Below are 72,089 nucleotides of genomic sequence, written 5' to 3' on the forward strand. Positions count from 1 at the left end.
CTTTTTATGATTTTATAAAATATATGTAGATGTTTCATATGTTGGTTAAGGTTTTCACTGAATACTAAAACATCGTCAATATATGTTATTATAAAATTATATGGTGTAAAAATGTCATTCATGATCTTTTGGAATTCACTTGGTGCATTTTTTAAGCCAAATGGCATAATGTTCCATTCATATTGTCCAAAGGGTACAGTAAATGCTGTTTTGTATTTATCTGTTTCATCTATTTGTACTTGCCAGAAACCCGATTTCATATCAAATTTTGAAAAGATTTCTGCTTTATATAATCTATTTAAAAGATCTTGTTTATTTGGTATGGGGTATCTAATCCATCTTAAAACTTTGTTTAATGGTTTATAATTAATTACTAATCGTGGTGCACCTCTTTCTATTTCAGCATTTTTATTTACATAAAAGGCTGCACATGACCATGGTGATTTACTTGGTCTAATTAACTTTTTTGTTAATAGATCTTGAATTTCTTTTTTGCAGAATTCTAACATTTCTTGGTTCATCTGAATAGGTCTTGCTTTCGTGGGTATATCTTGTTCTTTAAAGTCTGGTTCATATGGTAAAGTTACTATGTGTTGTTTTCTATTCCAAAATGCTGTTGGTAATTCGGAACATAGGTCTTTTTCAAATTGGTCTTGAAGTGTTTTAATTTGCTGTTTAATATTTGGATTTTCTAACTGTTCTTCTATTCTAATAAAATGTAAGTCTTTCTTTAAAAATTTTATTTGGTTTTCTAAATTATTAATTTTACTTATGTTCTCTTGTTGGACTGAATTAACATCATGGTAATTAATAGGTGTTAAGAATTTAAATATAAGATCTTGTCCTAATACATTTGTTTCTAATCCTAATTGTGTGACTTTAAAGGGGTATAACATTTGTAAAAATGGATTTCCTAGAATAATTTGTGTATTGAGATTTTCAATTAACATGAAACTGGTTTTGAAACATATTCCATTGTTACAAATATGTGCACTAGGTATTTTGTAATTTATTTTGACTTTAGTTGAATTAGCTGCCGATAACGTTTGTTTAGTTTTATGAAAGTATTTGCTTGGTATGATTCCTTGATCTATGCAGTTCATGTCCGCACCTGAATCTAACATAGCTATAGTTTCTAATGTAAAATCTTTTATTGTTAAATTTATTTTTACATACCATTTTTGATATTTTATTCTTGTAATATCATTAAATTTTAATGCTGTTTCTCCTTCACTGTCGGAAGTTATGACTAAGGGTTTTTGTTCTTCGTTTATCTTATCTTTCCCTGAGGTTTGTCCTTTTTCTTGTTCTACATATTGCGTTAATTTTTGGTTTTGTTCTAGATAATCACATCTTAACTTTAATTGTCTCACTTCTGATTTTAATAGTTTTATTTCTGATTGTAGATCCATAGAAGAAATGGTCTTTGTGGGTTTTTTTCTGTTTAAATAATTGTTCAATATCTTCAAACTTAGTTGGTGGTTCATTTTCTTGTTTTATTTCTTCATTCATTAATTTTGTTAATTTTTTAAACATTTTTCGTTTAATATTGGAATCTTGTACTTGTTCTATTTGTTCTAATACTTGTTTATATTCTGTTAAAACGTTTATTTTATTGTTGCAATTACAAAATTCTCCTTGACAATCATGGTTACTATCGGAACTACTTATTGTGTCTAGTGAAGTGTCACTATTATATTCATCATCTAATTCTGAGGAAGATAATTTACTTTGGTCAATTTTTTCTAGCAGTTGTTCTATATTGTCTATTTTTAATTCTACACCTAATTCATGTATTTTTCTTCTTGCAGGACATTCTTTCGCATAATGTCCTTTTTGATTACATAAGTAACAAGTGATATTGGATTTATTATTGGATCTTTTAAAATTGTTTTTCTTATAATTATTTCTTTTAAAGGGTCGCCTTGTAAAAGGTTTTTTCGTCATCTGTTTATTATATTTATTATATGGTTTCCTAGGGTACTTGTCTTGTTTATATATTTTATTTTTAAAAGGTTTATATCTTTTATGTTTTTGTTTCTGCATGGTTCCAAATCCAAATTGTTCACACCAATTTCCTAATTCTTTCCGGGATTGCCTATTTTCCATTTTTAATTTTTGTTGTAGCTTCATATCTCTACATAATCTTATTCCTGTTAGATTGACACAGGTTATTAGGTCTCCATATGTTAAATCATCATAAGAAATGTGTCCAAATTTTTGTTCAATTGTTTCTTTTACTTTAGTTGTAAATAATCTAGGTAGTCCTGTAAGGAATTTTTCTTTCCAATGGTATGCGTTTGGATCAGCTAATGCATATACTCGTTTTAGAAAATTATCTTTATACCATCTAAAATTTTCTAACTTCCTACACTTGAGGTTTTGTAAAATTTCACTATTACGTTCTGTATATAAATCTAAGTCTCCTATAAAATGAGATATAAGATTATAGACGAGGTAGGCTAATACAAAAGCTTGAGGTTGTCCTGTTGTTGGGTCAATTACGGGTTCTCCAGTAGTACTATCTATTCTTCTGGCATTTAATATATTTGTTTTTATGTCATTACTTAATAATTTGTCCCACCATGTTCTTAATTCTCCTGTAAATCCTAGTATTATATTTTCAGCGGCATCTTTTTCTGTAATGCCGACTCTTTGTTTATAAATATTTCCTACTATAACCATTTCTTTGGTTATTTGTATTATTTCTATTTCTGATAGATCATCTATATTCCATTCATAAATACTTTTTGCATTATAATGTTTTTGTTTTCTATCTAATATTTTTAAATCATCAGGTCTTTTATCATAATTTCTTCCTATAGTATTTACAGGGATATTGTCTTCTTGGTCAGAGTCTGATGCTTCCAAGGGATTGTCTATAGTGTCATCTTCTGATGAAGAGGTTTCATTATATTCAGTTAAAATTGTTATTTTATTTTTATCTTTGCTAGTACTCTCACTTGATATCTTACTTTGTGTAGGTTCTTTTATTTTAATGCCTCCTGCTACACTGGATTTTTGAGCAGTACTTTGTTCACTTATAATTTTCTGCAAGAATTTTGACATGTCATGTAATTCAGTCTTTGGCTTTAGAGTTACTATTTCTATGGGATTTTGTGATGGAGGTATCATTTTGGTGAAAGGTTTATTAATGGGTTTTTTCTCTGGATCTATATCATATGGTTTTGGGTTGCTATATCTCTGAGATAAATATATTGTGTTTGGTTTGGATATTATGGGAGATGGTGATTGGGGTGTTTCTATATGTTCTATATTTGTAATTTCTTCATGATTCCTATCTATTTTTCTTCTATCCTATCTAATTGTTGTCCTATGATATGTAATGATACATTGGTCCAATTGTTTTGTAGGCTGATGTCTCTTATATGATGTTCCTCAATATTGTCAGTTTTTACGATTGGTTGCATGCCATGAGCTATTTGGTTCCTTTTGAAAAATACTCTGTCTAATGGTGGTCTTTCACATTCATGAGCTAGATCACTAACTCCTCCTTCATTATTTACTTTGTGCCATTTATGTATTTTCTTTTCCAATACATTTAATTTTTTCTCATGAAAATATTTTAAATAGGTAAAAAATGGGATAGTCTTTTCAACTTGTTCACAAAATGTAAAGAATTGTTTTTTAAGGAGACTTTGTTCTTTTCTGGAATAGGTTTGCAAAAATAGGTCTCTTTTCCCCTGGTTTTGATCTGACATATAGTCAGCTTGAATTTGGTCCTTATCAAGGGTAAAAACGTGAGTTAAGGTATTTAAAGTAAAATCACTATCTTCATAGGGTTGACTAAATTGGCCTTGTCTATAAACACCTTCTTGTATTTTGATACCGTGCGTAGTGGGTTGCGGTTTAGTATGTTGGTCAAATGTTTCTTCGAGCGGTTTAGTTCCAGAAGTTTCGCCGACAAAAGGTCCTTGATATTGTGGAAGAGGCATAGTAGAGTCTTCTGATATACTATTATCTGGTTGTATTTCTATACTATGTCGTCTACGAGATGTATCTAAAGATTGTCGAGAGGGTTGGTATATATTAGGAGTTGCTTGTCTAAAAGAGTTTGATCTTTTATACTTTAATTCTAGTGATCCATCATCATTTTGAATGATATAGTCTATTTCTTTATTTTCTTTAAAAGGTGTGTTAGGAATGGTCTTGACTGGATATTTCCATATTTCTGGTAAAGTTACATCTTTCCATTGTATAGTTCTGGGGATAGTTATATTGGCTTTGGATTGATCAATTTCCCAAAATATTGTTTCTCCATCTGTCCTTTTATGATTTACAGCATTAGGACATAGACCTGTATTCATTATTTTATAATTCAATCTATAAAATATTTCATATATGTGAGATCCTTTTAGCATATTATAATTATGAGTTAGGATTTCTAAGGTTAGAATTTTCATTATATGAGGGTCTGTTAATGATATGGTAAAATTGGGAAAACAATTTGAATAAATTGGTCCATTTGTTAGACTTGTTTCAAATAATCCTAATAGTGAATCTTTATAATTCCTATGTCTACAGTCGCGTAAAGCTACATGTATACTGGTATTTAATCCTTCAACTGTTAAAGGTTTTATAGCAATTTGTATTAGTCCTATGTGCATAAATTTATAACCTTGGTTTAAATATTTTATTATCGTTTTTTGACTTAATAAACTCATAGATTGTTTATCAGCATATAAGGGTATAACTTTTTCTTTTGATTTAATTGCTCTAATTGATTTGAAATCTAATATACCTGTTTTATAAATTGTTTCTACTGGTGTCTTTGGAGGTTTCCAATTGGTTAATTGTTGGTCATTCCATATATTTTCTCTTGATAATATTGTTTGATTATGATCTATATTAATATTTAAATCATTTATGAGTTCGTCGTCTGGTCTCCTAGACCTAGAAGATCTATTTCTCCTAAACATATTCATCTTAAATTTCTAGGGTTGGCACATACACTTCCTTCTCTACTCACGCTGCAGGTCTTACCACTCTCTGCCTGACTTATGGTTTTCGTGACACAGTTTCAACCCTAAAACTTTAATTTGAATTGTCTAAGATCCATAGAGCCTTCACTGGCTCTGATACCATTTTACGCTCCCAGGTATGATTTAAGTATGATTTAAATATTTAATATTTAAATATCTAAGAAAATATAAACTGATAAACACTATAAAGATAAATTATAAGGCTATATAGTATTATTATTAATAGAGATAATATATAAAACAGATATGAATAAAAACTTGATGTCCAATAAATAAAATGATTCATTTAAAAATTATTATTGCTTAATAGTACTTCAAGATACATAAGCATAGAATTAAATAATTCTAATGTTCTTTCAATTTCTCTACAATCACAATATTCATTATGGTTGATAACATGGTAATCACTAATAAATCTTCCTTGTTCAATTATATTCCTTTTGAATGCTTTTACTTCTCTTTTATTTGTTAAATCTATTAAACTTAGCTTTTCTAATGCAGATTTAATAAATCTCATTGTTATTAATTATGCGAATAAGTATGTGAATATCTTAATTGAATATAAGCACTAATACCATTACAAATATTAATAATTGTTATGACAGTATAATAAAGATTACAAGTATAGCAATAATATTCAGTTATTTCTATTTCCATTTTAATTTTATTTTAAATGTATCAAATGAGCTACACAATTTCTGGTGTGGAAGATCGGTATAAACCGCAACCACAGAGCATACTTATCATGCAAATTGATTTTAGGTCAAGGTTCCTGCACTGTTAATCTGGAGTCCCAGAATTAACTCAGAGTGAAGAGCGAAGAGAGAAAGAAATGGTTGCCGTCAACACGGTCTTACTTTGTAACAATTGTATATTGGATAAAAAGTACAAATACAAATTACAAACTTACTTTGTACAAATACTTAAAAATAAACTGCTACGACTGAGTTGTAGTAAACTTCAGTCTCCTTACATATGATTACATAAACTGAATACATTTGAGAGAAAATTTCTATGCTGGAAATTTTTGGTGTGTCTTCAACTGGTCTGGATGTCTGCTTTTATAGGCGTCGGACTTCAAAATTTATTAAATGGAATTCAGCGGTCATCCACAGTAGTATGAATAGTAGTGTGAACGCTGAGTCATTCTACAGTCACCTTGTCTGCCATTTGTCTGGGTGAGTGTGTTATGGGGTCCACCATGTTGCTTTGTCTGCCACTTGTCTGGGTGAGTGCATTGTGGGGTCCACCATTTTGTTTTGTCTGCCACTTGGTCTGCCTGTGTTGATGTGGGTCCCATATGTCTGATGATGAGTGCTGTGTGACGTCATGGCTTACGTTTGTGCATGAATAATTTGCTGAGTCATTGTCTGCTAATTGTCGTTTTTCATATGAATTTTATGGTTCTGCTTGTGTGAAAAAATCATCATTGTCGATAGATAAATCCACTGGGGAAGAGACAGAGCTTCTTGTCTCTTTTATTTCTTCGATCAATTTGTCATATTCCTCTTCAGAGACACATTTGGCCATTTGGGCCATCATCTGTTGTTTTCTGGCAAAAAATGTTTCCTGTTTGGTAACTTGCATTGGACTTAATTTTTTGGCATATTGTGGTTGTGAGTTAAAGAAATGGTCAACAGCTTTTGGTCCGCAATTGGCTAGATCTGTTTTAGGCCACCACTTAATTTTGTGTTTGCGGACTAAATTGGGTATTTGGAAGTTGTTTAGGGTATAGTCTTTAATTTGGTATTCTGACATGTAAATCCATGGTATGTGGAAAAGGTGAGAATAAATCAACCATTTAGGAGATAGCAGGATATTTTCTGGTAGTTGCGAGTTTTCAAAAAATTGGTCTTGGGCTGATACAATTGGTTCTGGTATAATGGTTAGGTCAAGGCCAAATTTATTCCACCATTGGTGGAACCAATATGGTATAGGGTAAGAAAAATCATCAGATATGTAAAAGAAAAATGAAATTGATAATTGATCATTTTGTTTTAAGAACGTGCGTTCCCAAGCAGTTTGGTAATCATAATAATTAAATTTGGTCACTTGTCCATGAGATAAAGAAATATCTTTACTTTTATGGGGTTCTTGTCCCCAATCAGAAATGGTCAATACTCTGATTATTCGTACTTTACAATATCTGATTTTATGTTTAATATGGGGATCAAAGTTATTATACATAAGAATAGAATTTGTTTGAACAAGGATGGTTTCATAAAAGGATTGGTTTTTGGCAAAATTATCAGGGATATAGTAATGGGTTTTTGGGAATATGGATTCACAAAGTTGGTAAACATTAAGGTTTGGATTTTGTGACCAGTATTCTGGTTCAATGGTTAAAATAACATTTTCAATGGTTTTATAACTATATTCAGGTTGGTTTATTTGCAGTGATTGTGTTGGAGAATATGTTGGGCTTAAACTTTGGCCAGTAACAACTTGTTTAAAGGTCGAAGGGGTAATTAATTTTTGTGGTTGCAAGGGAGAGAATTTATTTAACAAAGTAAATTGTGAGCTGGATTGGGGAGAACTTGGTCTCGTAATAAGGGCACTGGACATTGGGCTAAGAGGCCTATTTATTATACTGGTACTACTAGTAAACATGGGTTTATGCAGGTATGTATTTTGTCTAGGACTTAGTCCTGAGGATGATGCATTTACATTTGGTCTAGAACTTTGTCCCGAAAATAAATTGACATTTATTCTTTGTGTCTCATTGGTCTTTTGTCTTAAAGAAATTTTGGATGTCTCATCTGGATCCTTGCCTTTGTTCATGCTGTTCCCTGCAAAAATTCTCTTGTTAGAAAATCAGCTATGGAATTATCAATTCCTTTAATATGTTCAATATCAAACTCAAAGATAGACAAAAATGCTTGCCATCTAGCAAATATGTGTTTGGCTGCAAGATTTTTTACATCTTTGGTCAAAACATCTTTAGCAGCTTTACAATCAACTCGAATAGTAAATTTCTGATTTAGTAAATCACTTTGGAATTTTGTAACACATAAAACAATTGATAAAATTTCCTTCTTTATGGTAGAATATTTTTCTTGTGTTGGATTCCAAACACCTGAATAATATCTTATAATATGATCTTTATTATTTATCTTTTGTTTTAATATGCCACCAAAACCTTGGTCGGATGCATCGGTTTCTACTATCTTGGGAATATTAGGATTACAGATATTTAAACATGGTAATGTTTTTACATGTTTTTTGATTTCTTGTATGAGTTTTGTATGGTTTTCTGTCCATGGTTTAGGATTCTTTTTCAATCGATTATATAAAGGTTTACATAATATTCTCAAGTTAGGTAAGAAGTCTGCAATGTAGTTTAAAGATCCTAAGAATCTTTGTAATTGATTTTTATCTTTAATTATATCTGGAAATTTGTCAGCAAATTCTATACTTCTCTGAATTGGTACTATAGTATTTTGATAGATTTCATGGCCTAGAAATCGAATTTTTGTTTGAAATAATTTCATTTTTGGTTTGGATAATACTAAACCATTTCTTTTTATGATTTTATAAAATATATGTAGATGTTTCATATGTTGGTTAAGGTTTTCACTGAATACTAAAACATCGTCAATATATGTTATTATAAAATTATATGGTGTAAAAATGTCATTCATGATCTTTTGGAATTCACTTGGTGCATTTTTTAAGCCAAATGGCATAATGTTCCATTCATATTGTCCAAAGGGTACAGTAAATGCTGTTTTGTATTTATCTGTTTCATCTATTTGTACTTGCCAGAAACCCGATTTCATATCAAATTTTGAAAAGATTTCTGCTTTATATAATCTATTTAAAAGATCTTGTTTATTTGGTATGGGGTATCTAATCCATCTTAAAACTTTGTTTAATGGTTTATAATTAATTACTAATCGTGGTGCACCTCTTTCTATTTCAGCATTTTTATTTACATAAAAGGCTGCACATGACCATGGTGATTTACTTGGTCTAATTAACTTTTTTGTTAATAGATCTTGAATTTCTTTTTTGCAGAATTCTAACATTTCTTGGTTCATCTGAATAGGTCTTGCTTTCGTGGGTATATCTTGTTCTTTAAAGTCTGGTTCATATGGTAAAGTTACTATGTGTTGTTTTCTATTCCAAAATGCTGTTGGTAATTCGGAACATAGGTCTTTTTCAAATTGGTCTTGAAATGTTTTAATTTGCTGTTTAATATTTGGATTTTCTAACTGTTCTTCTATTCTAATAAAATGTAAGTCTTTCTTTAAAAATTTTATTTGGTTTTCTAAATTATTAATTTTACTTATGTTCTCTTGTTGGACTGAATTAACATCATGGTAATTAATAGGTGTTAAGAATTTAAATATAAGATCTTGTCCTAATACATTTGTTTCTAATCCTAATTGTGTGACTTTAAAGGGGTATAACATTTGTAAAAATGGATTTCCTAGAATAATTTGTGTATTGAGATTTTCAATTAACATGAAACTGGTTTTGAAACATATTCCATTGTTACAAATATGTGCACTAGGTATTTTGTAATTTATTTTGACTTTAGTTGAATTAGCTGCCGATAACGTTTGTTTAGTTTTATGAAAGTATTTGCTTGGTATGATTCCTTGATCTATGCAGTTCATGTCCGCACCTGAATCTAACATAGCTATAGTTTCTAATGTAAAATCTTTTATTGTTAAATTTATTTTTACATACCATTTTTGATATTTTATTCTTGTAATATCATTAAATTTTAATGCTGTTTCTCCTTCACTGTCGGAAGTTATGACTAAGGGTTTTTGTTCTTCGTTTATCTTATCTTTCCCTGAGGTTTGTCCTTTTTCTTGTTCTACATATTGCGTTAATTTTTGGTTTTGTTCTAGATAATCACATCTTAACTTTAATTGTCTCACTTCTGATTTTAATAGTTTTATTTCTGATTGTAGATCCATAGAAGAAATGGTCTTTGTGGGTTTTTTCTGTTTAAATAATTGTTCAATATCTTCAAACTTAGTTGGTGGTTCATTTTCTTGTTTTATTTCTTCATTCATTAATTTTGTTAATTTTTTAAACATTTTTCGTTTAATATTGGAATCTTGTACTTGTTCTATTTGTTCTAATACTTGTTTATATTCTGTTAAAACGTTTATTTTATTGTTGCAATTACAAAATTCTCCTTGACAATCATGGTTACTATCGGAACTACTTATTGTGTCTAGTGAAGTGTCACTATTATATTCATCATCTAATTCTGAGGAAGATAATTTACTTTGGTCAATTTTTTCTAGCAGTTGTTCTATATTGTCTATTTTTAATTCTACACCTAATTCATGTATTTTTCTTCTTGCAGGACATTCTTTCGCATAATGTCTTTTTTGATTACATAAGTAACAAGTGATATTGGATTTATTATTGGATCTTTTAAAATTGTTTTTCTTATAATTATTTCTTTTAAAGGGTCGCCTTGTAAAAGGTTTTTTCGTCATCTGTTTATTATATTTATTATATGGTTTCCTAGGGTACTTGTCTTGTTTATATATTTTATTTTTAAAAGGTTTATATCTTTTATGTTTTTGTTTCTGCATGGTTCCAAATCCAAATTGTTCACACCAATTTCCTAATTCTTTCCGGGATTGCCTATTTTCCATTTTTAATTTTTGTTGTAGCTTCATATCTCTACATAATCTTATTCCTGTTAGATTGACACAGGTTATTAGGTCTCCATATGTTAAATCATCATAAGAAATGTGTCCAAATTTTTGTTCAATTGTTTCTTTTACTTTAGTTGTAAATAATCTAGGTAGTCCTGTAAAGAATTTTTCTTTCCAATGGTATGCGTTTGGATCAGCTAATGTAATTATCAAATAAAATTAATTAAATTAAGATATAAAAAATTAAATGTGGATTAATTTTAAATGAAAAATATCTAAAATTATTTTAAATGATATTTGAAAAAAATTATTAATTTAAAATTATTTAAATAATAAATAAATTATTTATTTTTATATACGAATTTTTTTTGTTTAATTTATTATTTTTTTAAAAAATATAATTTAACTTACAATAAAATTTCAATAAATAGAATTAAAATATAAAAAATATCTTCTATAAATAAAATTTAATTAAGAACTTCTTCAATTAATTTAAATTTAAATAAACTAATACTATAATTAAATTATTAAATTAAAAAATTTTAGATAATAAAAAATTGTAATTATTTTTTTAAAAAATTAGTTTAACTTATAATAAAATTTCAATATAAATAATTTAAATATTAAGAAAACTTTTTATGATAAAATTTAATTTAATTAAAATATTAAGAGATTTTTTTAATCAATTTAAATTTAAATAGAATATTAATATAATTAAATAATTAAATTAAAAAAAAATTTTAAAAATAATAAAATTATAATTAACAAAATATAATATTTAATTTAAAAAGTTTTAATATTCCTCACTCTCCCCATTTTTTTATATATAAAATAGATTTGAAAATATTATACATAGTAATATTTAAAATAAAATAAAATTTTAAAATATGGACTTGCTATATGATAGATAGATTCCATCAAAATTTGAGTAATTGATTTTAGTTATAATCATTTTCACATAATTCATGAAATTGAGTTTTAATTTCTATTCAACCAAGGAGAGGAAATATGGAAATTAATTGAAGTCCACAAAATTTAAAGAATCTGGAATTGAACCAAACTGAGTGTCAACATCATTTTCTTTGCCCACTCCCAGCCGCCAGCCTTCTTCTCCCACCAAGAGCACAAACAGAACAGCAGATTGGCCTTCTCCCTCCCCCAAGAAGACAGCCGGCAGCATGCTCCTCCCCCAACAGCCGGCGGCCACCAGCTACGGCAGCGAAGTACCTAGTGCAGCTGCGAAGTCTTTGAAGAAATCTCCCCTAGCGCAGCAGCGGCCACCAACGACAACAGTGAACTCCCTCAGGCATCAGCGGTCCCACTAGCGAAATACCTCACCAATCTCCCTCAGCGACGGCGTCTCCCCTTTCCGCCTGCGACAACTACAGCGTATCCCTTCAACCAAACTCCGTCAACCAGCCACAATTTTAGTCTTCCCCCAACCATCTCACTGTAAGTGAAAAAGAGATTTAAGCAACTGCATCTGCTGTTTGAGCTAATTGTTAATTTCTTAATAGAAATGATATGAATCGACTTATTTTATCTTAATGTATCTGTTATGTTTTAGCATGTAAAATTCTAAGGGCTCAGCTCACTAAGGCTTCTCCTCATCCCAAATCAGCAACTGAACAGGTCGGTTTTCTGCTAAACAATGAATGCTAACATCTCCTTCTCTTCATGTTGTGCTTCTTTCTAAATCACACACGTATTTTAGAGTTCTTATGAAAAATTAATGACCTAACTACATGTATTTTGGAGCTTTTATGAAAAATTAATGACCTGTCTTAAAAAGCGAAGAAAATTTTAATTTTAGTTCGTGGCTCTAGCCTTTTTGCGAGAATTGGTGACTTCAGTGCTGGATGTGGGGCAGAGCCTTCTACTTCCACTGCCATGTACTTGTTTTAATGGGACTGATAATTCCTTGCCGGCAATTTATTTGTCTTACACGGTAATTGATACTTTGGCCGGGATTGTTTCAAGATATTCCACTGCCATTACTGATTTGATGAATGTTAATGCTATGGGGAACCCAGCCATCAAGGCTGGTGATGTACTTGCAGTGCCTTTGCGGGGTAACTTGGGTTCATTCGAATCTGTTTATTTTAGCATATTAGTAATATGGTATGTTTCTCCAGTTAGTACTGAACAAATTGGGTTGCTGGTTTTAGTGAGGATAAGTTTGACTCCAGTTGTTTGCAGGATTTATACCTTTTCTGGAGTAGTTAATGCATTTATTTATTAGTGTAAATAAAAAAAAATAGTAATTATGGTTTAAACAGCATAGTAATTATTTCTTTTAATTTTGATGAATTTATAAAAACATAATTGAAACAAAAATTTCATATATTATTTTTATGCTTCCAAAAAGTCGATGAATTTTTTTTAATAATTTAAAATAAAATTCTATGAGTCATAAGTAATATAAACATGTTATGTGTTTTTTTAAAATCGTTATTTTCATGTTTCAAAAAGTTAAAAAGACTTTTATAAAGTAAAAAAATAAAATCTATTTTTTTTTTATTTTGCACAATCTTTTATGAAAACGTAACTAAACAAATCAGAAATTTATCTTATTTTGATAACTTTATATGTTTTAAACAATTGATGAATATCCTATTGAAATTTAAAGGTTTTTTTAGTCTTATTTTTATAATATTTTTATTCTTTTTAATTAATTAGTAAAATTTATTAAAAATACAGATATATAAATAGTAAGGGCATATATTAATGAATAAAATAATACATGGCTAAATTTGTTATTCATAACTTTAATAAATTAATTATAGAATTTATCATTTAATTTAATTTTACTAATATGTTATTTCTTTAACTCTTCATAATATTTTATGACTTCAAATATTAATATTAAAAATGAAAAAAAAAATTCTAGTGAATAGCTTTGTTATTATCTCATTATAACTTAGACATTGAAAATTTTTAAAAAAACTGTATACTAAGCTTTACATATACATATATAATGAGCTGTAATAATTCGAGTTAAAAATCACATTTCTAGTGAATAGATATACGTATCATTTCCATTTCAAAAAGGAAAAAGATATACGTATCATTTTGTTTAATATTTTTTTTATTTGTCCTTATTATCTCAAAAATACGATTTATAAAGTAAGAATAAAATGGTATTTTACTATTTTTTTCCCCTCTTTTCAAACTAAAAAAAGATTTATTCTTTATTTATTGTTACTTTATACTTGTTCAAACACAAAAGCAAAAGATAAAAAAAGAAAATAAACAAATTCTCTTATAAAATTATCAAACAAAGGGTAAAATGTAATATTTTCTTGCCTAATGCACCACAATTTAATAATTTCGGACAAATTCAGTAGCAAATTATACTTCAATTAAATTAGTTTGAATTTTGATGTTTGGAGGGCTTTATGAAATTATGTGAGGCATAACAAAAATTATTTTATTGTTTTAGAGTTTTTAGGAGTAAAATTTGTAAAATTTAATTTTAAATGCTTTAGTATTTTATACTTATTATTTTTTTTTTTGTTTTGCTCTGTTAAAAGTAATTTCGATTGCAAAAGCAAACCCTACATTGAGGGTAACTATGTCATTTCATATAGTTCTCCTTACCAATATTTTAATTGGTCTTTTGACTGGACAACGCTGTGATGTTGTCATTAGCTTTTGCTATTAACATCCAATATTTAGGGCCATGTGGATAACTGTTTCGACACTTTGCAGTTTCTGCATCCTCAGCCCAGAGCCAAATGGAAGAGGAAAGACCAACAGGAACTAACAATTTGGTTTTCGCTGTTAATGGACAAAGGTTTGAGCTTTCAAGCGTCGACCCTTCTTTGACTTTGCTTGAATTCTTGCGTTCCCACACTCGTTTCAAGAGTGTCAAGCTCAGTTGTGGTGAAGGTAGTGTCAAGCTCTACAGTCTTGTTTATACATGGTGTTTGAATGAGGGTCAATTAAATCTCAACTTTGCTTGCTTTTAATTACTTGGATGGGTTGATGAGCACCTTCAATTTTATGAATACTTATAGTTATATGTGCATGTATGCATCTATGTCCTTGTTGTTGTTTTTTTTATTTTTTTTAATGTTTATTATAAATAAACATGTGTTCTCTTGATTTATTGATTGTTTTCTTGTATAGAATTTAGAGTTTAGTGTATTGCTGCCTACTTTTAAGTTGTGTTTTTTTATTGAAGATTTTTGAGAAATTCTAAGCTTTGTTGCTTTTATATATGTTTTACATACAATGTAATCATCAATTTATACACAAAGAATTGAATCTAACTAGGAAGTTTATACAAAAGGCAACAAATAAATTAGCTATGATGTAAGACCTAAAAATTAGCAATTAAATCAATAATCAAAGATTTGAAATATGCTAAAATAGTCGGTCAACACTCTCCCTCAAGTTGCTGCATACATATTACACATATCCAACTTGCAAACTAAGGTGTGATAGGTTTTGTTATTAAGTCCTTTGGTGAATATGACGGCCAATTGTTTGTTAGAGGTCACATGAACTAAATTCAAGACACTATCTGTTAGTTTCTCCTTATTGACCAATGTGATTCTTTGCCTTAATTACGAAGATTATAAACTCTATTTAGGAATATTTTATGGATCTTAATTAGGCTTAATTATAGAGATTATATTCTTTACTTTTACTGTAAATATTCCAAATTAGGTGTGATTATGTATTTAAATACCCAAATCTTGCAAAGATTAATTCAATTGGAATAAACACAGAATTTCTTTCCAAAATTCTTCACTCCTTAATAAAGTGCCGATCAATTTCTATATATTTCGTTTGATCATGTTGAACTGGATTTTAAGCTATACTAATAGCCGCTTTGTTATCACAGTACAAGAGTACTTTGTCATTTCTTGACAATTTTAATTCCTCTAATAATCTTTGCAACCACAAAAGTTCACAAACTCTTTGAGTAATAGCTCTATACTTAGCTTCATCATTTAATCGAGCATCAATACTTTGCTTCTTGCTTTTCCAAATAATAAGGTTCCTTCCATAAATGTGTAGTAACCAGAGATTGACCTCCTATAATCTGGAGATTTAGCTCAATATGCATCTATAAATACTTCTATTTGGAGGTGATCATGTTTGAAAAGGAGACCTTTTCCTCAAGGAGACTCTAGATGCAACAAAATGCGAAAAACAGCTTGCGCATAGAGCTCATGAGTATCATGCATAAACTAATTGACCAAGTTGATTGTATATGCTATGTTTAGTCTAGTGTGTAAAAGATAAATTAGTTTCCCTATCAACCTCTAATACTAGCTAATATCAACTGACTCAAAAATTCTTGTTTGTAGCTTGTGATTGTTCTTGACAAGGGATTTTGCTGGTTTGCAACTCAATATTCCAGTCTATTTCAAAAGATCTAGGATATGCTTCTTTTGAGAAATAAGGATTCATTTCTCTGATCTGACAATCTCAATTTCCAAGAAATATTGAAGCTTTCCTAGATCTTTCTTATCAAATTTCTGAACTAGAAGCTTCTTCAATTGAGCCTTTTCTTCTTTGTCATCACTATGTATGAACAAAGCAGACACACTCAACACTTTTGATGGAACAGTATAAGTATTAACCCCTTGAAGAACCTTTAAAGGACTTCTACAGTCAAGAGTTTTAAGAGACATCCTATTAATGAGATAAGCAACAATTAGGATGGCATTCCCCTATATTTTTGGAAGATTCATATTTTATAGTGAACAAAAAGAATTGAGCTACCTTCAGCAGATGTCTATTTTTTCTTTCAGCGACACCAATGGGATGAGTAGTTTAATATATGATCCCATTGGACTCCAAATAAGTAAAAATCCTATTATCTATACTTAGTTTCATTATTAGTTTGCAAAGTTTTTACTTTAGCATCAAACTAAATACAAATCATATGGTGAAAGGATTGAAAACAAGAAAAGTCATGCGAGTGTCACAATCAATAAAGACTAATGATTACCAGATAATGAGACATCTTAGGACCCCAAACATCTGAGTAAAGGAATTGGACTTTTATTCTTATTCAAATGATAAGAGGTTCTAGTATGCTTGGAATACTTACAAACATCACAAAATAAAGATCCAATTTGAGTCATAGAAAATAATCTAGGATATAATTTTTCCAAAATAAAGAAAGATGGATGTCCTAATCGTTTATGCCACTGTATTATTTCCTTATCAACATTCTTATTCTCTCCAAAAAAGGATTGACTGGAATCTGGATTCCCTTCCAACATATATAAGTAAATAATTTTGGGAGAAATTTTTAATTCTATTCCAATTTAATTGATTTTACAAGGTTTGATTATTTATACACAGAGAATCAACCTAATTAGGAATATTTAAATACACCTAATTAGAAATATTTACAACAAAAGTAGAAAATAAAATTTTTATAATCAAGCATAATTATAGGGTTCTTCTATGTTGGTCAATACTCCCCCTCAAGTTGCTACATAGATGTCACATATGTCCAACTTGCAAACCAAGGTGTAATAGGTCTTGTTACTGAGTCCTTTGATAAATACATCAGCTGACTGTTTCTTGGAAGGCATGTGATCTAATCTCAAGTCATCGTTTATTAGCTTCTTTTTAATAAAGTGTCAATCAATCTCTGCTCTTTGTTCGGTCATGTTGAACCGGATTGTGAGCTATACTGATGGTGTCTTTGTTATCACAGTACAAAAATATTGTCTTTCTCCAACAGTTTCAATTTCTCCAACAATCTTTGCAACCATAGGAGTTCACAAACATCTTGTGCCATCGCTCTATACTCAGCTTCAACACTTGATCCAATAACAACACTTTGCTTCTTGCTTCTCCAAGTGACAAAGGTTTTCTTCCACAAGTGTGCACTAACTAGTAGTCGACCTCCTATCGTCAAGGGACTCGGCCCAATCTACATCTGTGAACGCGACAACCGTGTTTAGAGAATGGGAGACCTTTTCCAGGAGTAGACTTCAAGTATCGAAAAATACAAAAAACACTTTGCATGTGAGGCTCATCGGGATTATGCATAAATTGACTATATCTGATAGAGTATGTGAAAAATAAATCAGTCTGCCTATCAACCTCTGATATTTGCCAATATTCACTTATTCACCAATCCTTGCTTATAGCTTGTGATTGCTCTTAATGGGAGTTTCGGCTGGTTTGTAGTCTAACATGCCAGTTTCTTCTAAAAGATTTAGAATGTATTTTCTTTGATAAATACAGATTTCCTTCTTTAATTTGGCAACCTTGATTTCTAGGAAATATTAAAATTTTCTATATTTTTAATTTTGAACTCCTGAACCAAAAGTTTTTTCAGTCGAGTCATCTCTTCAATGTCATCCCCTATCATTATTATATCATCAACATAGACTATGAAAAGAGTAATTTTACTCTTCTCATGTTTGATAAATAGAGTATGGTCAGTATTGCGCTGTTGATAGTCAAAGGAAACCATAGCTCTATTGAATCGATCAAACTAAGCTCTTAGTTACCGTTTCAATACATACAAAGCATTCTTTAACCTACACGCCTTTTATTGTGCTTTTTCATAAGCAAATGCAGTAAGGATTTCCATGTACACTTCCTCTTCTAAGTCTCCGTGTAAGAGTGCATTTTTCACATCAAATTGTTGTAGGTCCTAGTCAAAATTGGCAGCGCAAGATAGCAATACTCTGATTGAGTTTATTTTGGCAACATGAGCAAATGTCCCCTGCTAATCCACTCCATAAGTTTGAGTGTATCCCTTGGCAGCTAGTCTAGCCTTGAATTTTTCAATTGATCAATCTACTTTGTGTTTCACGGTGAATATCCATTTGTAGCCGACTGGTTTTTTTTTTTTTTTTTTTTCAGATGGAAGAGACCAACTTTCAGGTTGTATTTTTAGCTAAAGCTTTCATTTCTTCAATTATTGCTCTCTTCCACTTAGAATCTTTGAGAGCTTCCTGCAATCCTATGGGAAAGACACAGAATAAATAGATAAGGCAAAGGCTCTATAGGATAGAGACAGAATTATAAGAGAGAAAGTTAGAAATAGAGTATTTTGTATAAGACCTAACTCTTTTTCTTTTAAACAATTGATTTATTTAGATTATCAATAGGTTGAAGGGTTAGAGATGACTCACCAGATGGAGAAGTGGAAGATTTATGACACTGAGTGGGCTGCACAATGGCTTTTTCTGCTTCTGCTCGTCTCTTTTTTAGTATTTCTTTAAATCTAATTTATCCAAACATGCAATTATCTTTTTCTGATCACCATAGGACTAGAACTCATTTCATCTCTCTCATTGTCCTCCCTTGAAGATGTGTTGGGGTAGTACTGAAGTAAAGTTCAGTCTCTCTAAATGTAACATTCACACTGATAAAGTATTTTTTAGATGGAGGGTGGTAACACTTGTAACTCTTCTGTATAGGAGAGTACCCAATAAATACACATTTAAGGGCCCTAAGAGCTTTGAGATACATTTTATCAATGAGATAAGCTGCGATAAGACTGCATCTCCCCAATAGATTTATGAATGATTCATGGAGAAAATGAGAGATTTGGCTACTTACAACAGATAACTATTTTTTCTTTCAGCAAAACCATTTTTGGCACTAGTGTAAGGACAACTAATTTGATGTAGTATCCTATTAGACTCCAGATAAGCAAAGAAACAACTATCCATATACTCTGTGCCATTATCTGTTCTCAAAACTTTTATCCTAACATCAAATTGATTATAAACCATCTTGTGAAAAGATTGAAAGCAAGAAAATACTTTATTTTGTCTTTATCAAATAAATCCAAGTCGAGTGCAACAACCAATAAAAGTAACAAAACAACGATTACCAGATAGTGAGACAGTCTGAGTAGGTCCCCAAACATCAAAATGGATAGTTTCAAAAGGGATCGTACTCCTATTGTTACTTGAGAGATAAGAGGTTTGTACATGCGTAGTATAATCGCAAGCTTCACAAAATAAAGAACCAAATCTAGTCTTGAAAAATAAGTCGGGATAAAGTTTTTCTAAAATATAGAAGGATGAATATCCTAATCGTTTGTCACTTGTATTGTTGCCTAGTTGACATTCATATTTTTTCCAAAAAAGGCCTGAGATGAACTAAAACTCGGAGTTCCCTTCCAATATATATAAGCCATCATGCAGTCTACCATTGTCAATCTTCTTTTCGGTTTCAAAATCCAGAATAAGATAATGATCAGGAAAAAATTCAATTTTACAGTTAAGGGTCTTGGTAAGAGCACTGACTGATACAAGATTAACGGTAAAATGAAGAACATGGAAAACAGTGGATAGCTTAATATTTGGAGTACAATCAACAGAACTGGTTTAAGAGATAGTGGTGGAAGAGCCATCGACTATTCTGATAGTATCCTTGTTTAGACATGGAAGGTAATTAAGGAAGCCTTTAGAAGATCCCGTCATATGTCTATTTGCACTAGAATCAATAATCCATAAAACTACCAAGAGACAGCATTATGAGAAGCACTTACATTACCCTCACTAGTTACTTTCATGTTTGCTATGCTCAAACTAGGAAACAATAATAAAATAATAGATCTAAACAAAGGAGGAGGCTGCCCAAATAAAGAACTTATAAAATAACCCAATAGAAGTTGCAAACACCAAGAAAATCTAACTTAACACCAAGACGACCAAGAAGCAGTAGGAAGTGGTCGGAAATAGGCCGGGAAAACACCAACGACACCTGAGGAGAAAGATCTGGAGGAAATAGAAGCTCACGCGCCACTGTGCTAGCGCGTGAGGCTCATGCGCTCGGAGATCCGGAGCTAGAAGTCGAGGATAGGCTGGCGACACTCCGGCGACTCTACTGGCAGTGGCGGTGAGGCAAGAGGAGACCACTAGATGCGCTAGTAGCAATTAGGGAGTTAGGGTAGGGTTCCAAAACTCTAAAATTGAAATTGACCCAAACTAAAACTCTAAAATCGAAATTGACCCAAATTAAAACCTAAAAACAGGTTTAAGGCTCTGATACCATAAAGAATTTTGGGAGAAATTTTTTATTCTATTCCAATGTAATTGATCATAAAAGGTTTGGTTATTTATACACAAAGAATTAATCTAATTAGGAGTATTTACAATACACCTAATTAGGAATATTTACAATAAAGGTAGAAAATAAAATCCCTATAATTAAGCATAATTATAGGGATCTTCTACATTGGTCAACAATAAGCATATGCAATTTACCGTTGCCAATCTTCTTCTCGATTTGAAGGTCCTGAATAACACAATGATCAGGAACAATTCAATTTTACAATTAAGGATTTTGATAAGATCACTAACAGACAAAAGATTGATAAGAAAATGAGGAATATGAAGAACAAAAGAGAGCATAATATTGGGAGCACAAATAATAGAACCTGTCTCGTATATAGGGCTAAAGGAGCCATTAGTTATTTGAACACTATCTTGGTTTGAACATGGAGAGTGTTATAGGTTATAGGAAGTAAATATGTTAATATGTTAATATAGGAAGTAAATATTGATAGATGAGTTAGTTACTTAATCTTAGGGATTGTATAATCATAGGCTTGATTTTCCTTCCTGTTTAGATACCGTCTCTCATGTATAAATAAGTTGTAGTATATGTGGATGATATCGTTATCACAGGAAGTGATATTGCTGGCGTCACATCCCTAAAATAATTTCTTACACAGTTTCATATAAAAGATTTGGGTTCATTGAAATATTTCTTGGGAATCGAAGTTATGCGGTGTAAGAAAGGCATCTTCTTGTCTCAAAGAAAACATGTTCTTGATTTGTTAGCAGAAACAGGAAAATTGGGTGCCAAGCCTTGTAGTGCCTCAATGACCCCTAACCTTCAACTTACCACAGAAGATAGTGAGCCATTTGCAGATCCTGAAAGGTATAAAAGATTAGTTGGCAAGTTGAATTATTTGACGGTAACTCGTCCTGATATTGCATATTCAGTAAGTGTGGTAAGTCAGTTTATGTCCTCTCCTACTGTTGCTCAGTGGGATGCTTTGAGACAGATTCTTTGTTACTTTAAAGGGGCCCCAGGGCGAGGGCTATTCTATGGCAACTATGGGCACTCAAATATTGAATGCTTTTCTGATACTGATTGGGCAGGCTTGAAGGTTGATAGGAGGTCAACTACTGGGTATTGTGTTTTTGTGGGAGGTAACTTGGTCTCATGGAAAAGTAAGAAGCAAAATGTGGTCTCCCGTTCTAGTGCTGAATTTGAATATCGAGCCATGGCACAAGCCATTTATGAAGTCTTGTGGGTACGTCAACTATTAGAAGAAGTTGGGTTCACAAATTCGGTACCTGCTAAGTTGTGGTGTGATAATCAAGCAGCTATCCACATTGCCTCCAATCCAGTATTTCACGAAAGGACTAAACACATCGAGATTGATTGTCATTTTGTTCGTGAAAATGTCCAACAAAAGATAATATCAACAGGACATATCCGAACTGGAGAACAATTAGGAGATATCTTTACTAAAGCTCTAAATGGAACTCGAGTTGATTATATATGTAACAAGTTGGGCATGATTAACATTTATGCTCCAACTTGAGGGGAAGTGTTATAGGTTATAGGAAGTAAATATGTTAATATAGAAAGTAAATATTGATGGATGAGTTAGTTACTTAATCTTAGGGATTGTATAATCATAGGCTTGATTTGCCTGTTTAGATACCGTCTCTCATGTATAAATAGGTTGTAATCTCTATTGTGATATACAAAAAATATTATTTTTCTACAGAGAGAAATTAACAAAGTCCTTTGACGAGTCTATCATGTGTCTATTCGCGTAAGAATCAATTCAAGGAAGCAAGATAGGAAGTGGGAGCATTACCTGACTTCACGAAGAAGAGTCAGGGTGAGATAGTAAGCGCTTAAGACTCGGAATTTCATAAGAGGAAAGGATCTTAGTAGAGGTAGCTCCTTGGGTGGAGGAGCTTGTTGACTCCTTGGGTTGTTCCTCTATTGCATCTGCTAAATTTGCTTGAGGCTTTATATTGCTCCGTTTTCCCCCGCGACCCTTTATAAGATGCCCATGCAACTTTAACAAGTCTCTTTGTTACGCCTTAACTTCCCATAATAATCACAATGCAAGTGATCTTTCTCAGAAGAAGTGGCTTTTGGCGGTTCGAAATTAGCAATCATCCCAGCTTTTTTGACTGGTGCACTGTAGGTGTAGAGCATGACATTCCTACTTTCTTTCTGTTGAACATATGTATAAGCTTGTTCTAGAGGAGGAAAAGGATCTTTACTGAGTACATGAACCCTAATAGGGTCATATTCAATGTTCAAGCCAGTCAAAGAGTAGACACGCTCCTTCTCAAGCAATTTCTGAAACTCGACTGCATCCTCGATAAAGCCTGTTTGAAAGTGTTGATAGTAATCAAGTTCTTGCCACAATCCATACAAGTTTAAAAAAATATTGAGAGACTGACATTTCTCCTTAGTGCTGTGGATCTTGTTTCAAATCTCAAAAAAGCTAGGCATCATTCCCCATTTTGGAATATGTTAATGAAAGTGCTATTTATATCGTAGCAGTATCCATTAACAAATAATACTTAGAAATTTGGGGTATCATAAAATTGAGTCGTCATGGCATAACAAGAGAAATTTCTGAATCCCACTGATTAAAGGTTGGATCTATGTTATTTTGCTGCCTTTTATTATCATCCCACTGATTAAAGATTGGATCTATGTTATTTTGCTGCTTTTTATTACTATTGATATAACACTACAATCCTCTAGCCCTAGTGAACAACAAACTGGATCTTGACCAAGTAAGATAATATTTCTATCAAGTTTTACAGAACTAATTTATAGGAAAGGATTATCAGAAATAGAAACAGAGACCTTTTTTTTCTTTTGCCATGATGGGAATATAAAGAGCAGAAATAGGACAAAAAAGGACACAAAAAATAGTACTGAACTAGGGAAACAAAGGCTGCCTATACCAATTAAATACCTAACCAACCCCCAACAAAGCAAGAAACAACAACAAAAGGCATGAAACAAAAGCCCAGAGTCAACGACAATGGACAAATGTGAAGTTCTTTGTCAAAAATAGCGTCATGTGCCAGAAATGGATGGCGTGTGAGGTACACGCATCGACAGAGGTCTCACTGGAGACTGGCGGCTGGGCAGCGGGGAGGCTGTGACCTTGTTGGAAGTGGCAAATGAAAGAAAACACGCCTAGGTAGGAGAGCACTAAATTTGGTTGTCTAGAGTTTTGAAAATTCAAAATTGAATTATAACCCTAAACCATGCTTATGCTCTAATACCATGACGAATTTCAGGATAAATTTTCAGTGTCTATTTCAATTGAATTGATCTTTACAAGATTTGGGTATTTATACAAAAAGAACACACCTAATTAGGAATATTTACAATAAAAGAAAATAAAATCTCTACAATTAAGGCTAATTAGGATCTACAAAGTCTTCCTAAACAATGGCTGTAATTTGCCTAATTAGGATAGAGAATCACGTTTGTCAACACATTGTATTTAGTAATCTGCTGAGATAAAAGTTTTAGGATCATTGTGTTGGGATGAAATTAGAGGTCTTCATTCGGTTTAAAGTTATCATACCATGACAAACATATTTACATGACTTAGTTTGTAGTTCCATAGAGTATCCTTCAGTTGTGATTGTTTCACTGTAAAAAATGCACCCTTAGTTTGGTGCTTTCCACTTTTTTTTAAAAAAAATTGTTTTTTTTAAATATTCTTTTGGGAAAGTTACTACTTAGCCTCTACAGTTGAGAAAACTTGTTAGTTTCTCGATTTTGAAAAAATATATGAAAAATCCTTAAGGTTTAAAAAATCTATTAATTAGTCGCTACTGTTAGATTAACACTAAAGAGAGAGAAAATTTTCCTTCCAAAATTACTTCTCTTTATTAAGTGAATAATTAAAATAATTGAGAGCATTTTAGATTTTAAATAAATGGAGGGACTAACTAGTACTTTTTGATATCTCAAGGATGTTTTAATGTACTTTTCCAAAGAAATCAACTAATAAGTTTTTTCATATTATAAGGACTAAATAATATTTTTTTTTCCTTTTTCTTTTTGTTGTTTCATTTTAGTTCCTGTAGTTTTCACCTATTGTCAATCCATAATGGCATTAAAAAGATGTCATATGGTGCCTTTATGACGTCAAAATAGCATTCAGTTTGAGTATTGTTCATGTCATCACATCACCATGTCAAAAAGGCAATGAAGCAATCATGGATAAAAACTATAGGTACTAAATGGTAATGAATATAAATACTTCCTCTGATCCATTAATGTAGGCTTATTTTTCTTTTCTATCCATTTCAAATTATTGCTACTTTCCTTTTTAAGATGGTAGTTTATTCTTTATCTTACTAATATGCCCCTATTAAATATGCATCAAAAAAATAAATTTTATTAGTTCCAAGAATAATTTAGCAACACGAGTTATTTAACCTTTTCAACAGAGCAATACAAGTGAAAGGCATTAGAAAAAGACCAACGTTTATTCCTTTAACTATATTAACTATATTTTCTTAATTCATGTACAAGTAGAAGTAAATTTATCTTTGTGGGATGGAGGCAATTACAAGAGAAAATAATAAAAAGCTCCCAAACGAGTTTGTGAACTTTACACTTCTGTGAAGCTAGAGGTGTATGATGCTGTATTATTTTAGTATGCAAAAACTAAAATATGCAACGAAAGACTTGAATAAATAAGGACAAAAGCAAATAACTAAATGATTTGTGGAGGTGGAAGTTCATGTTATGCAAGATATGAATTTGAAATGAATTTTCTTTTCTTGAGGTATTTCTTCAATGAGTTCTTATTGTAGACACTACATGATTAAGGCTTTATTCATTTATATTGGAATGTGAATTACCTGAAAGGTTGAAACTGTCAATGTTAGTTTCTCAATATGTTTATAATTTATGGGTTAGGCGATGTCAGTTTCTCAAATATGTTTCTAATTTATGGGTTAGGTGGTTGTGGTGCTTGTGTTGTGCTGCTCTCAAAGTATGATCCACTGCATGAACATATTGAGGATTTTACGATATGTTCATGTCTCACACTTCTCTGCAGTATAAATGGATGTTCAATTACAACAACTGAAGGCCTTGGTAATAGCAAAGATGGGTTCCACTCAATTCACCAAAGGTTCACCGGATTCCATGCCTCTCAATGTGGCTTTTGTACTCCTGGAATGTGCATTTCTCTCTTTGGGGCCCTTGTTAATGCTGAAAAAACTGATAGACCAGAACCATCTCCAGGATTCTCCAAGCTGACAGTTATTGAAGCCGAAAAGGCTATTGCAGGAAACCTTTGTCGGTGTACTGGATATCGACCAATTGCTGATGCATGCAAAAGTTTTGCATCTGATGTTGATATGGAGGATTTAGGATTTAACTCTTTCTGGAAGAAGAAAGAGAGTCAGGAAGTAAAGATAAGTAGGTTACCTTTCTATAACCGTAAGAATGAGATTTGTACTTTCCCTAAGCTTTTGAAAAGGGAACTAAAATCTTCCTTGCCTTTGGAATCTAAAAGATTCTCTTGGTACAAACCTGCTAGCATTGAGGAGCTTCAGAGCTTATTGGAAACCACTGATGCCAACAATGGAGTCCAGATGAAAATAGTGGTTGGTAACACAGGCATGGGTTACTATAAGGAACTAGAACACTATGACAAATACTTTGATCTCACACATATTCCTGAGCTCTCACACATTAGGAGGGATCATTCAGGGATTGAAATTGGGGCAGCTTTGGCAATTTCTAAAGCTATCAAAGGTTTGAAGGAAGAGTGGAAAGGTGAATTTTTCTCAGGACGGAAGGTGGTCTTCAAAAAAATTGCACTTCATATGGAGAAAATCGCTGCTGAATTTATTCGAAATACAGGCAGTATTGGGGGAAATTTGGTGATGGCGCAGAGAAAACATTTTCCTTCAGATATTGTTACAATACTTCTTGCAGCTGGTTCATTGGTTGAAATAATAAATGGTACCATGCATGAGAAGCTTACGTTGGAGGAGTTTTTGGCAAGGCCTCCATTTGATTCCAAAAGTATACTCATAAATGTTAAAATCCCAAATTGTGAATCAGTGGAGAATATATCTCCTGACAGAAATAGTAAGCTATTATTTGAAACCTATCGTGCCTCACCTCGGCCCCTTGGAAATGCTTTGTCCTATTTGAATGCTGCTTTCTTGGCTGAGGTTTCCCCCTCAAAATCATCTGCTGGAATCATGTTAAATAGATGTCAGTTGGCTTTTGGTGGTTTTGGCACCAAACAAGCAATGAGAGCAAGGAAAGTTGAGGAATTTCTGGCCGGAAAACTGTTAACAATTGATATTCTGTATGAAGCTATTAAATTAGTAAAAGCTACTGTAATACCTGAAGATGGGACTAGAAATACAGCATATAGGTCAAGCTTGGCTGTTGGTTTTCTTTTTGACTTTCTTAACCCCTTAATAAATACCATTTGTAATGGTTCAGTGGAAAGATCTATTGGCTCTTTGATGTTAAAAGATGGAAAGTCAAGACAGAATTATGACTGGCCAGACCATGTTAAATTCCCTACCTTACTATCATCAGCAAGGCAAGTGGTCCAAATAAACAAAGACTATCATCCCATTGGTGAGCCAGTAACAAAATCGGGAGCTGCTCTTCAAGCTTCTGGTTTGTATCTTTTCTTATAATCTATAATTCCTATTTATACACAGTTAGTGTCACTTTTTATGTTTTGCTACTATATGTTATTGTAGATTTTAACTGTTCCTTTTGAGGTTTGTGTTCTGGAAATTTTCCACTTGGTTATCTTTCATCCCTTTTTTTGGAACTTACCTTCACATTGAAGTATAATAACTTTAATAGGTCATTTCTTTCTGTTTGTTTGTACAAGCAAAGATCATAATTCACAAAAATTTTCCTTGAGAAGTCCCTTTCTCCAATGAGGAAAACATCAAATTGAATAAATCAGATAGTTGGGTTTTCCCACTTTGATATGGTCAGTGACCGACACTTTCCTGTTCCTGCTAAAGAATTTTGCTGGTTTAATCTACCCTAATTTGAAATTTCTTCATTGGTTCATAGCGGAAACTACCAGTGATATTTTACTTACTTTGAAACAAATTATATAGGGGAAGCTGTTTATGTGGATGACGTTCCCTCTCCTAGAGATTGTCTACATGGAGCATTCATTTATAGCAAAAAGCCTTTTGCAAGGGTAAAGGGTATTAAATTCAATTCTAAATCTCCCCCAGATGGAGTCATTGCACTTATTTCCTTCAAAGACATTCCAAATGGTGGGGAGAACATAGGTGCTAAGACCATTTTTGGTCCTGATCCTTTGTTTGCTGATGAGTTCACTCGGTGTTCAGGAGACCGACTTGCTCTTGTGGTAATTTGTTTCCTCATTCTTGTTTGGCGACTTCTACTGCATTTTTTTTTATTTGCATGGGATTAATAAAATAAGCAACTGATTGGATTGGCAAGTATTCTTTTTTCCTATTCCTAATCTAACATATGAAATGATTTTTGTAGCTTGCAGATTCACAGAAACATGCAGATGTAGCATCAAACATTGCAGTGGTTGATTATGACTTGGAAAATCTGGAACCTCCCATTTTAACTGTTGAAGAGGCTATTAAGAGATCTAGCCTTTTTGAGGTCCCTTCTTTTATCTACCCCAAACAAATTGGTGACATATCAAAGGGAATGGCTGAAGCTGATCACAAGATTCTCTCTGCTGAGGTAATTTTGAATTCTTCTTCCCTCACTTTCCTTTTCTCTATCAAGGAAAAAAAAGTATTCCTATCCTCTCGAATGCCCAACTGCAGGTCTACAAAATGAGCTCATTGGTCTTAGTATAATCTTTCTGCATTAGGATGTTTGCACAATACTCACTGCCAACTTTCTGCTGAATTATGTCATCCAGATAAAACTCGGATCACAATATTATTTTTATTTGGAGAATCAAACTGCCCTTGCTATGCCTGATGAGGACAACTGCTTAGTGGTTTACAGTTCAACCCAATGCCCTGAATTTGCACATGCTGTTATTGCTAAATGTCTTGGGATTCCTGAACACAATGTGCGTGTAATTACAAGAAGGGTTGGAGGGGGCTTTGGTGGAAAGGCCATAAAAGCAATGCCTGTGAGTATCTTTCTGTTAAAACCAATAGTTTAGCATTTTATTTACTTGTTTATCAGAAAGATATATACGAGTACTTGATAAAATGCAGAGATCAGAATTGCATGCAAATTATCCATCCCAGGAACCATATAAGTGGCTCTATTAGTGGGTATTGTGTGGACTCATCTTGTTAGTAGCAATGCCCAAAATCTACCATCTTAAATTTTAGTTGGAATCTATTTAACTAATCAAATTAAAAATTTTAAATAATAATAATAATAATAATAATAAATATCTATATTATTTTCTAATCAATCAAATGAAAGGAGAATTTGTGATTACAAAATATAAGTATGGGTATTTATGGAAGTCCCATTATTCCCCCTCCCTTCACACTTTTATATATATTATAGATATAGCTCATCAAAATGAATCTTGTACATCATATGCTAATAGATAGTGAAAGGTAGTTGAAATGATTATATATGTATGTATGTATGTACATTCAGCTAACTTAAAGAACTTAAATTTGACATGCATGATAAAGATCATGGTGTTGTTAATGTGAACACGATTATTTTAATAGGTGTGTATACAAAAATCTATTTTTACATGTTGCTTTAGCTTCCAGTTTAGCATCTTTCTAATAATTCAATTGCTGTTACTCGTTTAGATTATGGTTGGAGAAGGTTATAAATTTAGACACTGCTGTGGGCTATGCTAATGATTGAGGAAAATATGTTGTTGACAACAGATATGACTTTTTGTTAAGGTTGGCTCATTAATTGCATGAACTTTCTATTGATATGTGCTTGCTGTATTATCTAACGAGTAATTTAGCAGTTGATGTTCCATTGGGATTAGAGAGTCATTTTATTTTCTATACAAGTATTGCTAGGAGTTCGTTATCACTAGTTTTGTATTTTGGACTATTAAGAATTAAATCAAATTTGAGAACACCTTGTTCTCCTCTTCTTGTATTTCTGATTTCTTTTTATTCTACATCATTAGTTTCTTTTTTTCTTTTATATATATATATTTTAATTGTTGGTGCAAGTATAATGGATTTATACTTTTCAGATTGCTACTGCATGTGCACTTGCAGCATACAAGTTACAGCGCCCTGTCAGGATGTATCTCAATCGCAAGACTGATATGATAATGGCAGGAGGAAGGCATCCCATGAAAATAATTTACAGTGTAGGATTCAAGTGTAGTGGGAAAATTAAAGCCTTGCAGCTTGATATATTGATCAACGCTGGCATATATCCAGACATAAGTCCAATTATGCCACACAACGTTATGGGATCATTGAAAAAATATGACTGGGGTGCTTTATCTTTCGATATAAAGGTATGCAAAACAAATCTTCCTAGTAGATCGGCTATGAGGGCCCCTGGAGAAGTGCAAGGATCATTTATTGCAGAAGCTATAATTGAACATGTTGCATCTTCTCTTTCAATGGATGCAGATACTGTGAGAACCATAAATCTTCACACTTATGATAGCCTTAACTCATTCTATGATGTTAATGCTGGAGAACCACTAGAATATACTTTACCTTCATTATGGGATAAGTTGGCGACAACTTCAAGCTTTACCCAAAGGACTGAAATGATAAAAGAGGTTAATAGGAGTAATTTGTGGACAAAAAGGGGTATTTCTCGAATACCTGCTGTACATCAGGTGACATTGAGGCCAACTCCTGGGAGAGTAAGTATTCTGAGTGATGGGTCTGTGGTTGTTGAAGTTGGGGGAATAGAGCTGGGCCAGGGGCTCTGGACAAAGGTAAAACAGATGGCTGCATTTGGTCTTGGTTCAATCAAATGTGTTGGAGCTGGAGACCTCTTGGACAAAGTACGAGTCATTGAATCCAATACCTTGAGTTTAATTCAAGGGGGGTTTACTTCTGGGAGCACTACATCTGAGTCAAGCTGTGAAGCAATTAGAATGTGCTGTAAAGCCTTGGTTGATAGACTGACACCTTTAAAGGAAAGGTTGCAGGAGCAAATGGGTTCTGTAAAATGGGAAATGCTTATTAGCCAGGTATATGAATGGATTCCAAATCATCCTACATTATGTTTGTACTTTAATCCTTCTAGGAGTGAAGTTTGGATGACTAGAAAACCCATCCAAACAATGGTGCTTTTAATTTAATAATTTGGTTTGAATGAATCCTATCATGAGAAGAGTGGTTTTCATAAACTGACTGCTAAGGATAGAGGGTGACATGACATATTTTCTTATATTTATGTGTATATAAATATATTCTTACTTAGATATGGAAGCTATTTGCATTCTAACTGTTAGAATTAATAAAAACTGCAGGCCTATTTGGAAGCTGTGAATTTATCAGCTAGTTCTTTCTTTGTCCCTGACCTTGCTTCAATGAATTACTTAAATTATGGTGCTGCAGTGACCGAGGCAAGTTTATCCATGACTCCGTCTCTCCTTTTCTTTTCCATTTGTTTTGGCTTGACCTGAGACCAAAATATTGTTTCTCAATACAAGCTGGGAAACCTAGCTTTGCCCTAACTTAACACCAGGGAATACTAATTCAGGATGATGTGGATATACTGGGACAGGCTCTATTTTTTTTTTTTTTTTTTTTTTGTTGGTGAAGGATAGAGGGACAGTTTCTAAAAATTATAGTTGTTAACTTAATGTGAAGCTATGGTTACACAGGTTGAGGTAGACCTTCTAACAGGACAAACAACAATTTTGAGATCAGATATTATATACGACTGTGGACAAAGTCTTAACCCTGCTGTGGATCTTGGACAGGTTTGTTGTCCCATATGTATAAACTAAGTCCAATTTTTGAGTCTTAAACGTTTTCCTTGCTTTTATTATTCGTAAAATATTGCCTCTTATAGAGTACTTGGATTACATATATTTTTCAGGAAGTCCAAAATCAAATTCTTTTTACTGATTTGAAGGAACACAACGTTTCTTACCTGAAATTTTTTTATATGGAGAGAGAGACTGTAAATGGTTGATCATCAGTCTTTCGTATTGAAATTAGGAATTGCCTTTTGCAGATTGAAGGAGCTTTTGTCAAAGGAATTGGGTTTTTCATGCTTGAAGAATACACAACAAACTCAGATGGATTAGTGGTTGAGGAAGGCACATGGACATACAAGATCCCTACAATAGACACCATACCAGAACAGTTTAATGTGGAAATAGCTAACAGTGGACATCATCAAAAGCGTGTTCTCTCTTCAAAAGGTATACTTTTTTCATGTTCATAAGTAAAAAGCATAATAGTTTTCTCCATGCATGCAATACTTTAAAAAGTTTTCTCGCAGTGTGCTGTTCAATGTTTTTGGTGAAACTTTTCAGACGGTTGTGAAGTATCAACTTTTAGTTACTAAATAAATGAAATAATTAGATGGATACATTGGAACGTAAGCATGAGAGATGATTGTTTAATTGAAAGTGAGCATAAAATATATTAGAATTGCACATTTTATCGTCATTGTATTGTTTGTCAAATTTAATAATGTTAGAATTAACATATATGCTCACCATTCACTTTATGCTATGAAGTAGCATAATTACTGGTTAATTCTCTCTTAAAAATACAGAACTTCAGGTTTGTAACTATACAACCACCAGAAATCAAACTTTAACCAAATTAATAACAGAAGTATGACATAGGCCCCATAAAAGACATTTTTAATACATTTTGCATACCTAGTGGCACCTGAGGCATTTTTCTCTTTGTTCTCTCCTTCCATTCTCTTTACTCTTTCTTTGCCAATAAAAGAAGAGGGAAAAAAGGAAAAACTAATGCTCCTTGTCTCATACACTCTCTATCCCACCCAATTTCTCGTTTTCTTCTTATGTTTTTACATTTGAAGATAGAGGAGAGCGAGAGGATAGAGAGGATTACCTTGGGTGTCTGGCATATAAAAAATCTTTGGTCAAATATGGTTATCACATCAAATTTTTTGACAGATTATGTCCCTTTGTTTATTCTGTTGTTAAATAAACATGATTTAATAATTTTCAAGAGGCAAATTGAAATTTAGTGATTTTATGGGATTTAGTAACAAGCATAGTTGGTTGAGGATGAAAAGAACCCTGCTTGATTAGAGATAAGACAGATAATAGATTAATTTTAATAAAGTGAAGAATAACAGGGTGATTAAATGAGACAGCATGTTGTCTATGCCTGAAACTGACGTTTTTCTGATCCATGGGTAGATGTTTACGCAGTGAAATAATACTCATTTGCAGCATAAGGGAGCAGAATCTTTTAATTGTTTCATTCTCTGGTGAAAGAATATAAAAATTCAATTTGAGGAAGTTCTCTAATGATAAACATAATGAAGTTAATTATGATGATTTTGTAAAGCAATCATTGCAGGCTACAAAAGAATTATGAGAAAAAAGTGAGGCTGAAAATGATACAGTTTTCAGTTACTGCTATGAGAAAAAAGTGAGGCTAAAAATGCTACAGTTTTCAGTTACTGCTGAAATCAGAATACCAGTAAAATGGATCTGAATTAAAGTCCAAGTTCAAGTACTAGTTGTAATTAGGCTACAATTACAATGCAATGCTTTTCAGAGTCTATCTAATGTAAGACTTGTTGGAGGAAGATGTGTTGGTTGATGAAGATTAAGTTGTTGATTCATTTGTGCAGCTTCTGGTGAGCCACCATTGCTCCTAGCAGCCTCAGTTCACTGTGCTATAAGAGCTGCTATTAGAGATGCTCGACAACAGCTTTCTACATGGGGAGCCTGCAAAGACGGTTCCCATTCAACATTCCATGTAGAGGTCCCTGCCAACATGCCTGTTGTAAAGGAGCTATGTGGGTTTGACAATGTGGAAAGGTACTTGATGTGGAAAATGAACAGCAACTGAGGAGTCTGTCGTTTTATGAGGTCGCTCGAATTGATAATGCCATGTAATATGCACACAAATCAGAATTTGTAAATTGGCTTTCTGTTGAAATAAAATGCATGTAAATGTAATACTAGCAGAATAAAAGATATTATTAGTGTATAAGCTAAAGTATGGAGAGGCTTTTCCTCCTTTTCCTTAATTGTTCTTACCATGTTAAATAAACAAGCTGATTATGCAGATGTGTGACAGACAAAGACTAAAGCAGTTTCCATCAATGTTTCTTTAGCAGGATAGAAATACAATTAAAGTCATTATACAATACAGACTCTGACTACACAAAAGATACAGTTTAGCAATTTGATTTCTTGCAAACATATACATTAAATGCCTTAAATAATATCTTAAATCTGACGCATGATATATTATGGTCTCTATTCTTTTATAACTAATACTTCTAGTTCCTGAAATTTATTAATGAATCAATAATTTAATTCTTGATTTATAAACTTTTGTACAGTACGTTTTCTAGTATCTTAAACTAGATCGCACTCTATTCTATAAAATGTAAAATTTGAACACATTTGAATCCTGAAATATTATGCATAGGCCAGAGTATTTCTCAACTAATGATAACTGCGGGACTAATTAAGTTTGAAACATGTACCTTATTGCAGAATGGTGAGGGAAAAAAAAAAAAAAAGAAATAATCGACCTAATTATCACCAGTAGCCCCTGCAGGAGCAGGATCCTTTGTTGAAATGATGGAAGCGAGTGGAGTCCCTCAATATGATTTCATGATCAATGATCATAGAAATGTAAGTAATGGCAGTATGACAATCACCACAGACACGCAAATTCTTGGTGATCCTGATTGGTGCTCCTGGAGCTGATGTTAGGATGCCATAGGCAAGAGCCAACTTCTCAGAGTGTTCAGAAAGAAGATCACCTTTCTCTTCATCATCCACATCATGGAGAGCAAAGCTAGTCTCTGGAACATACCCAATAACTTTAATTCGTCGAATCAATTCTGTGAGGATTGCATATATTTGTTTAGACTGTGGATGAGTCCTGTCCCCAACAAAGAAGGTTGCATGGCCTTTCTTCCCTTGGACCCAACTGCAACCAGGTCTCTTCTTAATCCCTGTATGTTTCATCAAAGATCTGATCCTGCTCACATCTTTCCAACGCCTGGCATTTGCATATATGTTTGAAAGCAATGTGTAAGATCCATCATTTTCTGACTCCATTTCTAACAATCTGTTCGAAGCATATTCCCCAAGTTCCACATTAGCATGTTTTCTGCAACCGCTGAGCAATGCTACCCAAACTATGGGACCCGGTTTCATAGGCATTTCATCAATGAGCTTCATGGCTTCATCCAAGCGACCAGCACGACCCAAAAGATCAACCATACAAGCATAGTGTTCTTCTCCAGGAATAACCCCGAAGTTTTTTATCATTCCATTGAAGTATTTATTCCCTTCATCGATCATTCCTGAATGGCTGCAAGCATAGAGCACAACAAGGAACGTTATGCCATCAGGTACAAGACCCTCTTTTCTCATGTCATAAAAAACCTTAAGTGCCTCTGCTCCTTGTCCATGCATGCCATAACCTGTTATTAGGGATGTCCATGAAACTGCATTTCTCTGCTTCATGTTATCAAACACAGATCTAGCAATATCAATATCTCCAGATTTAGAATACATATCTATCAGGCAATTGGCCACAAAAAGTACATCATACTTATTGCGCAATACATAAGCGTGGATTTGTCTGCCAAATCTCAATGCAGCCAAACGAGCACATGCCATCAAGGCACATGATATTGTAAACGCATTTGGCTTTACTGATCTGTCCTCTTTGAGCATCTGGGAGAAGAGTTCTAATGCATCATTAGCTTCTCCATGTTGGGAGTACCCACCAATCATAGTAGTCCAAGTCACAACATTCCTATCCTTTGGCAGTATGGAATCAAAGATGGCACGGCCAACATCAATACTTTTGCACTTTGTATACATGTCAATTATGGCGTTAATTGCCGAATGCTCATCTCTCGGATCACTATTATCAAAGTTCAAAATGCATTTTATGGCATAACAATGAATCTCCTTCCCATGAAGCAATGCTCCAACCGAAGCACAACCAGAAAGAAGAGACACAAGGGTAACCTCATTCGGCTTCGACCCACAAATCTGCATTTGCCTAAACACTTCCATTGCTTCGTAGCCGAGTCCCCTCTGTGCATATCCCGCAATAACCGCACTCCAAGACACAACATCCAATTCAATGTTCTGTTCCCTCATCTCCTCGAACAAAGTAAGAGCATCCTCAAACCTGCCAATCTGAGAATAGCCAGTAACCATTGCATTCCAAGAAATCACATCCTTCTCTCGCATAAGCTCAAAAACTTTGCATGCTTCGTGCATCATTCCACACTTTGCATACATATCCACAAGTGAATTGCCCACAAACACATCGTCAAACAAGCCACTCCTCAATGCATAGCCATGTACCTGCTTACCACACAACCAGGCACCCATAGAAGCACAAACTGGGAGCACGGTGACAAGACTAACAGGATCCGGTCGGATATCTTTATCACCCACTTCGCACATTCTATGAAACAACCCAAGTACACTATTCGAATCCCCACTTTGCATGTAAGCGGTGATTATTGAATTCCAAGAAACTAAATCATATATCTCACTCATGCACATTTCATCGAACATTTGGCGCGCATGGTTCAACGCGCCACACCGGCCATACATAGTCACCACCGCATTGCAAACAAAAACATTAGATTCAAACCCATTAGAGCAGACAACAGCATGTAGTGAACTGCCATGGCGAAAGGAGGGGAGCTCACCACAGGCCTTGAAGACGAAAGGGAAAGTGTAATGGTCAGGTGACCATCCAAGACTGAGCATTCTGCAAAAAAGAGAGACAGAGTGATGCAGAAGGCCGAGGCGTACGGCACGGCGGATGAGAGCGTTCCACCAGAAGACGGAAGAGGAAGAAGGGGTAAGGCGTTGGAGGAGAGAAAGAGCATGAGAAGGAGCATTGAGAGCTAAGTAGGTGGAGATAAGATTGATAGAGAGATGAGTGAATAGGCCTTGAATTAAGGCTTGCTGGTGGATGAGGTTTGCTTGGAAAACGGATTTGCATTGTTTTAGAAGCGCTGGAGAGACTGAAGGAGCAGCTATGGAGGCTGCAGAGGATGAGAAGCGGCAGAGGAGACGTTTCGGGTAAAGGAAGCAGCGACAGAGCATACTAAGTTGTAATAAGCATTGGCCTCGCCCTTGACCTTGACCTTGCGTAATAAATTATAACCGAGAGACTTACTAAAGAATAAGATATTATTGCAAAATTAGTCTTCTTTTCACATTCCTGGAATTTAATCAAGTAAGAAATAATAACTTTTAAATTATTTTTCACAATTTTTTATAATAAAGATTTTACTTTTTTAAAATAAAAATGATTTTTTTCTGTTACAAAACTATATTATATTCATAATTAAAATTTTAATGGTTATTTAAAAAATATTTATTTACGATGATAAAAATAAATTATGTTATAAAACAAAGAAGTACCATATTAAAAAATTACTAAAATAAATAAGTTTCTAAATATATTTTATGATGATTTTTAATTATGAAATATATGAGTGGATTTTTATTTTTTACTTAGAAAATTGTTTTTCGGTATCGATAAAGTAATGCGTCACCAATATTTTTCTTTACTTTTTTTACAGAAAATGAAAATTCTTAAAAAGTAAAATTTAAAAAACTATTTTCCACAACAAATAAATCCTGCAACTCTCTTATTCTGATGGGGGATTTTCTTTATTAGATTCTCATCGAGTTTAAAAGGGTAACTTTATGGTATCATATACTATTATCACTTGTGTGGATATTATTATTATTATTATTATTATTTTGTTGGATTTTAATTATATTAACATACAGCAGAAGAATAAAAATAAATAAATTTATTCACTAATATAAATCAAATTTAAACGAATAAGAAAATAAAGATAAAAAAATAAATATTTTTATTTTTTTTACAATAAAAAAGAGATTATTCGTATTGATTGAGTTATTGAAACAAGTCATTTAAATATACACTTTCTAACAATATTTATATCCACACAGAATACGAATAAAAAAAATTAAAATAGTTCTAAGAGTAGAAAAGGAAAAAAATATTTTAAATATTGACTCTCAACTATTCTTGAGAATTAAGGTGGCTCTTAAAAGTCTATGATTTCATAAGAGGTCCTTTTATATTAAGACTCTAGAATTTAATATAATAGTATTTATTTATTTATTTAATTAAATAAATAAATTATAAATATGATTCAAAACTTTCATAAACAGTCATATAAATTTTAAACAAATTTAATTAAATCCCTACTTAATTAATTAAGTTAAAATTGTAATCCTTTCAAATTATAATTTTATCCTAATACTATAAACTTATATGCAATTAAGCCCTATTTTATTTGACCTCTCGTTTTATTTTCTCAGGCTATTCTTTATGTGTCTAACCTATTAGATTTCAAATACATTGGTAACAAATATAATTAATTCATTAATTAATTTAAAGGTTAAGAACATTAATAATATGTCAAAATTATCCAAATATTTGGAATATATTTGATTTAACATTTCAATGTAATTAATATCCCTTCATCATTAATGTCCCAATTTAACATTTAATATATGGAGCATGTTTGCTATATTAAATCATATTAAGTTCTCTTGTAATAGTCATTGACCTATTAAATGAAATTTTAAATTTTATTTGCTAATTTCATTCCACCTTACGTAAGAATTTCATGATTAATGTTAGTAGAGAATCCTTTCAAAGTACAAGACAACAAGCCCAGCTAAAAAGGAAAGTGGAAAGATCTTAGATCTTGATATTATGATATCTTCCTCAAAAGTCCGTCAAAGGGTAGGTTGTCTAATGACGAATTCGACTAATCAGAGTTCCCTAGTCCTACCTAAATAGAGATGTCCCTGAAATAGAATTAAGTGGAATATTCCTTAATTTATTCTAGGGTGATGAATCACATCTCAATTACATAAATATCTTCATACAGTTTCTACTATACCCAATCCATCCTCATTTATTACTTCATGAACTAAGTAATGTTTAAGAGAAATCAAAACATAGAAGTCCCTATATAAAATAACTTATTGATTTCAAGTTAAAGGATCATTTAAACAACCATCACTAGAGTAATCCATAAATACAAATTATTCTCTATATGAATTTTTCAAACGAGTCAGTTCAGTGTACTTATTTATAAATTATAATAAGCACAAAAATATCAGTTCTAGATATCTCTTATATCTCAACCTATGAAATCGGTTGCTTCCTCTAAAAGGAAAAAATATAATATGTACCAGTCTTAATAGGTTTAATAATTATCTAATAATGATAAGAACATTGACCATAAATATTTAGAGACATTACTTAAATGCAATAAGAATCTCACAATCATAACCACATTGCAATTTCCTTTGTATAGTAATATAGTCTCATAGACTTTATCTTTACTCGAGATTTAATTAAATGAGCACTAAAGATAAATAAATACTTATATTAAAATGTATTAAATACTAAAAAATATATGAAACATAATGTCAAACTACAACCAACAAATTGGCTGTAGTGTATATAACTGTAACGATCCGGAAATCGGACCGCTACCGGCGCTAGGATTCAATTCAGATCGACTTAAGGTCGCCGGAACCCGTAGCAAGCCTACTATACATCCTGGGTATCTAATAAAATCCCATACATAATCATACATTATCATAAAAACTTAAACATTTCATGATACCAAGCTCAACCTGTACATGTATCATAATGAAAAATATAAAACCCATACTAGAACCCTCATCAAATACTCTAGTATGGTTAACATCACATGCCTCAAACTTGGTCCAAACATAACTCATAATTAAAAACTTTTACATACTAATTATGTTAACAGGGATTATAAAGGTAAAGAAAACTAGGGTCAAGCACAATTCTAATCCATTAAAATTTATATGTCCACACTATACTATTACAAAAACTATACCAGCTACTATGCCGACTTCCCGATGCTATCTTTGATCCTGCAAACCTGGGGTTAGGGAAAAGGGATAAGCTATTAGAGCCTATTGAGCAGAACATAAAAACAGTTTAATAAATATATGCTCATATGAAATGCGTCACAACACAAACAATTCACATCAAGATGAACTTGTCACCAGTAACTCTCTACATAATCCAATGTGTCCGGCCCTCGACGGAGCTCCCCAGGACTTTCGCTTAAACATAACATAACATATCCATATTACTAGGGGCGTAGAATGGGCATCACCTAGACTTTCCCTTACATATTGCCAGGGGCGTAGAATGGGCCTCACCTGGACTTCCGTATCGTATCATATCATATCATCTCGAGGGCTAGTGGGTCATCCAATATCCATCCACATCAACAGTAAATTATGCAATGCATCATATTCGTGAATTCTAATGCAAACATCCTAATACATAAACATGGCATTCGTGATGCATGAATATGCTTAAAAGTTTGATTACTTTAAAACCATAGATTAGTTCAGTTCTACTCACCTTTGGCTGACACTTGCCTAACAATGACGCAACTATCTTACTATTGGCCTCTACGGTCTCCCAGGTCCGATCCTATATAGATGGACTTAAATAAGGGACCAAGCATAACTATTACATGACTCTAAACAACTCCCTAGAAGCCCCCTAAAACATACCAAAACATACACATAAAACAAGTAAAGGAAGGCTGGGCAGGGTACTTTCGGCGGTAGGTTCGGCGGCCGAAGGTCCCTTACAGATCCGAAAGTCAGGGACTTTCTGGAGCGGGTTCGACGACCGAAACTCCACACAGATCTGAAAGTCAGCAATATTCGGGGGCAGATTCGGTGACCTAAACCCCTTCACAAATCCGAAAGTCCATGCTTTCTGGGGCAGGTTAGGCGGCCAAAAGGTTACCTCCACAAGCAGGTTCTGCGGCCGAACCTTCCTTCGACGGCCGAACCTGGGTTCTCCAGTAAGGCAGAACCCGATTCTACCCTATGTATACAGCCACCCAACTCTCCAAAAGCATGCATACTCACTCAAGCATGCATAAGGAACATAGAAACTAGTCTATTTCCCAACCAACAACAATAAAAACTCATAAGAGCAAACATTCATCAAAACTCAACTTAAACCCTAAAACTTTAGATCTAACCATTTCATGCATTTTTAACCCTTTACCCCTTCTTAAAAACTTGATTAAAAAATAAGAAAAGCAAGGATCTAGGCTTACCTCTTGGAGATCTAAAGGTGACAGCAACCCTAACGTGGAGGTGAGGTAAAACGGTCTCCGGAGGTCTCCAAGGTTTCAAAACTTGGATCCAAGCTCAAATCTTCAAAAACAAGGCAAAACTCATGAATTTTCTGAAAGATTTGTAGGAAAACAATAAAAATCACAAAGGGAGGGCATGAACATACCTATGCCCGAAAATGGAGAGAAAGCTCTCCCATTTTCGGGCTAAAGGCCTCTTATAGGTGGCTGGACAAAACCACCTTCGGGGGCCGAAAGAGGAGGTCCTGCGGCGGCACCACCTTCGGCGGTCGAACCTGGTTTTTCCCCTCCAAAACTATTTTCTTCAAAACTCTTTTCTTTCTTTCTTAAAACCTCAAAATTTTCAAATTTCATTTTATAAAAACCTTATTTTACCCTTCCTAAGGAGATTCCAGCTTCGAGATTTTGGGTTCCAATAGAGATTCCATTGGAAGATTGAAATTCCGATGCCGAAGTCTAGTCGGATATTACAATAACTAACAATCTCCCACTTGCACCAATGTCAATCATCCATATGCCTTATTCCCTAAGCTTGCATGTGGAAATTATGTCTGTGCTGGAACAAAGTCTTAGTGAGAGGATCTGCAAGATTCTCATTAGTGAGTACTCGCTTTATCCCTACATCTTTCCTTTCAATGATCTCTATGATAAAATGAAATCGCCTAATTACATGTTTAGATTTTTAATGAGACCTGGGCTCCTTTGCTTATGCAATGACTCCATTGTTATCACAGTACAAGGTGATTGGATCAACAATACTAGAAACCACACCAAGTTCATATCTATCTTGGAGAAACAACCGACTCCTGCTAGCTGGTTTAAAATAGATCGTCGATCTTAGGTAACAGATACTTGCTCTTGGTAGTGACTTTGTTCAACGACTTGTAGTCGATACAAAGTCTTTTGGATCCATCCTTCATTCTCATAAACAACTCTAGGGCACCCCCAAGGTGAGGTACTAGATTGGATGAAACCCTTGTCTACCAACTCATGCAACTGCTCCTCAACTTCTTTAACTCTGCAGGTGCCATCCTGTAGGGAGGGGTAGAGATGGGTCTGGTTCCCATCATCACCTTTAATTTCAAACTCTATCTCTCTAGCAGGTGGTAAACCTGGTCACTCGTTTGGAAAAACATCTAAGAACTCTCTGACTGCGGGCACTGAAGCTGGTTCCCCTGACCTGACCGCTATGCTCTCTAACATGAGAAAGAAACTCCTGACAACCTCTCCTGAACAACCTATGAGCCTGTAGGGCTGATATCAAACCTCTAGGTATCTCTACTCTGTCCCCTCTAAAGAGTACCTCTGATCCATCCCGATCTCTGAACCTGACTACCTTGTCTCTGCTATCCAATGTAGCACCATGAGTAGAAAGCCAATCCATCCCTAGAATGACGTCAGAAATCAGTCAAATCTAGAACCACTAGGTCGGCTGGAAGGCATCTACCCTTAACATACTCTGAACTATACCGGCAGATTGACTCTGCCACCGATGGATCACACTTGGGTTCACTGACCCAAAGGGGACACTCTAACCCAGAAGCTATCAAATCCACTCTATCTACGGCTCTCGAAGCAACAAGGAAAGAGAAACACATCAGAACATACGAGAGTGAGATTACCTGTCATCACCATGTCCGATGTGTCAGCCTCCTGCTGGGTCATAGAGAAAATCCGAGCCGGAGCTGATGGACCTTCTCCGCGGGAACCTACTGAAGAAGGAGCTATCCCTCACCCTCTGCCTCTGCCCTGTGTCATGGCTGGAGCTACTGGCTGTGCCACACTACCTGAAACTGTCTGCTGGGACTATGTCAACAAGGTCGCAGTGGGACACTCACGTGCTATATGTCCCTCCTGCCCACACCTGAAACATGCTATTGACCCCAACCGACAGACTCCCTTGTGCGGCCTACCGCACCTCGCACACCCGGAGCCATCCGAACCAGAGCTCGAACCATCACCTAATCCCAAACCAGACCTTAACCGATTCCAAAACTTGTTCTTCTTCGATCTTCTGAGGCCTCTGTCTCCCTTTTTACTCTTCGTAGCAGCCTCACTCAGAGAGAAGAGACTAACATTCTCTGTCCCTGGGATTCTGGAACCCGAAGATTGTGCCACCTGTTGCTTAACTGACCCCTCAATGATGGCACTAGCCTCCATCTTCCGTGCTGCATCCACAATGGCGTGAAAGCTCTCTCTCTCTGCTGCAAGGATCAGGGAGGAATACCTAGAGTGAAGTCTCATGGTATACCTCCTAGCTTTCTTCTGATCTGTATCAAATGCTTGCCCCACATACTAAAGCAACTCAAGGAACTTGTCTGTGTACTCATCCACACTCATATCCTCCGTCTGCCTTAGCTGCTCAAACTCAATAATTTTCAGCTCTCTGGAACTATCTGGAAACGCCCATCCAGCAAACTCATTTGCAAACTCTTCTTAGGATAGGCTTTCCAACCATGGGTCCACATAATTTTTGAACCATTCTCTTGCTTTCTTGCATTTCAATGTGAACCCTGCCATTTGAATGGCTCTACAGTCATTAGCTCCTAGCTCATCTATTATCATTTTCACCGTCTTGAGGTACTTAAACGGGTCAAACGGGTCATCTCCTATTTTAAACTTGGGAGCATCCAACTTCAGATAGTCGGTCATCTTTACCTTGCTCCCAACCGATGAGCTAGGTTTGGATGTTTGGACATCCGGGACCATGGGTTCTGCTGGTAGAGGAGGAGGTGCAGCATTTCTTGGGTTAAGGTTTGCTACATTTGGATAGAAAGGTGAGGGTGGATACATGGGATACTGGGGGTATGGTGGATAGAAAGGAGGGTAAGGCATGAAAGAGGGATAAGGGTTAAAGCTGGGGTAATCCGATGTACTTCCCATCGAATACCCGGGGCCCTGTGGAAAGGGTTGATATTGGGGTGGTTGAGCAAACCTCGAGGCCTGAGTGCCTCCTTGAGATTCTCCTATGCCCTCTTCAGACATGCTTACACCCAGACTTCCATCCCTTCTCTGGTCAACATCCATTTCATCCCCCTCAGCCGACACTCCTCCCTGAACTGCTCCCCTTCTGCTTGCATCAAAAGACCTTCTAGGGTCCCTTGATGCTCCTTCTCTGTTGGACCTACAAGATATTGTCCTTGGCAATGCAGGGGGACGGGCATCCATGCCCTCACTTCCTGGTGGGAATCCAGTCAATCGTGCAGATCGACGAGTGCCTCTCATTCTGTTCTCTGAAACGACAACACATACACGCATAACATTAGCAGCATATGGTTCATGTGGAAACACATGAACCCGCACATACATAGCATATCATCAATGCACATGCATAAAATCATGGCATTTCACAACATCATCAAGACAGGACTCTACATCCTATCTTAATGGACATGATTTTTCCTATTGTGCTTGCCCTTCTATGACCTCTATGAGCCCGACACACTCTAGGTCCGACCATATGAACCTAGTGCTCTGATACCAATCTGTAACGACCCAGAAACCGGACCGCTACCGGCGCTAGGATCCAGATCGACTTAAGGTCGCCGGGACCCGTAGCAAGCCTACTATACATCATGTACATCTGATACAATCCCATACATGATGATACATTTTCATAAAAACTTTAAACTCTCACATATACCAAGCTTGACCTGCATGCATTATACTGTAAACATAAAACCCCTTACTGGAGCCCTCATCAAATGCTCCAGTTGGGTCAACATCTCATACATCAAGCTTGGTTCAACATACCATAACATTAAAACATTTACATCAAGATCATGTATAACAGGGATTAACCATAAATATTAGGGCCAAGCACATTACTAATCATCATTACAATACTTTACATTTCATTACATTACATGCCATTTCATCATGTCCACAACTATTCTATTACATAGACACCTCTTTTACTCTTGATGACCTCCCAGTCTATCATGAACCTGCAAACCTGGGGATTAGGGGAAAGGGGTGAGCTACTAGAGCCCAGTGAGCAGAACAGTAAAAACAATTTATAAAGATATGCCATCATGAAATGCATCACAACACAAGTAAATCACCTTAAGATGGTATTGTCACCATTAGCCCCCTACATATCCAATAAATACCCGGCCCTCGACGGAGCTCCTCAGGACTTCCTCTTAACATAACATAACATGTCCAACTGTGTCAGGGGCGATTAGGCCACACCTGGTCTTCTCTTACTCTTTGCCAGGGGTGATTAGGCCACACCTGGTCTTTCCACCTCATATCATATCATATCACATTGAGGGCTCATGGATCATCCAATATCTATCCATATCAACAATAAATAATGCAATGCATCATATTCGTGAATTCTAATGCAAAACAACCTAGTATATATCATGGCATTCGTGATGCATGAGTTATGCTAAAAAGGATTTTATTGCTTTGAAAATAAAAGAAGTTATGTTCTACTCACCTCTGGCTGATGCTTTACTGACTCTGTAGCAGCTTGCTCACTGCTGACCTCCTCGGTCTCTCAGGTCCGATCCTACACAGGTGGACTCAAATGAGGGACCAAACATACTCTAACATAACTCTAAACATCTCCCCAAAAGCCCCCTAAAATATCACAAAACATCCATAGAAAACATGCAAAGGAAGGCTGGACAGGGCACTTTCGGCGGTAGGTTCGGCGGCCGAAAGTCCCTCCAGAGCCGAAACTCAGGCACCTTCGGCTGCCGAAAGTCCCTTCCAGATCCGAAACTCATGCACTTTCGGCGGAAGATTCGGCGGCCGAAACTCCCCTCCAAAGCCGAAAGTCCAACTTTCGTGGGCGAGTTTAGGCGGCCAAAACATGCCACCACAGGAAGGTTCGGCGGCCGAACATGGCTTCGGCAGCCGAACCTGAGTTCTTCTAGAATGGGAGAACTCAAGCCTCTCATGCACATTTGCCTCCCAAACCTTCCAAACTCAAACACAACACTCCCAAGCATGCATAAACATGTAAAAACACATTCTCAAGCATTTAGGGGCTTAAAACTAGCCTAAACCCCAACAAACATCACATTAAACATGCATTTACCATAAAGGGTACATAAACCCTAACAATTTAAATCTACTCTAAACATGCATCATATACCCTTAAAACCCCACAAAACTTACTTAAAACATAAGAGAGGGTGAGGATCTACTTTTACCTCTTGAAGATCGAGAGAAGAGGCGATCCAAACTTAGAGATGTAGAGAAACAAGCTCCTGAGGTCTCCAAGCTTCTAAAACCTTGATCTTAGCTTTAAAATCTTCAAAACATGGTAAAAACTCATAAAAACTCTGGGAGATTTGAAGGAAAACATAAAATCAACCATGGAGGGTCAAGAACTCACCTTTGCCACAAAATGGAGAGAAAAACTTGCCCATTTTCGGACATGGGGCCTTTTATAGGTGGCTGGCCAGACCACCTTCGGAGGCCAAAGGTGCTTCCACAACTCCACCACGTTCGGCGGCCGAACTTGACATTCGGCGGCAGCAAAAGGGAGCCACTTTCGGCGGCCGAACCTGAGGTTCGGCGGCTGAACCTGGCATTTCCCTTCAAAAACATTCTTTTCTTTCAAAACTCAATTTTCTTTCTTAATCAAACCATAAAACATGTAAAAACATTTTGAAAAACATATTTTACCCTTCTAGAGGTTTCTGACATCTGAGAAATTCTGGATTCCAACGGAGATTCCGCCGAAGGTAGGAATTCCGGTGCCGGGGTCTAGCCGGGTATTACATGTATGTTCTAGTGCATAACATCACATACATTATAGATCCTATAGCAAAAGCATATGGAACTCTTTCCATTCTTCCTCTTTCAACTTGTATTTTAGGACACATGTCTTTGGAGAGACAAACTCCATGTAACATAGGCATGAGTCCTCTCTTGGATTCCTCCATACTAAACTATTTTAGCATTTTATCAATAAAAGTGGATTGGGATAATCCTAGCAACCTCTTGGATCTATCTCCATAGATCTTAATTCCTAGAATACATGCTGCTTCTCCTAAATTCTTCATGGAAAAATTTTTGGACAATGAAATCTTTATAGATTATAGTAATGGAATGTCATTTCTTCTTATTAATATTTCATCTACATATAAAATAAGAAATATAACTCTACTCTCACTAACATTCTTGTAAACATAAGGTTCATCCATATTTCTTACAAAATCAAACTAGTCGGGTATTACATTCTTCCCCCTTTAAGAACATTCATCCCCGAATGTTCAACAAAGTAAACATAAACATCAAGGACACATATGAAAGCATAAGATACTTACTTTAAATGAGATAGGGGTATTGCTGAAGTATGGACTCCTGAGTTTCCTAGGTGCACTCTTCGATGTTGTGGTGATTCCAAAGGACTTTCACCATTGTGATTTCCTTGTTCCTCAGCTTTCTGATTTGCGTATCTATGATCCGCACTGGCTGCTCAACATAGGTGAGATCTCTTAGGATCTCTACATCAGGTTCATTAAGAACCTTGCCCGGATCTGACACGAACTTTCGTAACATGGAAACATGAAAAACCGAATGGATTCTCTCCATAGAAGCAGGTAAATCTAACTTGTAAGATACATTCCCGACCTTTTACAAAATTTTGAAAGGTCTGATGTACCTTGGAGCTAGTTTACCTTTTTTCCCAAAACGAATCACCCCCTTTATAGGAGACACCTTAAGCAACACCATATCCCCCTCTTGGAAAACAACATGCTTCCTGCAGACGTCTGCATAACTCTTTTTTCTACTCACAGCTGTTCTGATCCTCTCTCTAATGATAGGCACTACTCTGCTGGTGATCTCTACTAACTCTGGCCCTGCTAAGGCCCTTTCTCCCACTTCTTCCTAGCAGATGGGTGACTTGCACTTCCTCCCATATAGAGCTTCATAAGGAGCCATCCCAATGCTAGCATGGTAACTGTTATTATAGGCAAACTCCACCAACGGTAGATATTGCCTCCAAGAACCGCCAAAGTCTAGCACACACATTCTTAACATATCTTCTATCATTTGGATGGTCCTCTCTGACTGTCCATCAGTTTGGGGGTGGAAGGCAGTGCTAAAGTTTAGCCTTGTGCCCATAGCATTTTGCAGACTCCGCCAAAATCTGGAGGTAAACTGGGGTCCCCTATCTAACATTATTGATACTGGAGCCCCATTCAACCTAAAAATCTCCTCTACATACACCTGTGCCAACTTGTCCACAGAGTAGCCACTCTTGATAGGAATGAAGTGAGCAGATCTAGTCAATCTGTCCACTATTACCCATATAGAGTCTAATCTGTTGGACGTTGCTGGTAACCCCACCATGAAATCCATTGCCACATTTTTCCATTTCCACTCTGGAATCGGTAGTGGGTTGAGCATCCTAGCTGGCTTCTGATGCTCCAGTTTCACCCTCTGACATATCTCGTAAGCGGACACAAACTGTGCCACTTCCCTCTTCATAGCTGGCCACCAATAAACTCTCTTCAGATCCTGATACATTTTGGTGGCCCCAGGGTGAACACTGTACCTGGCATTATGAGCTTCTTTCATAATGTCTCCCTTCAGACTTACGTCGTCTGGTATACACAATATGTTTTCGTAATGGAGGATCCCTTTGTTGTCGAATCTAAACTCACCATTCTTGCCCGTCTGGACAGCTCTCGCTATTTTCACCAACTCACGGTCCTCATGTTGTTTCTACGCCACTTGCTCCAGAAACATGGGTGTCACTCTCATTTGAGCCACTAGTGCACCTGTACCACACAACTCTAGCTGTAAACCCTCATTAATGAGCTTGTAAAATTCCCTCATCACCCGTCTTCTCTCTGCTGTAATATGGGATAAACTGCTAAGTGATTTCCGGCTGAGAGCATCTGCCACTACATTTGCCTTACTCGGATGATACTGGATCTTGCAATCATAATCACTAAGCATTTCTACCCATCTTCTCTACCTCAGGTTCAACTCTTTCTGACTCAAGATATATTGCAAACTCTTATGATCTATAAAGATCTCACATTTTACCCCATATAGGTAATGCCTCCACATCTTGAGTGCAAAGATCACAGCTGCCATCTATAGATCGTGTGTAGGATAATTCAACTTGTGCTTCTTCAACTGTCTAGAAGCATAAGCAATTACCCTCTCATTCTGCATTAGCATACAACATAGTCCCACTCGGGATGCATCACAAAACACTGTGAAATTTTCATCACTTGTAGGTAGAGCTAACACCGGTGCTGACGTCAGTCTTCTCTTTAGCTCTTCAAAACTTTCCTCACACTGTTCTGACCAAAAAAACCTCTGATTCTTTTTGGTCAACCTGGTCATAGGAGCAGCAATTTTAGAGAAGTCCTAGATAAACCTCCTGTAGTAACCTGCCAAACCCAAAAAGCTCTTAATCTCTGTCACTGTAGTAGGTCTGGACCAGTTAGCTACAACTTCTACTTTTTTGGGGTCCACCTTGATTCCCTTTTCTGACACCACATGCCCCAAGAAAGAGATACTCCTCAACCAGAACTCATATTTAAAGAACTTGGCATACAAGTCGTGTTCTCTCAGGGTCTGCAACACAATCCTCAGATGATGGGCATGCTCCTCTGTGTTTCTGGAATACACCAAGATATCGTCAATGAAAACAATAACAAAGTGATCCAGAAACTGGCTAAGAACTCTGTTCATGAGATCCATGAATGCTGTAGGGGCATTGGTTAACCCGAACGACATCACTAGGAATTCATAATGCCCATATCTGGTCCTGAAGACTGTCTTGGGTACGTCTTCTTCTCTGACCCTCAATTGGTAGTACCTGGATCTCAAATCTATCTTGGAAAAACAACCGGCTCCTGCTAGCTGGTCAAACAGATCATGGATCTTGGGTAACGGATACTTGTTCTTGGTAGTGACTTTGTTCAACTGTCTGTAATCGATACAAAGCCTTAGGGATCCATCTTTCTTTTTCACAAATACAATCGGAGCACCCCAGGGTGAGGTGCTAGGTCGGATGAAACCCTTATCTACCAATTCTTGCAACTATTCCTTTAACTCTGTAGGTGCCATCCTGTAGGGAGGAATAGAGATGGGTCTGGTTCTGGACATTACTTCAATTTCAAACTCTATTTCCCTAGCAGGTGGTAAACCTGGCAGCTCGTCTAGAAAAACGTCAAGAAACTCTCTGACTACTGGCACTAAAGCTGGTTCCCTAACATGACCATTAACCTCTCTGACATGAGCAAGAAACCCCTGACAATCCCTCCTAAGCAACCTACAAGCCTTCAGGACAGATATCAAACCTCTAGGCATACCTATCCTGTCTCCTCTGAAAACGACCTCTGATCCATCTTGTTCTCTGAACCTGACTACCTTGTCTCTGCAGTCCAAGGTAGCACCATGACTAGAGAGCCAATCCATCCCTAAAATGACGTCAAAATCAGTCAAATCTAGAACCACAAGGTCAGCTGTAAGGCACTTATCCTCAATAAAGACTGGACTGAATCGGCAGACTGACTCTGCCACAGATGGATCACACTTGGGCCCACTGACCCAAAGAGGACACTCTAGCCCAGAAGCTATCAAACCCAAACTATCTACGGCTCTCGGAGAAACAAAAGAATGAGAGGCACCAGGGTCCATAAGAGCATACACATCAGAACACCCAATAGTGAGTTTACCTGACACCACTGTGTTCGATGTGTTGGCCTCCTGCTGTGTCATGGTGAAGATCCATGCTGGAGCTGAAGGACCTTCCCCTTGGGAACCTGCTGAAGAAGAGGTTGTCCCTCTCCCTCGACCTCACCCTTTGCCCTGAGATGTGGCTAAAGCTACTGCCAGAAGCTGTCTGTTGGGACTGTGCCATTATAGCTGCATTGGAACACTCACGTGCCATGTGCCCCTCCTGTCCGCATCTGAAACAAGCTGTAGTCCCAAACTGACGAAGCCCTTTGTGCGGCTTACCGCACCTCATACACCTAGAGCTGTCCAAACTAGAGCTTGAACCACCGCCCATTTCCAGATCAGACTTCAATCTGTTCCAGAACTTGTTCTTCTTTGGCTTTCTAGTGGATTTTTCCCACTTTTTACTTCCTGTGGCGGCTGTATTTAGAGAGGAGAGGTCAAATTTCCCTGTACCTGGGGTTTTGGAACCCGAGGACTATGCCACTTATTGTTTCACTATTCACTGAATGATGGCACTAGCCTCCATTTTCTTGGCTGCATCCACAATAGTGTGGAAGCTCTCTCTCTCTACTCTAAAATCAAGGAGGAGTACCTAGAATGGAGTCTCATGGTATACCTCCTAGCCTTCTTCTGGTCAGCGTCATAAGCCTGACCCACAAACTGAAGCAACTCCAGAAACTTGTCTGTATACTCATCTACACTTATTTCTTCAGTCTGTCTCAACTGCTCAAACTCTATCACCTTCAACTCCCTTGAATTGTAAGGAAAAGCCCATCCTGCAAATCCATTTGCAAACTGTTCCCAAGATAGGCTGTCCAGTCTCGGGTCCACATAGTTTTTGAACTACTCCTTTGCCTTCTTGCATTTCAGAGTGAACCCCGCCATCTGAATGGCTCTACTGTCACTAGCCCCAAACTCATCAGTTATCATTTTCACCGTCTTGAGGTACTCAAACGGATCATCACCTGTTTTATACTTAGGAGCATCCAACTTCAGATAGTCCATCATTTTAACCTTGCTCCCTGCTGATGGGTTACGTTTGGGTGGTTGTGTAACGACCCGAAAATCGGACCGCTACCGGCGCTAGGATCCAGATCGGCTTAAGGCCGCCGGGACCCATAGCAAGCCTGACATGTAACCTGTAAACCTTTTTAATCCCATACATGATCAACAATCATACATAAAAATTTAAAACTTTTCCTTTAAACATCCAACTCAACCTGAACATACATGTACATAGTCATGATCATAATCATGATCCCTCTGTGGGATCTCATCAATGCCCCAACGGGCGATACAACATGAGATGAGTTGGCTTAAACATAAACATCAATAGACATCAAGATCATGTATCAACAAGGGATTACAATACTCATAGGGTCAAGCACAACTATAACCTCAATATACCTCATTACATAACATACTGAATTCTCTTACATTACATCATAGTACAATTGTCATGTCCACAATCTAACTATTACATGAACATACTTCAAAACTCTGGCTAACCTCCTGGTCTACCCTGTACCTGCACATCTGGGGTTAGGGGAGAGGGGTGAGCTACAAAGCCCAGTGAGCAGAATAGTGAAAATATATATTAAAATTTCATGCCATTATGTAATGCAACACATCACAACAAATCACATCTCGGATGGTATTGTCACCTATAGTCCTCTACATAGTCCAACTGTGCCGGGACGTAGAATGGGTACAACCGGTCTTTCTCTTAACATAACATATCATACAGTCCAACTGTGCCAGGGACGTAGAATGGGTATAACCTGGACTTCCTCTTACATCGTGCCAGGGACGTAGAATGGGTACAACCTGGACTTCCATACCATATCATGCCATAACATCATCATATCATATGAGGACTAAAGGATCATCCAATAACCAATCCACATCATCAACATCATAAATGCAATGCAGCATATTCGTGAATACTAATGCAAACAACCTATTATATCTCATGGCATTCATGATGCATGGGTCATGCTCAAAATTCATATTTCATTTATTTTAAAACTTAAGGTTTATTCCACTCACCTCTGGCTAGCTCTGACAAACTCTGTAGCAGCTGGCTCACTGCTGAGGTCCTCGGTTCCTCGGGTCCGAACCTACACAGGTGGACTCCAATGAGGGACCAAACATACATAAACATAACTCTAACATACTCCCCAAAAACCCCCTAAAACATCATAAAACAACTACATAAAAACATGCAAGAAATGGCTGAACAGGGCACTTTCGGCGGCAGGTTCGGCGGCCGAAAGTCCCTCCAGAGCCGAAAGTCAGGCAGGTTCGGCGGCACCTTCGGCGGCCGAGACTCCCAGACAGAGACGAAACTCATGCATGTTCGGCGGCACCTTCGGCGGCTGAAAGTCCCAGACAGAGATGAAAGTCTCCTTTCGGGGGCAACTTCGGCAGCCGAAAGGCCTGCCTCCACAAGGGGGTTCGGCGGCCGAAAGTCCCTTCGGCGGCCGAACCTGGTTTCTCCCAGAATGGCAGAAACTCAGCTCTCCTATGCACATTTCGCCTTCCAAGCTCCAATCATGCATACCACTCAACCAAAACATGCATACAAGCTCCTAGGGGCCTCAAACAAGCATATACCCCAACTACAACACTTCAAACATACTCAAACATGCCACATTGCTCAAAAATTCCATAAAACCTAACATAGCTCAACTAACTTAAACATGCATTTCTACCCCACAAAACTTCATAAAACTTATTTAAAACATACATGGGGCTTAAGATCGGCTCTTACCTCTTGAAGATCGAGAGGAAGACGACCTAAACTTGGAGATCCACGAAGATGAGCTCCTGAGTTCCCAAAGCTCCAAAACTTGATTCAAAAGTTCAAAATCTTCAATGCAAGCTTAAAACTCAAGAAAAATGGTGGGGATTTGAAGGAAAAACACTAGATCTGGGGAGAGGGAGGTCGGAAGCTAGCTGTGGCCGAAAATGGGAGAAAGCTCGCCCATTTCTGCTAAGTGACCCTTTTATAGGTGGCTGGCCAAGCCACGTTCGGGGGCCGAACTTGCCTCCGCATGCATGCCATGTTCGGCGGCCGAACTTGACTTTCGGCGGCCGAACCTGAGCTTCCCTCACTCATGCTTTCGGGGGCCTAACGTGCCTCCAAAACGCATGCATGTTCGGCGGCCGAACTTCAGTTTCGGCGGCCGAACCTGGGTTTTCCTCCAAAGACTTTTCATGTAAAACTCATTAAATTTTTATACTTAAAACCATGAAATGCCTTAAAACATTTTATGAAAACATGATTCTACCCTACTAGAGGCTTCCGACATCCGAGATTCCACCGGACGGTAGGAATTTCACCACCGGACGGTAGGTATTACATTCTCCCCCCTTAAGAACATTCGTCCCCGAATGTACCTCAACTAGCACACATAGTATGGCATAAAACATAACATACATACAAAACACATAAAACTCATAGGGAACTAACCTCAGAAAAGATAAGGGTATTGCTGGAGCATCGACTCCCGTGTCTCCCAAGTGCATTCTTCCAAGTTGTGGTGGTTCCATAGGACTTTCACCATCGGGATTTCCTTGTTTCTCAACTTTCTGATCTGGGTGTCTAGGATCCGTACTGGCTGTTCAACATAAGTGAGATCCTCTTGGACCTCCACATCAGGCTCACTAAGAACCTTGCTCGGATCTGACACAAACTTCCTCAACATTGAAACATGGAAAACCGGATGGATTCTTTCCATTGAAGCAGGTAAATCCAGCTTGTACGACACATTCCCAATCTTTTGCAAGATTTCAAAGGGTCCGATGTATCGTGGGGCTAGTTTACCTTTCTTCCCAAAGCGAACCACTCCTTTCATTGGAGACACCTTGAGCAATACCAGATCCCCCTCCTGAAACTCTAACTGTCTCCTGCGGACGTCTGCATAGCTCTTCTGTCTGCTTGCAGCAGTCTTGATTCTCTCTCTGATTATGGGTACCACCCTGCTGGTGATCTCTACTAGCTCAGGCCCTGCCAAGGCCTTTTCTCTAACTTCCTCCCAGCAAACAGGTGATCTGCACTTCCTTCCGTACAAAGCTTCATATGGAGCCATCCCGATGCTAGCATGATGGCTGTTGTTGTAGGCAAACTCCACCAAAGGTAGATGCTGCCTCCAAGAACCGCCAAAGTCCAGCACACACATTCTGAGCATATCCTCGATAGTCTGGATGGTCCTTTCTGACTGTCCATCAGTCTGGGGGTGGAAGGCAGTACTGAAATCCAACCTAGTACCCATGGCATTCTGCAGACTCCGCCAAAATCTGGAGGTGAACTGGGGCCCTCTATCTGACACTATCGAAACAGGAACCCCATGCAGCCTGACGATCTCATCCACATATACCTGTGCCAACTTGTCCACAGAGTAGCCACTCCTGACAGGAATGAAGTGAGCAGATTTGGTGAGTCTGTCCACAATCACCCATATGGAGTCCACTCTGTTGGACGCCGCCGGTAACCCCACTACGAAGTCCATAGCTATATTCTCCCATTTCCACTCTGGAATAGGTAGCGGGTTAAGCATTCTAGCCGGCTTCTGATGTTCCAGCTTCACCCTCTGACACACTTCGTAGGCTGACACGAACTGTGCCACTTCTTTCTTCATAGCTGGCCACCAATAAACCTTCTTTAGATCTTGATACATCTTGGTGGCTCCGGGGTGAACACTGTATCTCGCATTATGAGCCTCTCTCATAATGTCTCCTTTTAGCCCTATGTCATCTGGTACACATAGTCTGCTCCCATAGCGGAGGATCCCCTTGCTGTCGAATCTGAACTCACTGTCATTGCCTGACTGGACAGTCCTGGCAATCTTCACTAACTCCGGGTCCTCATGCTGTTTCTGAGCCACCTGCTCCAGAAACACGGGTGCCACTCTCATCTGGGCCACCAGGGCACCTGTACCAGACAACTCCATCTGTAGACCTTCCTCAATAAGTTTGTAGAACTCCTTCACCACTGGCCTCCTCTCTGCCGATATGTGGGATAAACTGCCTAGTGACTTCCGGCTTAGGGCGTCTGCCACGACATTCGCCTTACCCGGATGATACTGAATCTTGCAATCATAGTCACTCAGCAGCTCTACCCATCTCCTCTGTCTCAGATTCAGATCCCTCTGACTCAAGATGTACTGCAGGCTTTTATGATCTGTGAAGATCTCACATTTAACCCCATAGAGGTAGTGCCTCCACATCTTGAGTGCAAAGATTACTGCTGCCATCTCAAGGTCATGTGTGGGGTAATTCAACTCATGCTTCTTCAGCTGCCTAGAAGCATAAGCAATCACCTTCTCATTCTGCATTAGTACACAACCCAGTCCCACACGGGACGCATCACAAAAGACTGTAAAGTCCTCATCACTAGATGGCAGAGCTAAAACTGGTGCTGAAGTCAACCTCTTCTTAAGCTCTTCAAAACTCTCTTCGCACTGGTCGTTCCACAGAAACTTCTGATTCTTCCTGGTTAGTCTGGTCAGAGGAGCTGCTATCTTTGAGAAGTCCTGAACGAACCTCCTGTAGTAACCTGCCAAACCCAAGAAACTTCTAATCTCTGTCACTGAAGTGGGTCTAGGCCAGTTAGCCACAGTTTCTGTCTTCTTGGGGTCTACCTCAATCCCATTCTCTGACACTACATGCCCCAAGAACGAAATGCTCCTCAGCCAGAACTCACATTTAGAGAACTTGGCATACAAGCCGTGTTCCCTCAAGGTCTGCAAGACCAACCGCAGATGATGGGCATGCTCCTCTACATTCCTGGAATACACTAAGATATCATCTATGAAGACAATAACGAAGTGATCCAGGTATTGACTAAATACTCTATTCATGAGATCCATGAATGCTGCAGGGGCGTTGGTTAACCCGAACGGCATTACAAGAAACTCAAAATGCCCATATCTGGTCCTGAAAGCTGTCTTTGGCACATCTTCATCCCTTATCCTTAGTTGATGGTACCCCGATCTTAGATCTATTTTGGAAAAACAACCCGCTCCTGCTAGCTGGTCGAATAGATCATCGATCCTTGGCAAAGGATACCTATTCTTGGTAGTGACTTTGTTCAACTGCCTGTAGTCGATACAAAGTCTAAGGGATCCATCCTTCTTCCTCACAAACAAGACCGGAGCACCCCAATGTGAGGTACTCTGTCGGATGAAGCCCTTTTCTACCAGCTCCTGCAATTGCTCTTTCAACTCCTTCAACTCGGCTGGGGCCATCCTGTAGGGAGGGATAGAGATCGGTCTAGTTCCAGGCACCAACTCTATCTCGAACTCTATCTCCCTAGCAGGTGGTAAACCTGGAAGCTCGTCTGGAAAGACATCCTGAAACTCTCTGACAACTGGCACCGAGGCTGGCTCCCTAACCTGACTACTAAGCTCTCTCACATGAGCTAAATACCCCTGACATCCCTTCCTAAGCAACCTACGAGCCTGAAGAGCTGATATCAGACCTCTAGGTGTGCCCCTCTTGTCTCCTCTGAAGACGACCTCTGACCCGTTCTGATCTCTGAACCTGACTACCTTGTCCCTGCAGTCCAAGGTAGCACCATGGGTAGATAGCCAATCCATCCCTAGAATGACGTCAAAGTCTGTCAAATCTAGAACCACAAGGTCGGCGGAGAGGCATCTTCCCTCAACAAAAACTGGACTGTACTGGCAGACTGACACTGCCACTGACGGGTCACACTTGGGTCCACTGACCCATAGGGGACACTCTAACCCAGAGACTATCAGACCCAACCTCTCAACGGCTCTCGGAGCAATAAATGAATGAGATGCACCCGGGTCCATTAATGCATACACATCAGAACACCCAATGACGAGATTACCTGACACCACGGTGTTGGATGTGTTAGCCTCCTGCTGTGTCATGGTGAAGATCCTGGCTGGAGCTGACGGACCTTCACCTCGGGAACCAGAAGAAGAGGCTACCCCTCTCCCTCTACCTCTGCCACTGCCCTGAGTTGTGGCTGGAACTGCTGGCTGTGCCACACTACCAGAAGCTGTCTGCTGGGGCTGGCCCATAAAAGGCGCTCTAGGACAATCCCGAGCTATGTGTCCCTCCTATCCACATCTGAAACATGTGTTAGTCCCAGCTCGACACACTCCCCTGTGCGGTCTTCCACATCTCTGGCATTCTGTACCATCTGAGCCTGAGCTCGAGCCACCGCCAAATCCCAGACCGGATTTCAACTTGTTCCAAAACTTATTCTTCTTTGACTTCCTGGTGGTGTTATCCCACCTCTTCTTACCTGAGCTCTGAGAAGAGAACCCTGGTCCTCCTCTGCCTGGGGTCTTAACCCCTGAAGACTGGGTCACTGACTGCTTCACTGACCCTTCAACTATAGCACTTGCTTCCATTCTTCGAGCCATATCCACCACAGTGTGGAAACTTTCTCTCTCAGCTGACTGAATCAACGAGGAGTACCTGGAATGTAGCTTCATAACATACCTATTGGCTTTCTTCGTATCTGTATCTAGAGCTTGCCCTGAAAAAGGCAATAGCTCCAAGAATTTATCTGTGAACTCCTCTACACCCATGTGCTCTGACTGTCTCAGTTGCTCAAACTCAATCATCTTCAGTTCTCTGGAACTGTCTGGAAAAGCCCATCCAGCGAACTCATTCGCAAATTCTTCCCATGTCATGCCGTCTAATCTCGGGTCCACGTAACACTTGAACCATTCCCGTGCCTTCTTGCACTTTAAAGTGAACCCTGCCATCTGAATGGCCCTGCTGTCACTTGCCCCTAGCTCATCAGTTATTGTCTTCACCACTCTCAGATACTCAAAGGGGTCATCCCCTGACTTGTATTTGGGAGCATCTAGCTTGAGGTAATCTGTCATCTTTACCTTGCTCCCATCAGCTGAGCTAGGTCTAGGAGGTTGAGTAACTGGGGCTGCTGGTTCTGTAGGTGGTGGAGGTGGAGGTGCAGCATTCCCCGAGGTGGGGTTTGCCGGGTTTGGATAGAAGGGTGAGGGTGGATAAGCCGGGTACTGTGTGTAGGGTGGATAGAAAGGTGGATAAGGCATGTAGGTAGGGTAGGGGTTAAAGCTGGAGTAATCCGATGTACCTCCCATCGGATACCCTGAACCCTGTGGAAAGGGTGGGTAATGGGGTGGAAAACCATACCCCGAGGCCTGAACGCCTCCCTGGGATTCCCCTGTCCCTTCTTCCTCCATGCTCACATCCAGGTTCCCATCCCTCCTCTGATCCTCTCCCATAACCTCCCTCACATCTGAAGAACTTCCTCCTCTATCAGTCCCCCTTCTGCTAGCATCAAAAGACCTTCTAGGGTCCCTTGACACTCTTTCTCTGTTGGCTCTACAAGACATTGCCCTAGGCAATGTAGGAGGACGGGCGCTCGTGCCCTCATCCTCAAGTGGCACTCCAGTCAATCGTGCAGATCGATGAGTTCCTCTCATCCTGTTTTCTGAAAAACAGTACACATCATACAAACATTAGCATCATATGGTTCATGTGGGCACACATGAACCCTCATCACATATACATCATTCATATCATAGCATATCATTAATGCACATGCATAAAGTCATGGCATTTCACATCATCATGCAAGACAGGACTCAACATCCTATCCTAGTGGACATGACCTTCCTATTGTGCTTGACCTTCTATAACATCTATGAGCCCGACACTCTAGGTCCGATCCCATGAACCTAGGGCTCTGATACCATTCTGTAACGACCCGAAAATCGGACCGCTACCGGCGCTAGGATCCAGATCGGCTTAAGGCCGCCGGGACCCGTAGCAAGCCTAACATGTAACCTGTAAACCTGTTTAATCCCATACATGATCAACAATCATACATAAAAATTTAAAACTTTTCCTTTAAACATCCAACTCAACCTGAACATACATGTACATAGTCATGATCATAATCATGATCCCTCTGTGGGATCTCATCAATGCCCCAACGGGCGATACAACATGAGATGAGTTGGCTTAAACATAAACATCAATAGACATCAAGATCATGTATCAACAAGGGATTACAATACTCATAGGGTCAAGCACAACTATAACCTCAATATACCTCATTACATAACATACTGAATTCTCTTACATTACATCATAGTACAATTGTCATGTCCACAATCTAACTATTACATGAACATACTTCAAAACTCTGGCTAACCTCCTGGTCTACCCTGTACCTGCACATCTGGGGTTAGGGGAGAGGGGTGAGCTACAAAGCCCAGTGAGCAGAATAGTGAAAACACATATTAAAATTTCATGCCATTATGTAATGCAACACATCACAACAAATCACATCTCGGATGGTATTGTCACCTATAGTCCTCTACATAGTCCAACTGTGCCGGGACGTAGAATGGGTACAACCGGTCTTTCTCTTAACATAACATATCATACAGTCCAACTGTGCCAGGGACGTAGAATGGGTATAACCTGGACTTCCTCTTACATCGTGCCAGGGACGTAGAATGGGTACAACCTGGACTTCCATACCATATCATGCCATAACATCATCATATCATATGAGGACTAAAGGATCATCCAATAACCAATCCACATCATCAACATCATAAATGCAATGCAGCATATTCGTGAATACTAATGCAAACAACCTATTATATCTCATGGCATTCATGATGCATGGGTCATGCTCAAAATTCATATTTCATTTATTTTAAAACTTAAGGTTTATTCCACTCACCTCTGGCTAGCTCTGACAAACTCTGTAGCAGCTGGCTCACTGCTGAGGTCCTCGGTTCCTCGGGTCCGAACCTACACAGGTGGACTCCAATGAGGGACCAAACATACATAAACATAACTCTAACATACTCCCCAAAAACCCCCTAAAACATCATAAAACAACTACATAAAAACATGCAAGAAATGGCTGAACAGGGCACTTTCGGCGGCAGGTTCGGCGGCCGAAAGTCCCTCCAGAGCCGAAAGTCAGGCAGGTTCGGCGGCACCTTCGGCGGCAGAGACTCCCAGACAGAGACGAAACTCATGCATGTTCGGCGGCACCTTCGGCGGCCGAAAGTCCCAGACAGAGACAAAAGTCTCCTTTCGGGGGCAACTTCGGCATCCGAAAGGCCTGCCTCCACAAGGGGGTTCGGCGGCCGAAAGTCCCTTCGGCGGCCGAACCTGGTTTCTCCCAGAATGGCAGAAACTCAGCTCTCCTATGCACATTTCGCCTTCCAAGCTCCAATCATGCATACCACTCAACCAAAACATGCATACAAGCTCCTAGGGGCCTCAAACAAGCATATACCCCAACTACAACACTTCAAACATACTCAAACATGCCACATTGCTCAAAAATTCCATAAAACCTAACATAGCTCAACTAACTTAAACATGCATTTCTACCCCACAAAACTTCATAAAACTTATTTAAAACATACATGGGGCTTAAGATTGGCTCTTACCTCTTGAAGATCGAGAGGAAGACGACCTAAACTTGGAGATCCAAGAAGATGAGCTCCTGAGTTCCCAAAGCTCCAAAACTTGATTCAAAAGTTCAAAATCTTCAATGCAAGCTTAAAACTCAAGAAAAATGGTGGGGATTTGAAGGAAAAACACTAGATCTGGGGAGAGGGAGGTCGGAAGCTAGCTGTGGCCGAAAATGGGAGAAAGCTCACCCATTTCGGCTAAGTGACCCTTTTATAGGTGGCTGGCCAGGCCACGTTCGGGGGCCGAACTTGCCTCCGCATGCATGCCATGTTCGGCGGCCGAACTTGACTTTCGGCGGCCGAACCTGAGCTTCCCTCACTCATGCTTTCGGGGGCCTAACATGCCTCCAAAACGCATGCATGTTCGGCGGCCGAACTTCAGTTTCGGCGGCCGAACCTGGGTTTTCCTCCAAAGACTTTTCATGTAAAACTCATTAAATTTTTATACTTAAAACCATGAAATGCCTTAAAACATTTTATGAAAACATGATTCTACCCTACTAGAGGCTTCCGACATCCGAGATTCCACCGGACGGTAGGAATTTAGATACCGGAGTCTAGCCGGGTAGTACAGGTTGGGTTTCAGAAATTTCTAGTTCTGCTGGGAGAGGAGGTGGTGCAGCATTCCCTGGATTAGGGTTTGTCGAATTCTAGTAATAAAAAGGTGGAGGTGAAAACATGGGATATGGTGGATATGGTGGGTAGTAGGGAGGATAGGGCATATGTGAGGGGTACGGGTGGTAACTAGAGAAATCCGATGGACCTCCCATTGAATACTCGGGTCCCTGTGGGTAGGGATGGTACTGAGATGGGTAAGCAAAACCCGAGGCCTGAGCGCCTCCTTAGATTCTCCCATACCCTCTCCTGAACAACTCACACCCAGACTTCCGTCTCTTCTTTGATCATCCTTCACTATTTCCCTAACATCCGCAGACATCCTTCCCAGATCTGTCCTCCTTCTGTTTACATCAAAAGACCTTATAGGGTCCCTTGACATTTCACCTCTATTAGTCCTACTCGACTGTGCTCTTGATGGAGCGGTAGGGGGAAGGGTATCCATGCCCTCATTCTCAGGTGAAACTCCGGTCAATCATGCAGATTGATATGAGCCTCGCATACTGTCTTCTGAAAAACAACATATATCACAAAACATTAGCATCATATGGTTCATGTCGTCACACATGAACCCACAACATATTCATAACATATCATTAATGCACATGCATAATATCATGGCATTACACATCATCATACATTTGTCAAGACATGATTCTACATCCTATCCTAGTGGACATGATTTTTCCCTAATGTGCTTGTCCTTCTATGACATCTATGAGCCCGAACTTTCTAGGTCCGACCATATGAACCTAGGGCTCTGATACCACTTTGTAACGACCCGTAAATCGAACCGCTACCTGCGCTAGGATTCAGATCGACTTAAAGTCGCCGAAACCCGTAGCAAGCCTACTATACATCCTGGGTACCTGATAAAATCCCATACATGATCATACATTATCACAAAAACTTAAACATTTCATGATACCAAGCTCAACCTGTACATGTATCAAAAAGAAAAATATAAAACCCATACTAGAGCCCTCATCAAATGCTCTAGTATGGTTAACATCACATGCCTCAAGCTTGGTCCAAACATAACTCATAATTAAAAACTTTTACATACTGATCATGTTAACAGGGATTACAAAGGTAAAGAAAACTAGGGCCAAGCACAATTCTAATCCATTAAAATTTACATGTCCACACTATACTATTATAAAAACTATACCAGCTACTATGTCGACTTCCCGATGCTATCTTCGATCCTGCAAACCTGGGTTTAGGGGAAAGGGATAAACTACTAGAGCCTATTGAGCAGAACATAAAAACAGTTTAATAAACATATGCTCGTATAAAATGCGTCACAACACAAACAATTCACATCAAGATGGATTTGTCACCAGTAACCCTCTACATAATCCAATGTCCCCGGCCCTCGACGGAGCTCCTCAGGACTTTCGCTTAAACATAACATAACATATCCATATTGCCAGGGGCGTAGAATGGGCATCACCTAGACTTTCCCTTACATATTGCCAGGGGCGTAGAATGGGCCTTACCTGGACTTCCGTATCGTATCGTATCATATCATCTCGAGGGCTAGTGGGTCATCCAATATCCATCCACATCAACAGTAAATTATGCAATGCATCATATTCGTGAATTCTAATGCAAACATCCTAATACATAAACATGGCATTCGTGATGCATGAACATGTTCAAAAGTTTGATTACTTTAAAACCATAGATTAGTTCAGTTGTACTCACCTTTGGATGACGCTTGCCTAATAATGATGCAGCTATCTTACTGTTAGCCTCTACGGTCTCCCAGGTCCGATCCTACATAGATGGACTCAAATGAGGGACCAAACATAACTATTACATGACTCTAAAAAACTCCCCAGAAGCCCCCTAAAATATACGAAAACATACATATAAAACAAGTAAAGGAAGGCTGGGCAGGGGACTTTCGAAAGCAGGTTCGGTGGCCGAAGGTCCCTTACAGATCCGAAAGTCAGGGACTTTTTAAAGCGGGTTTGGCGGCCGAAACTCCACACAGATCCGAAAGTCAGCAACCTTCAGGGGCAGGTTCGGCGGCCTAAACCCCTTCACAGATCCGAAAGTCCATGCTTTCGGGGGCAGGTTAGGCGGCCAAAAGGCTACCTCCACAAGCAGGTTCGGCAGCCGAACCTGGGTTCTCCAGCAAGGCAGAACCCGATTCTACTCTATGTATGCAGCCACCCAAATCTCCAAAAGCATGCATACTCACTCAAGCATGCATAAGGGACATAGAAACTAGTCTATTTCCCAACCAACAACAATAAAAACTCATAAGAGCAAACATTCATCAAAACTCAACTTAAACCCTAAAATTTTAGATCTAACCATTTCATGCATTTTTAACCCTTTGCCCGTTCTTAAAACTTGATTAAAAAATAAGAAAAGCAAGGATCTAGGCTTACCTCTTGGAGATCAAAAGGTGACAGCAATCCTAACGTAGAGGTGAGGTAAAACGGTCTCCAGAGGTCTCCAAGGTTTCAAAACTGGGATCCAAGCTCAAATCTTCAAAAACAAGGCAAACCTCATGAATTTTTGAAAGATTTGTAGGAAAACAACAAAATCACAAAGGGAGGGCATGAACCTGCTCTGCCCTAAAATGGAGAGAAAGCTCTCCCATTTTCAGGCTGAAGGCATCTTATAGGTGGCTGGACGAAACCAACTTCGAGGGTCGAAAGAGGAGGTCCCGCGGCGGCACCACCTTCGGCAGCCAAACCTTATTTTTCCCCTCCAAAACTATTTTCTTCAAAAATCTTTTCTTTCTTTCTTAAAACCTCAAAATTTTCAAAATTCGTTTTATAAAAACCTTATTTTACCCTTTCTAAGGAGATTCCAGCTTCAAGATTCCGGGTTCCAATGGAGATTCCATCGGAAGATTGAAATTCTGACGCCGAAGTCTAGCCGGGTATTATAATAATTAACAATCTCCCACCTGCACTAATGTCAATCATCCATATGTCTAATTCCCTAAGCTTGCATGTGGAAATTATGTCTGTGCTGGAACAAAGTCTTAGTGAGAGGATCTGCAAGATTCTCATCAGTGAGTACTCGCTTTATCCCTACATCTTTCCTTTCAATGATCTCTATGATAAAATGAAATCGTCTAATTACATGTTTAGATTTTTAATGAGACCTGCGCTCCTTTGCTTATGCAATGACTCCATTGTTATCACAGTACAAGGTGACTGGATCAACAATACTAGAAACCACACCAAGTTCAAAAATGAACTTCTTGATCAAAACTACCTCTTTTGCTACCTCAAACGCAAATATGTACTCAACTTCAGTTGTAGAATCTGCTATGTTCTCTTGTTTGAAACTTTTCCAACTCACTGCTCTACCATTTAGAGTAAAAATATAGCCAGATTGAGATTTGCTATCATCAAAAGCAGATTGGAAACTTGCATTTGAATCTATGAACTTTGAGTTCATTAATCCCTCTATAAACTATAAAATTATCCTTAGTTCTTCTCAAGTACTTAACATTATTTTTTACACAATCCAGTGGCTTGACCTAGGTCTGCTTGGAGAAATTTTTTACACTATAAAATTTTCGACATCTGAGAAATTCTGGATTCCAACGGAGATTCCGCTGGAGGTAGGAATTCCGGTGCCGGGGTCTAGCCGGGTATTACATATATGTTCTAGTGCATAACATCACATACATTATAGATCCTATAGAAAAAGCATATGGAACTCTTTCCATTCTTCCTCTTTCAACTTGTGTCTTAGGACACATGTCTTTGGAGAGACGAACTCCATGTAACATAGGCATGAGTCCTCTCTTGGATTCCTCCATACTAAACTATTTTAGCACTTTATCAATAAAAGTGGATTGGGATAATCCTAGCAACTTTCTTGGATCTATCTCCATAGATCTTAATTCCTAGAATACATGCTGCTTCTCCTAAATTCTTCATGGAAAAATTTTTAGACAATGAAATCTTTATATATTATAGTAATGGAATGTCATTTCTTCTTATTAATATGTCATCTACATATAAAATAAGAAATATAACTCCACTCTCACTAACGTTCTTGTAAACATAAGGTTCATCCATATTTCTGACAAAATCAAACTATTTAATTGTTTTATCAAAATGAATGTTCCAACTTCGCGAAACTTACATAAGTCCATAAATGAACCTTTGCAATTTGCATACCTTATTAGAAAATTTCTTGGATTCAATAGCTTCAGGTTGTGTCATATACACATCCTCAAGAAGATTCCAATTTAGGATTGTTGTTTTGACATTCATTTGCCAAATTTCATAATCATGGTATGTTGATATTGAAGTAAAATCCTTATGGATATAAGCCTAGCTACTGGTGAAAAGGTTTTATCAAAGTCAACACCTTGTGATCTTTGTCTGTGAACTTTAGCAACTAGTCTAACTTTATACATTTGTATATTGCCTTCCATGTTAGTTTTTTCTTAAGAACCCATTTTCACCTAATGCATTTTATCACTTCAGGTGCATTAAAAAGTCCATACTTAGTTAGTGTGCATGGAATCCATTTCAGATTTTATTGCTTCAAGCCAATCTGAAGAATTAATGTAAGACATTGCTTCCTCATAGCTGTTAGGCTCATCAGTCATGATTGAAACATCGTTATGAGTCTCCACAAGGAGGTCTAACCTCATTGGAGCACGACTCGTCCAAACAGATCTATATGGTAGCACTTTAACTTGTGTTTCCACAATAGATGTTATAGTTCCTAGTTCTTATTCCACTTGGATGTTAGTTTGTGGTTTTTAAACTTCTTCAAGTTTTATCTGACTTCCACTGCTTTCTTTAAGGAAAAACTCTTTTTTCAGAAAGGTAGAATATTTTGAGACAAACACTTTTCTTTCAATAGGATGGTATAAATAATATCCAATAGTGTCTTTTAGATATCCCACAAACTTACATTTATCTGATTTAGCTCTTAGCTTACAGATATCAAACGCTTCACAAGCGCTTCACATCCCCAAATCTTTATGTGTGATAAGACTTGTTTTTTGTTAGTCCACATCTCATATGGAGTCTTATCAATAGATTTGGATAGAACTCTATTAAGAAGGTATATCACAGTTTGTAAGGTATAACCCCAAAAGGATAAAGGTAAGTTTTCAAGACTCATCATGGACCGTACCATATCTAATAAAGTACATTTTCTCCTTTCTAAAACTCCATTGTGTTAAGGTATTCCAGGTGAAGTCCATTATGAGAGAATCTCATTCTCTATTAGATAATTACGAAACTCCTAACTCAAGAATTCACCACCTCAATCGGATCTAAGTGATTTAATACTTTTTCTAGTTTGTTTCTCAACTTCATTTCTCAATTCCTTGAAATTTTTAAAAGATTCAGATTTAAATTTCATTAAATACATATAACCACATCTAGTATAGTTATCAATGAATGTAATAAAATATGAGTATCCATCTATAGCTTGGGTAGTCATTAGTCCATATACATTTGTATGTATAAGACCCAATAACTCTTGTGACCTTTCACCTTTTTCTTTAAAAGGTGTTTTGAAAGGAACCATTCCCAGACATTCCAAGAAAACATACAATGAATAAAGATATAAGAGATGGTTTTCACATACATACCATATTTGGGACATTGATTTTGGTTAGGTGCGATGATACTAAGATGACAAAGCCAGTCTTTTGAACATAACCTACCATAACTAATCAACCAGATTAGGTTTTCAACCTTGGGGGGGGGGGCAATATCTAACCAAACAAAGGGCACACCCCATTTCATATCATAGGATGAGGCTAGCAACCATTTATAAAGAGATTTCATAGAAAAAAACCCATTTTTCTTCGGTTTCTAGATAAGATGGTCTCGCTTAAAATCACAAAAACTCACATTACTAATGGTAGTAAGCAAATAACTCGAAGAAATAAGCTCCCACTCCATAAGTTAGGTCTCCAAAAAAACTTCCAAATCCAAGTCCCATTATCCCAATAACCCAGATCGCCCATAACAACATTTTGATCAGATGATAAATTAAAAAGTATGCTAAAAATAAATTTTATAGGTATCTTTCCAAGCCACTTATCATGCCAAAACTTTATTCTGTCCCCACTACTAAGAGCAAAAGAAATATTTTCTAAAATGGAAGAAGCACCCCTTATAGGTATAGATTTTTGAATGTCAGCCCAAATAGGGGACAAGTTGTTATGCACAGCCACAAAAAGACCCCCATCCACATGAAAAGGATGGTTGGATTTCAAAACTTGACCCCAAAAAGGTTCTTGATAAATGCTAAGCCTCTAAATCCACTTAAAAAAAAAGGGCTTGATTTTGCAAGCTTATATCTTTAATCCCCAAACCACCACCTTGTTTAGACTAGATAAGAATATTCCAGTTAATAAGGTGCAATTTTCTACCAGAGACACCACCAGACTAGAAAAGTCCCTCATACGGGTCTCAATTTTATTAGCTATCTTTTTAAAAATCTTAAAGACAGAAATTAGCCTTCTAGCCACTGAGAGAACTTTACCTTTCTAAAAGGACAATCTTTTTTTAACATTTTGAACTATCAGTGACCATGTACTACATCTTCTACTATTAGCATCAAGAGGAAACCCAAGATATCTTATTGGTAAATACCAAGCATTACAACAGTAGAGATTTATAGCTTCATAGGTTACATCCGAGGCAACACGAATACCAAAGAGCGTACTTTTATGAAAATTGACACTCAAAGTAGATATATACTAGAAGAAGCAAAGGATTCTTGAGATTGCCAAAACATTAAATATGAGGAGTAGTAAAATGGAGAGTGCCATCTGCAAAACATAAGTGAGAAATAGAGAAACTATGGCTTTCAACACCCATCTTAACCCCTTTAAGATGGCCCTTATTAATACCTAAATTGATAAGAAAACCTAATGGCTCAGTAGCAATGATAAATAAAAAAGGAGAGAGGGGATCACCTTGGTATAGACCATAAAGAGAATTCATTTGAGGGGTAACCATTGATTAAAATATTAATCCTTGCATTTGAGACATAAGTCCAAATCCACTTTCTCCGTTTTAACGCAAAACCCATGCAAGACATAGTGTGATCCAAATGGTTCCAACAAACTGCATCAAAAGCTTTTCAAAGTCTAATATGAACAGAAAACATCCCTCCCTAGTCTTCTTATGAAAATCAATTACCTTTGAAGCAATGAGAAAGCAATCAAGAATCTGTCTACTAAAAAAAAAGCACATTGATTCTTACTAACAACCAAAGGTAGCACTTTCTTGAGTCTAGCAGCCAACACCATAGAAGCAATTTTATAAACACAATGGATCAGACTGGTCAGCCTATAATCATTTACTCTTAAGGCACTTGCAACTTTTGGGACCAAAGCAATGAAAGAGGCATGAATGGAGGATGTGAGATAGACACTAGAGAATAAATCATTGAAAAGCCTAAAGAGGTCCTCCTTAATATATGATCATGCCCACTTATAAAAGAAAAGGTTTGCACTATCAGGCTCTAGAGCTTTGGAAGAATCACATTTTCATATTGCCATATTTATGTTTTCCAATGAAAAGGGCAATTCAAGATTATCAGCAATTTCTAATGGAATAGATTGTAAGTACTGAAAATTATGAAGGCAATCTATCAATTTTCATGCAGTCCAATCGACCAATAAGAAAAGGGACAACCAGGTACCTTATGGAGGATGAGTATAAAGCAACACAATACATATTATTAAATTGCCTAGAAGTGAAATCCTATATTGAGTAAGCTATCGTAAATAATTACTTTATATATTAGTTTTTTAAATTACTTTTTCTAATTAAGTTGAGGTTTTTCCAGAATTTACACTGATCAATTGCACTCAAATAATCCGTTAGTCGATGATTCTCATATTGACATCAAATTAGAGAGTGAATTCTCTATATGGTTCAACAATTTTGCTCATGATTCGTGCAGTAATATATCCAAAAAATTTATCATATCACTTGCAAAGGGTCCATAACAAAGTGTGACATCATACAATGGGTATATGGTGAATGGATATAACTTCCAATCAAAGTCATATTGTGCAAGTAGAGCAACTATGAACAGTGGGGCGTGTATTAAGGGGTCAAATTACAGTAGCGAAGAGAGCAATTACTATGGACAATTGCTTGAAGTTATACGTTTGGAGTATCCAGGTCTTACAATAAAGTGAGTTGTACTTTTCAAATGCAATTGGTTTGTCCCCACTCCAAATGTAGGCACAAAGATCCATAATAAATATAAACTTATTGATGTAAATCATAAACGATCTTTTAATAGATATGCGTCTTTTATGCAGGGAGTACAAGCAATACAAGTGATATATACTCTGTATTCTAGCCTAAAGCGAGACAAAATTGAATGGTAGGCTGCTGTAAAAGTCAAAGTATGTGCTATTGACTGTCGGTTGTCGAAGCCGGTTAAAAATAACCTTTTCAGTTATCAACAACATTACAACTACAGATAGTGGTGAAAGGATCAAATCCACAGGGAATTGAAAACTTACCTATCTTCTTTATCAAGACCAATAAACTGAAAGCGAATAAACTGAAAGCGAAATAAACTAACAATAAAAGTAAAAGGAGGGGGTTTTGAGATTGATTCAGTTGAACTAATAAAGAAAGAAATTGTAACGACCCCAAAATGGACCGTCACCAGCGCTAGGACTCAGGTAGGCTTAAGGCCGCCAGAACCCGTAGCAAGCCTGCTATACTCTCTGTGTACCTGTAAAACTCATACATGATCATACATTTTCTGTGAAAATAGACAAAATAAAAACTCTTGTCTCTGTACCAAGGCTTAACCTATGCCTGCACTATCTCTGTACTCTGTACTCTGTTCCCCTGGCTAGAGCTTGCTCTAGATGGGTTAACTCATACCTGTTAAGCCTGGTTTTTCACATACGCTGTAAAACATATACATATACAGATCATGTACAAAACACATCACAAACTACTAAGTCAAGCACATCTGTAACTGTAAACATAACTATTACATCTCTTTAATATTACATGTCCACGCTATACTATTACACATCTCTTTACTCTTTCTGTATCCTGCTGGACTGTCCCTGTACCCTGTATACTGAACCTGCAAAACTGGGGTTAAGGGAGTGGGATGAGCTCTATAGCCCAGTGAGTAGAACAGTAAAACATCTCAGTAAAACATGATCTCATGGAATGCGTCATAACACAGACAAGCCACATCAAGAGTAAACCTGTCACCACATAGTCCCAGTAACTCTGTGCCAGGGCGTAGAATCGAGCACCTGGTCTTCCTGTCATATATGTATATGTGTATATAACACCTCTGTACTTACCATTGCCAGGGCGTAGTCAAAGGCTCCTGGTCTTTGCTATACCTGCCAGGGCGTAGTCAAAGGCTCCTGGACTTGCTATACCTGCCAGGGCGTAGTCAAAGGCTCCTGGACTTCCTGTCTGTGACTATGGGATCATTCAGCATTTACCCACATCAACAAATAACGATGCAATGCAACATATACGTGGATACTAATGCAATCAACCTAAGGCATAATCATGATGCATGAGATATGCTAAAACATTCCAGTTTGCAAGTAAAAGAATTAAGTTTAGTTCCACTCACCTCTGGCTATTTGGACTGACCGACTCTGCAGGTTCTGCAACTCTGGAGCAGTACTCACTGCTGCTCTCTCTGGTTCCTCTGATCTGTACCCATACAGATGGACTCAAATGAGGGACCAAACAAGCGTATGAATAACTCTATGAAACTCCCCAAGACTCCCCTTCAACTCACTCAACTATCCATGCAAAGCATGCAAAAGAAAGCTGGACAGAACACTTTCGGCGGCAGGTTCGGCGGCCGAAAGTCCTCTCCAGAGACGAAACTCAAGCACCTTCGGCGGCCGAACTCTTTCGAGGGCAAGTTTCGGGGGCCAAAAGGCACTCCAGAGACGAAAGTCTCTAACCTTCGGCGGCCGAATCCCGCAAACAGAGCCGAACATTCAAAACTCGCGGGGGCAAGCTGTGGCAGCCTAAGCCACCATGCAAGAGGTTCGGCGGCCGAATGAACCTTCGGCTGCCGAACCTGAGTTCATCCTGAACTCAGCCCCGACGGAAAATAAGCTCTTCCACCCCTTCAATCTCTCAAAACATGCACACTTCAACTCCTCAACACCCATATACTCATGTATATGTACAAAGGGGTCCAAAACTACCTAAAACCCCCAACAAACACATCAAACATAACACATAACCATCAAAAACACCCTTTGTCACCTAAGCATGCATCTCTTCCCAAACCTTCACAAAACTTCTGTAAAACAGTAAAAC

The 72,089-nt window shown here is 37.3% G+C and overlaps 2 protein-coding genes across 5 annotated transcripts; one reads left to right on the forward strand and one right to left on the reverse strand.

The window, feature by feature from the left end:
- Nucleotides 1-11,649: 11,649 nt before the first annotated feature.
- Nucleotides 11,650-33,823, forward strand: LOC110613423 (abscisic-aldehyde oxidase). Of its 4 annotated transcripts, XM_021754537.2 has the most exons (13): nt 11,650-12,085; nt 12,201-12,265; nt 12,460-12,581; nt 14,345-14,524; nt 25,622-27,313; nt 27,775-28,034; nt 28,178-28,387; nt 28,572-28,790; nt 29,850-30,815; nt 31,098-31,193; nt 31,455-31,553; nt 31,811-32,000; nt 33,422-33,823. In XM_021754537.2, exons 4-13 carry the CDS (start codon nt 14,371-14,373, stop codon nt 33,640-33,642), a joined length of 4,107 nt encoding a protein of 1,368 aa, XP_021610229.1. In that variant the 5' UTR covers nt 11,650-12,085; nt 12,201-12,265; nt 12,460-12,581; nt 14,345-14,370; the 3' UTR covers nt 33,643-33,823. The 4 variants fall into 4 exon arrangements, with proteins under 4 accessions (XP_021610229.1, XP_021610228.1, XP_043811887.1 ...); XM_021754536.2 differs by lacking the exon at nt 12,460-12,581; XM_043955952.1 differs by lacking the exons at nt 12,201-12,265; nt 12,460-12,581.
- Nucleotides 33,824-34,309: 486 nt separating this feature from the next.
- Nucleotides 34,310-36,952, reverse strand: LOC110613424 (pentatricopeptide repeat-containing protein At5g16860). The gene has a single exon (XM_021754539.2). It carries the CDS (start codon nt 36,894-36,896, stop codon nt 34,344-34,346), a length of 2,553 nt encoding a protein of 850 aa, XP_021610231.1. The 5' UTR covers nt 36,897-36,952; the 3' UTR covers nt 34,310-34,343.
- Nucleotides 36,953-72,089: the final 35,137 nt, after the last annotated feature.

The sequence above is a fragment of the Manihot esculenta genome, chromosome 4 (genome assembly GCF_001659605.2).
Source record: "Manihot esculenta cultivar AM560-2 chromosome 4, M.esculenta_v8, whole genome shotgun sequence".
NCBI classification, from domain to species: Eukaryota; Viridiplantae; Streptophyta; class Magnoliopsida; order Malpighiales; family Euphorbiaceae; genus Manihot; species Manihot esculenta.

Coding starts and splice junctions, on each gene's coding strand:
- LOC110613423 (XM_021754537.2), top strand. CDS start 14,371: ATGGAAGAGGAAAGACCAACAGGAACTAACAATTTGGTTTTCGCTGTT. Junction 28,035..28,177: donor GAGACCGACTTGCTCTTGTG/GTAATTTGTTTC, acceptor TGATTTTTGTAG/CTTGCAGATTCACAGAAACA. Junction 30,816..31,097: donor GGGAAATGCTTATTAGCCAG/GTATATGAATGG, acceptor TAAAAACTGCAG/GCCTATTTGGAAGCTGTGAA.
- LOC110613424 (XM_021754539.2), bottom strand. CDS start 36,896: ATGCTCTGTCGCTGCTTCCTTTACCCGAAACGTCTCCTCTGCCGCTTC.